Source organism: Anopheles gambiae, unplaced genomic scaffold (assembly GCF_943734735.2).
Source record: "Anopheles gambiae unplaced genomic scaffold, idAnoGambNW_F1_1 scaffold_32, whole genome shotgun sequence".
In the NCBI taxonomy this organism is placed as follows: domain Eukaryota; kingdom Metazoa; phylum Arthropoda; class Insecta; order Diptera; family Culicidae; genus Anopheles; species Anopheles gambiae.
Window position 1 is genome coordinate 23,388 of NW_026902724.1, and position 72,089 is coordinate 95,476.

A 72,089-nucleotide genomic window follows, 5' to 3' on the forward strand; every position below is an offset into this window, starting at 1 on the left:
TGACGTTGAGTTTTTTTTGCCATCTATTTTCGTTGTTACGGCCATGTTTTATCCAAATAAAGGCATCGTGCACTATTTCAATGGCCTTGAAATTTGATGTTGAATTTTGTTGCCATCTATTATCGTTGTTACGGCCATGTTACATCCAAATGAAGCCATTTTGCACTAATTCAATGGCCTTGAAATTTGATGTTGAATTTTGTTGCCATCTATTATCGTTGTTACGGCCATGTTTCATCCAAATGAAGCCATCTTGCACTATTTCAATGGCCTTGAAATTTGATGTTGAATTTTGTTACCATCTATTATCGTTACCTTCACGCCTTCACCTTAAACACTTCTGCACTAGGAATGGGCATTTGTCTTTTACTAGGTTTTCCTTTGTACCTTCGATGACCATAAAAACTTCCTCCTCTGTTATTATGTCACACAAGTCTACTTTTTCTCCTCTAAACTTTCTTTTCTTTTGGTTTTTTTTTGGTGATATTACTGAGCCTAGTGGCTCGTAATATGAACCAAACGTCTCCCCCCCTCCGGGGGATCGGTCCCCCATCTTTTGTTCCTACACTCCTAGTTTCCTTTTTTATACCTTACCTGCTAATTTATTTTTATTTTTTTTTATTTAATTAACTTTATACTTAGCCTTTATGTATGAAATTTGTGTCCGTTTTTGTTCTCTTGTCCGCTAGCACAACCGTTCACTTTGAACTCACACTTTCGACTGAACAATAAGTCACTGAAAGCCAAGCTCACTTCACTAGTGGGTACTTGGCAGGCTCTTGACCGACAGTGGTTGTTGGGCCAAAGAAAAAAAAAATTATCGTTGTTACGGCCATGTTACATCCAAATAAAGGCATCTTGCACTAATTCATTAGCCTTGAAATTTGATGTTGAATTTTGTTGCCATCTATTATCGTTGTTACGGCCATGTTTCATCCAAATGAAGCCATCTTGCACTATTTGAATGGCCTTGAAAATTGATGTTGAATTTTGTTGCCATCTATTATCGTTGTTACGGCCATGTTTCATCCAAATGAAGCCATCTTGCACTATTTGAATGGCCTTGAAATTTGATGTTGAATTTTGTTGCCATCTATTATCGTTGTTAACGTACTTAACAACATGCCCGTCATGTGTTCAAGCCCCAAATATACCGTGCTCCCATACGTAGGACTGACTATTCTGCTATGGTAACAATAAGTCACTGAAAGCCAAGCTCACTTCACTAGTGGGTACTTGGCAGGCCCTTGACCGACAGTGGTTGTTGTGCCAAAGAAAAAAAAAAATTATCGTTGTTACGGCCATGTTACATCCAAATAAAGGCATCTTGCACTAATTCATTAGCTTTGAAATTTGATGTTGAATTTTATTGCCATCTATTATCGTTGTTACGGCCATGTTTCAACCAAATGAAGTCATCTTGCACTAATTCATTGGCCTTGAAATTTGATGTTGAATTTTGTTGCCATCTATTATCGTTGTTACGGCCATGTTTCATCCAAATGAAGCCATCTTGCACTATTTGAATGGCCTTGAAATTTGATGTTGAATTTTGTTGCCATCTATTATCGTTGTTAACGTACTTAACAACATGCCCGTCATGTGTTCAAGCCCCAAATATACCGTGCTCCCATACGTAGGACTGACTATTCTGCTATGGTAACAATAAGTCACTGAAAGCCAAGCTCACTTCACTAGTGGGTACTTGGCAGGCCCTTGACCGACAGTGGTTGTTGTGCCAAAGAAAAAAAAATCGTTGTTACGGCCATGTTACATCCAAATAAAGGCATCTTGCACTAATTCATTGGCCTTGAAATTTGATGTTGAATTTTGTTGCCATCTATTATCGTTGTTACGGCCATGTTTCATCCAAATGAAGCCATCTTGCACTATTTGAATGGCCTTGAAATTTGATGTTGAATTTTGTTGCCATCTATTATCGTTGTTACGGCCATGTTTTATCCAAATGAAGCCATCTTGCACTATTTGAATGGCCTTGAAATTTGATGTTGAATTTTGTTGCCATCTATTATCGTTGTTAACGTACTTAACAACATGCCCGTCATGTGTTCAAGCCCCAAAGAGACCGTGCTCCCATACGTAGGACTGACTATCCTGCTATGGTAACAATAAGTCACTGAAAGCCAAGCTCACTTCACTAGTGGGTACTTGGCAGGCCCTTGACCGACAGTGGTTGTTGTGCCAAAGAAAAAAAAATTATCGTTGTTACGGCCATGTTTCATCCAAATAAAGGCATCTTGCACTATTTGAATGACCTTGAAATTTGATGTTGAATTTTGTTGCCATCTATTATCGTTGTTACGGCCATGTTACATCCAAATGAAGCCATTTTGCACTAATTCAATGGCCTTGAAATTTGATGTTGAATTTTGTTGCCATCTATTATCGTTGTTAACGTACTTAACAACATGCCCGTCATGGGTTCAAGCCCCGAATAGACCGTGTTCCCATACGAAGGACTGACTATCCTGCTATGGTAACAATAAGTCACTGAAAGCCAAGCTCACTTCACTAGTGGGTACTTGGCAGGCCCTTGACCGACAGTGGTTGTTGTACCAAAGAAAAAAAAAAAATTATCGCCATGTTTCATCCAAATAAAGGCATCTTGCACTATTTCAATGGCCTTGAAATTTGATGTTGAGTTTGTTGCCATCTATTATCGTTGTTACGGCCATGTTTCATCCAAATGAAGCCATCTTGCTTTATTTGAATGGCCTTGAAATTTGATGTTGAATTTTGTTGCCATCTATTATCGTTGTTAACGTACTTAACAACATGCCCGTCATGGGTTCAAGCCCCGAATAGACCGTGCTCCCATACGAAGGACTGACTATCCTGCTATGGTAACAATAAGTCACTGAAAGCCAAGCTCACTTCACTAGTGGGTACTTGGCAGGCCCTTGACCGACAGTGGTTGTTGTGCCAAAGAAAACAAAAATTATCGTTGTTACGGCCATGTTTCATCCAAATAAAGGCATCTTGCACTATTTGAATGGCCTTGAAATTTGATGTTGAATTTTGTTGCCATCTATTATCGTTGTTACGGCCATGATTCATCCAAATGAAGCCATCTTGCACTATTTGAATGGCCTTGAAATTTGATGTTGAATTTTGTTGCCATCTATTATCGTTGTTACGGCCATGTTTCATCCAAATGAAGCCATCTTGCACTATTTGAATGGCCTTGAAATTTGATGTTGAATTTTGTTGCCATCTATTATAGTTGTTAACGTACTTAACAACATGCCCGTCATGTGTTCAAGCCCCAAATAGACCGTGCTCCCATACGTAGGACTGACTATCCTGCTATGGTAACAATAAGTCACTGAAAGCCAAGCTCACTTCACTAGTGGGTACTTGGCAGGCCCTTGACCGACAGTGGTTGTTGTGCCAAAGAAAACAAAAATTATCGTTGTTACGGCCATGTTACATCCAAATGAAGCTTTTGCACAAATTCAATGGCCTTGAAATTTGATGTTGAGTTTTTTTGCCATCTATTATCGTTGTTACGGCCATGTTTCATCCAAATGAAGCCATCTTGCACTATTTCAATGGCCTTGAAATTTGATGTTGAATTTTGTTGCCATCTATTATCGTTGTTACGGCCATGTTTCATCCAAATGAAGCCATCTTGCACTAATTCATTGGCCTTGAAATTTGATGTTGAGTTTTGTTGCCATCTATTATCGTTGTTACGGCCATGTTTCATCCAAATGAAGCCATACTGCACTATTTGAATGGCCTTGAAATTTGATGTTGAATTTTGTTGCCATCTATTATCGTTGTTACGGCCATGTTTCATCCAAATAAAGGCATCTTGCACTATTTGAATGGCCTTGAAATTTGATGTTGAATTTTGTTGCCATCTATTATCGTTGTTACGGCCATGTTTCATCCAAATGAAGCCATTTTGCACTATTTGAATGACCTTGAAATTTGATGTTGAATTTTGTTGCCATCTATTATCGTTGTTAACGTACTTAACAACATGCCCATCATGGGTTCAAGCCCTAAATAGACCGTGCTCCCATACGTAGGACTGACTATCCTGCTATGGTAACAATAAGTCACTGAAAGCCAAGCTCACTTCACTAGTGGGTACTTGGCAGGCCCTTGACCGACAGTGGTTGTTGAGCCAAAGAAAAAAAAAATATCGTTGTTACGGCCATGTTACATCCAAATAAAGGCATCTTGCACTAATTCATTGGCCTTGAAATTTGATGTTGAATTTTGTTGCCATCTATTATCGTTGTTACGGCCATGTTTCATCCAAATGAAGCCATTTTGCATTATTTGAATGACCTTGAAATTTGATGTTGAATTTTGTTGCCATCTATTATCGTTGTTACGGCCATGTTACATCCAAAAGAAGCCATATTGCACTATTTGAATGGCCTTGAAATTTGATGTTGAGTTTTGTTGCCATCTATTATAGTTGTTAACGTACTTAACAACATGCCCGTCATGTGTTCAAGCCCCAAATAGACCGTGCTCCCATACGTAGGACTGACTATCCTGCTATGGTAACAATAAGTCACTGAAAGCTAAGCTCACTTCACTAGTGGGTACTTGGCAGGCCCTTGACCGACAGTGGTTGTTGTGCCAAAGAAAACAAAAATTATCGTTGTTACGGCCATGTTACATCCAAATGAAGCTTTTGCACAAATTCAATGGCCTTGAAATTTGATGTTGAGTTTTTTTGCCATCTATTATCGTTGTTACGGCCATGATTCATCCAAATGAAGTCATCTTGTACTATTTGAATGGCCTTGAAATTTGATGTTGAGTTTTTTTGCCATCTATTATCGTTGTTACGGCCATGTTTCATCCAAATGAAGCCATATTGCACTATTTCAATGGCCTTGAAATTTGATGTTGAGTTTTGTTGCCATCTATTATCGTTGTTACGGCCATGATTCATCCAAATGAAGCCATACTGCACTATTTGAATGGCCTTGAAATTTGATGTTGAATTTTGTTGCCATCTATTATCGTTGTTACGGCCATGTTTCATCCAAATAAAGGCATCTTGTACTATTTGAATGGCCTTGAAATTTGATGTTGAATTTTGTTGCCATCTATTATCGTTGTTACGGCCATGTTTCATCCAAATGAAGCCATTTTGCACTATTTGAATGACCTTGAAATTTGATGTTGAATTTTGTTGCCATCTATTATCGTTGATAACGTACTTAACAACATGCCCATCATGGGTTCAAGCCCTAAATAGACCGTGCTCCCATACGTAGGACTGACTATCCTGCTATGGTAACAATAAGTCACTGAAAGCCAAGCTCACTTCACTAGTGGGTACTTGGCAGGCCCTTGACCGACAGTGGTTGTTGAGCCAAAGAAAAAAAAAATATCGTTGTTACGGCCATGTTACATCCAAATAAAGGCATCTTGCACTAATTCATTGGCCTTGAAATTTGATGTTGAATTTTGTTGCCATCTATTATCGTTGTTACGGCCATGTTTCATCCAAATGAAGCCATTTTGCATTATTTGAATGACCTTGAAATTTGATGTTGAATTTTGTTGCCATCTATTATCGTTGTTACGGCCATGTTACATCCAAAAGAAGCCATATTGCACTATTTGAATGGCCTTGAAATTTGATGTTGAGTTTTGTTGCCATCTATTATCGTTGTTACGGCCATGATTCATCCAAATGAAGCCATACTGCACTATTTGAATGGCCTTGAAATTTGATGTTGAATTTTGTTGCCATCTATCATCGTTGTTACGGCCATGTTTCATCCAAATAAAGGCATCTTGCACTATTTGAATGGCCTTGAAATTTGATGTTGAATTTTGTTGCCATCTATTATCGTTGTTAACGTACTTAACAACATGCCCGTCATGGGTTCAAGCCCCGAATAGACCGTGCTCCCATACGTAGGACTGACTATCCTGCTATGGTAACAATAAGTCACTGAAAGCCAAGCTCACTTCACTAGTGGGTACTTGGCAGGCCCTTGACCGACAGTGGTTGTTGTGCCAAAGAAAAAAAAAATTATCGTTGTTACGGCCATATTTCATCCAAATAAAGGCATCTTGCACTATTTGAATGGCCTTGAAATTTGATGTTGAATTACGTTGCCATCTATTATCGTTGTTACGGCCATGTTTCATCCAAATGAAGCCATTTTGCATTATTTGAATGACCTTGAAATTTGATGTTGAATTTTTTTGCCATCTATTATCGTTGTTACGGCCATGTTACATCCAAAAGAAGCCATATTGCACTATTTCAATGGCCTTGAAATTTGATGTTGAGTTTTGTTGCCATCTATTATCGTTGTTACGGCCATGATTCATCCAAAAGAAGCCATATTGCACTATTTGAATGGCCTTGAAATTTGATGTTGAATTTTGTTGCCATCTATTATCGTTGTTACGGCCATGTTTCATCCAAATGAAGCCATTTTGCACTATTTGAATGACCTTGAAATTTGATGTTGAATTTTGTTGCCATCTATTATCGTTGTTACGACCATGTTTCATCCAAATGAAGCCATCTTACACTATTTGAATGGCCTTGAAATTTGATGTTGAATTTTGTTGCCATCTATTATCGTTGTTAACGTACTTAACAACATGCCCGTCATGGGTTCAAGCCCCGAATAGACCGTGCAACCATACGTAGGACTGACTATCCTGCTATGGTAACAATAAGTCACTGAAAGCCAAGCTCACTTCACTAGTGGGTACTTGGCAGGCCCTTGACCGACAGTGGTTGTTGTGCCAAAGAAAAAAAAAATATCGTTGTTACGGCCATGTTACATCCAAATAAAGGCATCTTGCACTAATTCATTGGCCTTGAAATTTGATGTTGAATTTTGTTGCCATCTATTATCGTTGTTACGGCCATGTTTCATCCAAATGAAACCATCTTGCACTTTTTCAATGGCCTTGAAATTTGATGTTGAATTTTGTTGCCATCTATTATCGTTGTTACGGCCATGTTTTATCCATATGAAGCCATTTCGCACTATTTGAATGACCTTGAAATTTGATGTTGAATTTTGTTGCCATCTATTATCGTTGTTACGGCCATGTTTCATCCAAATGAAACCATCTTGCACTTTTTCAATGGCCTTGAAATTTGATGTTGAATTTTGTTGCCATCTATTATCGTTGTTACGGCCATGTTTTATCCAAATGAAGCCATTTTGCTCTATTTCAATGGCCTTGAAATTTGATGTTGAATTTTGTTGCCATCTATTATCGTTGTTAACGTACTTAACAACATGCCCGTCATGGGTTCAAGCCCCGAATAGACCGTGCTCCCATACGTAGGACTGACTATCCTGCTATGGTAACAATAAGTCACTGAAAGCCAAGCTCACTTCACTAGTGGGTACTTGGCAGGCCCTTGACCGACAGTGGTTGTTGTGCCAAAGAAAAAAAAAATTATCGTTGTTACGGCCATGTTACATCCAAATGAAGCTTTTGCACAAATTCAATGGCCTTGAAATTTGATGTTGAGTTTTTTTGCCATCTATTATCGTTGTTACGGCCATGATTCATCCAAATGAAGTCATCTTGCACTATTTGAATGGCCTTGAAATTTGATGTTGAGTTTTTTTGCCATCTATTATCGTTGTTACGGCCATGTTTCATCCAAATGAAGCCATATTGCACTATTTCAATGGCCTTGAAATTTGATGTTGAGTTTTGTTGCCATCTATTATCGTTGTTACGGCCATGATTCATCCAAATGAAGCCATACTGCACTATTTGAATGGCCTTGAAATTTGATGTTGAATTTTGTTGCCTTCTATTATCGTTGTTACGGCCATGTTTCATCCAAATAAAGGCATCTTGTACTATTTGAATGGCCTTGAAATTTGATGTTGAATTTTGTTGCCATCTATTATCGTTGTTACGGCCATGTTTCATCCAAATGAAGCCATTTTGCACTATTTGAATGACCTTGAAATTTGATGTTGAATTTTGTTGCCATCTATTATCGTTGTTAACGTACTTAACAACATGCCCATCATGGGTTCAAGCCCTAAATAGACCGTGCTCCCATACGTAGGACTGACTATCCTGCTATGGTAACAATAAGTCACTGAAAGCCAAGCTCACTTCACTAGTGGGTACTTGGCAGGCCCTTGACCGACAGTGGTTGTTGAGCCAAAGAAAAAAAAAATATCGTTGTTACGGCCATGTTACATCCAAATAAAGGCATCTTGCACTAATTCATTGGCCTTGAAATTTGATGTTGAATTTTGTTGCCATCTATTATCGTTGTTACGGCCATGTTTCATCCAAATGAAGCCATTTTGCATTATTTGAATGACCTTGAAATTTGATGTTGAATTTTGTTGCCATCTATTATCGTTGTTACGGCCATGTTACATCCAAAAGAAGCCATATTGCACTATTTGAATGGCCTTGAAATTTGATGTTGAGTTTTGTTGCCATCTATTATCGTTGTTACGGCCATGATTCATCCAAATGAAGCCATACTGCACTATTTGAATGGCCTTGAAATTTGATGTTGAATTTTGTTGCCATCTATTATCGTTGTTACGGCCATGTTTCATCCAAATAAAGGCATCTTGCACTATTTGAATGGCCTTGAAATTTGATGTTGAATTTTGTTGCCATCTATTATCGTTGTTAACGTACTTAACAACATGCCCGTCATGGGTTCAAGCCCCGAATAGACCGTGCTCCCATACGTAGGACTGACTATCCTGCTATGGTAACAATAAGTCACTGAAAGCCAAGCTCACTTCACTAGTGGGTACTTGGCAGGCCCTTGACCGACAGTGGTTGTTGTGCCAAAGAAAAAAAAATTATCGTTGTTACGGCCATATTTCATCCAAATAAAGGCATCTTGCACTATTTGAATGGCCTTGAAATTTGATGTTGAATTACGTTGCCATCTATTATCGTTGTTACGGCCATGTTTCATCCAAATGAAGCCATTTTGCATTATTTGAATGACCTTGAAATTTGATGTTGAATTTTTTTGCCATCTATTATCGTTGTTACGGCCATGTTACATCCAAAAGAAGCCATATTGCACTATTTCAATGGCCTTGAAATTTGATGTTGAGTTTTGTTGCCATCTATTATCGTTGTTACGGCCATGATTCATCCAAAAGAAGCCATATTGCACTATTTGAATGGCCTTGAAATTTGATGTTGAATTTTGTTGCCATCTATTATCGTTGTTACGGCCATGTTTCATCCAAATGAAGCCATTTTGCACTATTTGAATGACCTTGAAATTTGATGTTGAATTTTGTTGCCATCTATTATCGTTGTTACGACCATGTTTCATCCAAATGAAGCCATCTTACACTATTTGAATGGCCTTGAAATTTGATGTTGAATTTTGTTGCCATCTATTATCGTTGTTAACGTACTTAACAACATGCCCGTCATGGGTTCAAGCCCCGAATAGACCGTGCAACCATACGTAGGACTGACTATCCTGCTATGGTAACAATAAGTCACTGAAAGCCAAGCTCACTTCACTAGTGGGTACTTGGCAGGCCCTTGACCGACAGTGGTTGTTGTGCCAAAGAAAAAAAAAATATCGTTGTTACGGCCATGTTACATCCAAATAAAGGCATCTTGCACTAATTCATTGGCCTTGAAATTTGATGTTGAATTTTGTTGCCATCTATTATCGTTGTTACGGCCATGTTTCATCCAAATGAAACCATCTTGCACTTTTTCAATGGCCTTGAAATTTGATGTTGAATTTTGTTGCCATCTATTATCGTTGTTACGGCCATGTTTTATCCATATGAAGCCATTTCGCACTATTTGAATGACCTTGAAATTTGATGTTGAATTTTGTTGCCATCTATTATCGTTGTTACGGCCATGTTTCATCCAAATGAAACCATCTTGCACTTTTTCAATGGCCTTGAAATTTGATGTTGAATTTTGTTGCCATCTATTATCGTTGTTACGGCCATGTTTTATCCAAATGAAGCCATTTTGCTCTATTTCAATGGCCTTGAAATTTGATGTTGAATTTTGTTGCCATCTATTATCGTTGTTAACGTACTTAACAACATGCCCGTCATGGGTTCAAGCCCCGAATAGACCGTGCTCCCATACGTAGGACTGACTATCCTGCTATGGTAACAATAAGTCACTGAAAGCCAAGCTCACTTCACTAGTGGGTACTTGGCAGGCCCTTGACCGACAGTGGTTGTTGTGCCAAAGAAAAAAAAAAATTATCGTTGTTACGGCCATGTTACATCCAAATAAAGGCATCTTGCACTAATTCATTGGCCTTGAAATTTGATGTTGAATTTTGTTGCCATCTATTATTGTTGTTACGGCCATGTTTCATCCAAATGAAGCCATTTTGCACTATTTGAATGACCTTGAAATTTGATGTTGAATTTTGTTGCCATCTATTATCGTTGTTACGGCCATGTTACATCCAAATGAAGCCATTTTGCACTAATTCAATGGCCTTGAACTTTGATGTTGAATTTTGTTGCCATCTATTATCGTAGTTAACGTACTTAACAACATGCCCGTCATGGGTTCAAGCCCCGAATAGACCGTGCTCCCATACGTAGGACTGACTATCTTGCTATGGTAACAATAAGTCACTGAAAGCCAAGCTCACTTCACTAGTGGGTACTTGGCAGGCCCTTGACCGACAGTGGTTGTTGTGCCAAAGAAAAAAAATTATCGTTGTTACGGCCATGTTACATCCAAATAAAGGCATCTTGCACTAATTCATTGGCCTTGAAATTTGATGTTGAATTTTGTTGCCATCTATTATCGTTGTTACGGCCATGTTTCATCCAAATGAAGCCATCTTGCACTATTTGAATGGCCTTGAAATTTGATGTTGAATTTTGTTGCCATCTATTATCGTTGTTACGGCCATGTTTCATCCAAATGAAGCCATCTTGCACTATTTGAATGGCCTTGAAATTTGATGTTGAATTTTGTTGCCATCTATTATCGTTGTTACGGCCATGTTTCATCCAAATGAAGCCATCTTGCACTATTTGAATGGCCTTGAAATTTGATGTTGAATTTTGTTGCCATCTTTTATCGTTGTTACGGCCATGTTTCATCCAAATGAAGCCATCTTGCACTATTTGAATGGCCTTGAAATTTGATGTTGAATTTTTTGCCATCTATTATTGTTGTTAACGTACTTAACAACATGCCCGTCATGTGTTCAAGCCCCAAATATACCGTGCTCCCATACGTAGGACTGACTATTCTGCTATGGTAACAATAAGTCACTGAAAGCCAAGCTCACTTCACTAGTGGGTACTTGGCAGGCCCTAGACCGACAGTGGTTGTTGTGCCAAAGAAAAAAAAAATTATCGTTGTTACGGCCATGTTACATCCAAATAAAGGCATCTTGCACTAATTCATTGGCCTTGAAATTTGATGTTGAATTTTGTTGCCATCTATTATCGTTGTTACGGCCATGTTTCATCCAAATGAAGCCATCTTGCACTATTTGAATGGCCTTGAAATTTGATGTTGAATTTTGTTGCCATCTATTATCGTTGTTTCGGCCATGTTTCATCCAAATGAAGCCATCTTGCACTATTTGAATGGCCTTGAAATTTGATGTTGAATTTTGTTGCCATCTATTATCGTTGTCAACGTACTTAACAACATGCCCGTCATGGGTTCAAGCCCTAAATAGACCGTGCTCCCATACGTCGGACTGACTATCCTGCTATGGTAACAATAAGTCACTGAAAGCCAAGCTCACTTCACTAGTGGGTACTTGGCAGGCCCTTGACCGACAGTGGTTGTTGTGCCAAAGAAAAAAAAAATTATCGTTGTTACGGCCATGTTACATCCAAATAAAGGCATCTTGCACTAATTCATTGGCCTTGAAATTTGATGTTGAATTTTGTTGCCATCTATTACAGGGTTTTCGAGGATACAGGGTTTTCAATGATATTATTGTCGTGTTCAGCGAGTTGTTGATTCGTTCGGGCATATAATTGACACTTTCAGCGAGATATTGAATTGTTCGGAAGTAGGCGTTGACAAGTTCGGCGATATTATAGAGCTGTCACTTTCGTACCCCTTGGACTGCAGCTTGGATCATTCTCATCAGAAGGTAAACAAACGGTTTTCGTAAAAATATGTTTGTTTTAACTAATTCATGAATTAAACAGCTTGGGGAATGATTATTAGCTACTTTTAGGACTTTTCAGAATGAAAAATTGAACCCTGCGGCACAGTGTGTAAACAAAACAAATGACAACACTACAGAATTGCTGAACTTGTCAACGCCTGCTTACGAACAATTCAATATCTCGCTGAAAGTGTCAATTATATGCCCGAACGAATTAACAACTCGCTGAACATGTCAATAATATCATTGAAAACCCTGTAATATAGAAATGTTCAGCGAGTTGTAGATTCGTTCAGGCATATAATAGACTCTTTCAGCGAGATATAGAATTGTTCGGAAGTAGGCGTAGACATGTTCGGTTATACTGTAGAGCTGTCACTTTCGTTCCCCTTGGACTGCAAGTTGGATCATTCTCATCAGAAGGTAAACAAACGGTTTTCGAAAAAAATATGCTTTTTTCAACTAATTTATGTATTCAACAGCTTGGAGAATGATTATTAGCAACTTTTAGGACTTTTAAGAATGAAAAATTGAACCCTGCGGCACATTGTGCAAACAAAACAAATGACAGCTCTACAGAATCGCTGAACATGTCAACGCCTACTTCCGAACAATTCTATATCTCGCTGAAAGAGTCTATTATATGCCTGAACGAATCTACAACTCGCTGAACATGTCTATATAATCCTCGAAAACCCTGTATCGTTGTTACGGCCATGTTTCATCCAAATGAAACCATCTTGCACTATTTGAATGGCCTTGAAATTTGATGTTGAATTTTGTTGCCATCTATTATCGTTTTTACGGCCATGTTTCATCCAAATGAAGCCATCTTGCACTATTTGAATGGCCTTGAAATTTGATGTTGAGTTTTTTTACCATCTATTATCGTTGTTACGGGTATGTTTCATCCAAATGAAGCCATCTTGCACTATTTGAATGGCCTTGAAATTTGATGTTGAATTTTGTTGCCATCTATTATCGTTGTTACGGCCATGTTTCATCCAAATAAAGGCATCTTGCACGGTTTCAATGACCTTGAAATTTGATGTTGAGTTTGTTGCCATCTATTATCGTTGTTACGGCCATGTTTCATCCAAATGAAGCCATCTTGCACTATTTGAATGGCCTTGAAAGTTGATGTTGAATTTTGTTGCCATCTACTATCGTTGTTAACGTATTTAACAACATGCCCGTCATGGGTTCTAGCCCTAAATAGACCGTGCTCCCATACGTAGGACTGACTATCCTGCTATGGTAACAATAAGTCACTGAAAGCCAAGCTCACTTCACTAGTGGGTACTTGGCAGGCCCTTGACCGACAGTGGTTGTTGTGCCAAAGAAAAAAAATTATCGTTGTTACGGCCATGTTACATCCAAATAAAGGCATCTTGCACTAATTCATTGGCCTTGAAATTTGATGTTGAATTTTGTTGCCATCTATTATCGTTGTTACGGCCATGTTTCATCCAAATGAAGCCATTTTGCATTATTTGAATGACCTTGAAATTTGATGTTGAATTTTGTTGCCATCTATTATCGTTGTTACGGCCATGTTACATCCAAATGAAGCCATATTGCACTATTTCAATGGCCTTGAAATTTGATGTTGAGTTTTGTTGCCATCTATTATCGTTGTTACGGCCATGATTCATCCAAATGAAGCCATACTGCACTATTTGAATGGCCTTGAAATTTGATGTTGAATTTTGTTGCCATCTATTATCGTTGTTACGGCCATGTTTCATCCAAATGAAGGCATCTTGCACTATTTGAATGGCCTTGAAATTTGATGTTGAATTTTGTTGCCATCTATTATCGTTGTTACGGCCATGTTTCATCCAAATGAAGCCATTTTGCACTAATTCAATGGCCTTGAACTTTGATGTTGAATTTTGTTGCCATCTATTATCGTAGTTAACGTACTTAACAACATGCCCGTCATGGGTTCAAGCCCCGAATAGACCGTGCTCCCATACGTAGGACTGACTATCTTGCTATGGTAACAATAAGTCACTGAAAGCCAAGCTCACTTCACTAGTGGGTACTTGGCAGGCCCTTGACCGACAGTGGTTGTTGTGCCAAAGAAAAAAAATTATCGTTGTTACGGCCATGTTACATCCAAATAAAGGCATCTTGCACTAATTCATTGGCCTTGAAATTTGATGTTGAATTTTGTTGCCATCTATTATCGTTGTTACGGCCATGTTTCATCCAAATGAAGCCATCTTGCACTATTTGAATGGCCTTGAAATTTGATGTTGAATTTTGTTGCCATCTATTATCGTTTTTACGGCCATGTTTCATCCAAATGAAGCCATCTTGCACTATTTGAATGGCCTTGAAATTTGATGTTGAATTTTGTTGCCATCTATTATCGTTGTTACGGCCATGTTTCATCCAAATGAAGCCATCTTGCACTATTTGAATGGCCTTGAAATTTGATGTTGAATTTTGTTGCCATCTATTATCGTTGTTACGGCCATGTTTCATCCAAATGAAGCCATCTTGCACTATTTGAATGGCCTTGAAATTTGATGTTGAATTTTTTGCCATCTATTATTGTTGTTAACGTACTTAACAACATGCCCGTCATGTGTTCAAGCCCCAAATATACCGTGCTCCCATACGTAGGACTGACTATTCTGCTATGGTAACAATAAGTCACTGAAAGCCAAGCTCACTTCACTAGTGGGTACTTGGCAGGCCCTAGACCGACAGTGGTTGTTGTGCCAAAGAAAAAAAAAATTATCGTTGTTACGGCCATGTTACATCCAAATAAAGGCATCTTGCACTAATTCATTGGCCTTGAAATTTGATGTTGAATTTTGTTGCCATCTATTATCGTTGTTACGGCCATGTTTCATCCAAATGAAGCCATCTTGCACTATTTGAATGGCCTTGAAATTTGATGTTGAATTTTGTTGCCATCTATTATCGTTGTTTCGGCCATGTTTCATCCAAATGAAGCCATCTTGCACTATTTGAATGGCCTTGAAATTTGATGTTGAATTTTGTTGCCATCTATTATCGTTGTCAACGTACTTAACAACATGCCCGTCATGGGTTCAAGCCCTAAATAGACCGTGCTCCCATACGTCGGACTGACTATCCTGCTATGGTAACAATAAGTCACTGAAAGCCAAGCTCACTTCACTAGTGGGTACTTGGCAGGCCCTTGACCGACAGTGGTTGTTGTGCCAAAGAAAAAAAAAATTATCGTTGTTACGGCCATGTTACATCCAAATAAAGGCATCTTGCACTAATTCATTGGCCTTGAAATTTGATGTTGAATTTTGTTGCCATCTATTACAGGGTTTTCGAGGATACAGGGTTTTCAATGATATTATTGTCGTGTTCAGCGAGTTGTTGATTCGTTCGGGCATATAATTGACACTTTCAGCGAGATATTGAATTGTTCGGAAGTAGGCGTTGACAAGTTCGGCGATATTATAGAGCTGTCACTTTCGTACCCCTTGGACTGCAGCTTGGATCATTCTCATCAGAAGGTAAACAAACGGTTTTCGTAAAAATATGTTTGTTTTAACTAATTCATGAATTAAACAGCTTGGGGAATGATTATTAGCTACTTTTAGGACTTTTCAGAATGAAAAATTGAACCCTGCGGCACAGTGTGTAAACAAAACAAATGACAACACTACAGAATTGCTGAACTTGTCAACGCCTGCTTACGAACAATTCAATATCTCGCTGAAAGTGTCAATTATATGCCCGAACGAATTAACAACTCGCTGAACATGTCAATAATATCATTGAAAACCCTGTAATATAGAAATGTTCAGCGAGTTGTAGATTCGTTCAGGCATATAATAGACTCTTTCAGCGAGATATAGAATTGTTCGGAAGTAGGCGTAGACATGTTCGGTTATACTGTAGAGCTGTCACTTTCGTTCCCCTTGGACTGCAAGTTGGATCATTCTCATCAGAAGGTAAACAAACGGTTTTCGAAAAAAATATGCTTTTTTCAACTAATTTATGTATTCAACGGCTTGGAGAATGATTATTAGCAACTTTTAGGACTTTTAAGAATGAAAAATTGAACCCTGCGGCACATTGTGCAAACAAAACAAATGACAGCTCTACAGAATCGCTGAACATGTCAACGCCTACTTCCGAACAATTCTATATCTCGCTGAAAGAGTCTATTATATGCCTGAACGAATCTACAACTCGCTGAACATGTCTATATAATCCTCGAAAACCCTGTATCGTTGTTACGGCCATGTTTCATCCAAATGAAACCATCTTGCACTATTTGAATGGCCTTGAAATTTGATGTTGAATTTTGTTGCCATCTATTATCGTTTTTACGGCCATGTTTCATCCAAATGAAGCCATCTTGCACTATTTGAATGGCCTTGAAATTTGATGTTGAGTTTTTTTACCATCTATTATCGTTGTTACGGGCATGTTTCATCCAAATGAAGCCATCTTGCACTATTTGAATGGCCTTGAAATTTGATGTTGAATTTTGTTGCCATCTATTATCGTTGTTACGGCCATGTTTCATCCAAATAAAGGCATCTTGCACGGTTTCAATGACCTTGAAATTTGATGTTGAGTTTGTTGCCATCTATTATCGTTGTTACGGCCATGTTTCATCCAAATGAAGCCATCTTGCACTATTTGAATGGCCTTGAAAGTTGATGTTGAATTTTGTTGCCATCTACTATCGTTGTTAACGTATTTAACAACATGCCCGTCATGGGTTCTAGCCCTAAATAGACCGTGCTCCCATACGTAGGACTGACTATCCTGCTATGGTAACAATAAGTCACTGAAAGCCAAGCTCACTTCACTAGTGGGTACTTGGCAGGCCCTTGACCGACAGTGGTTGTTGTGCCAAAGAAAAAAAAATTATCGTTGTTACGGCCATGTTACATCCAAATAAAGGCATCTTGCACTAATTCATTGGCCTTGAAATTTGATGTTGAATTTTGTTGCCATCTATTATCGTTGTTACGGCCATGTTTCATCCAAATGAAACCATCTTGCACTAATTCAATGGCCTTGAAATTTGATGTTGAATTTTGTTGCCATCTATTATCGTTGTTACGGCCATGTTTTATCCAAATGAAGCCATTTTGCACTATTTCAATGGCCTTGAAATTTGATGTTGAGTTTGTTGCCATCTATTATCGTTGTTACGGCCATGTTTCATCCAAATGAAGCCATCTTGCACTATTTGAATGGCCTTGAAATTTGATGTTGAATTTTGTTGCCATCTATTATCGTTGTTAACGTACTTAATAACATGCCCGTCATGGGTTCAAGCCCCGAATAGACCGTGCTCCCATACGTAGGACTGACTATCCTGCTATGGTAACAATAAGTCACTGAAAGCCAAGCTCACTTCACTAGTGGGTACTTGGCAGGCCCTTGACCGACAGTGGTTGTTGTGCCAAAGAAAAAAAAATTATCGTTGTTACGGCCATGTTACATCCAAATAAAGGCATCTTGCACTAATTCATTGGCCTTGAAATTTGATGTTGAATTTTGTTGCCATCTATTATCGTTGTTACGGCCATGTTTCATCCAAATGAAACCATCTTGCACTAATTCAATGGCCTTGAAATTTGATGTTGAATTTTGTTGCCATCTATTATCGTTTTTACGGTCATGTTTTATCCAAGTGAAGCCATTTTGCACTATTTCAATGGCCTTGAAATTTGATGTTGAATTTTGTTGCCATCTATTATCGTTGTTAACGTACTTAACAACATGCCCGTCATGGGTTCAAGCCCTAAATAGACCGTGCTCCCATACGTCGGACTGACTATCCTGCTATGGTAACAATAAGTCACTGAAAGCCAAGCTCACTTCACTAGTGGGTACTTGGCAGGCCCTTGACCGACAGTGGTTGTTGTGCCAAAGAAAAAAAAATTATCGTTGTTACGGCCATGTTACATCCAAATAAAGGCATCTTGCACTAATTCATTGGCCTTGAAATTTGATGTTGAATTTTGTTGCCATCTATTATCGTTGTTACGGCCATGTTTCATCCAAATGACGCCATTTTGCATTATTTGAATGACCTTGAAATTTGATGTTGAATTTTGTTGCCATCTATTATCGTTGTTACGGCCATGTTACATCCAAATGAAGCCATATTGCACTATTTCAATGGCCTTGAAATTTGATGTTGAGTTTTGTTGCCATCTATTATCGTTGTTACGGCCATGATTCATCCAAATGAAGCCAAACTGCACTATTTGAATGGCCTTGAAATTTGATGTTGAATTTTGTTGCCATCTATTATCGTTGTTACGGCCATGTTTCATCCAAATGAAGGCATCTTGCACTATTTGAATGGCCTTGAAATTTGATGTTGAATTTTGTTGCCATCTATTATCGTTGTTACGGCCATGTTTCATCCAAATGAAGCCATTTTGCACTAATTCAATGGCCTTGAAATTTGATGTTGAATTTTGTTGCCATCTATTATCGTTGTTAACGTACTTAACAACATGCCCGTCATGGGTTCAAGCCCCGAATAGACCGTGCTCCCATACGTAGGACTGACTATTCTGCTATGGTAACAATAAGTCTTCTTCTTCTTCTTCATCTATGAGCGAGGTTGTATACTCCTATGCCTTCAGTCTCTCTTTCGGGAGGTTGGGACATAATCAGAGTCATACCCACTCTGGCTAAAAACTAGCCTTAAGCTGTGCTTAGAGATCTGAAGTACAGTATCCCACACTTCCTATGATCTCCAACCGCAGCTTAACTTTTAACCTGACAGACTCTGTCATATGGTTTGTATTTTCAGGTTTGTTCATGTCTCATCTTCAAATTCTGTCGTCATCCCCCAGGAGCGTCTCCCACGCCACAATACTGCCGCCAACCCCCCCGACCCACCACACGACTCCCGGGCCGAGCACAGGCAGCCTCGTAGGAGGACGCACCCCCCGAGCACCACCCCGCAAAAGAACCGTATCCTGCATGACCGACGTGGCGCGCCCACCATACGCTGGTAGTCCCAGAACCCTCCACCCCCGCCGCACGGTGGCACCGCGCACCCAGCGCCAATCAGTCTGAACCTCTACAAGAGCCCACGCGCAACGGCACCGCACCCACCGTGGCAGCGACACCAGCCCCGCAGGGCCCCGGTATCCCCGCCCACCGGGCACCGTTACCATCGCAGCGACCGCACCGCCGCCCGAGAAAAACCGCTTCCCGTGGGGAGCTATGTTGTAATCGTCCTTGTAGTTTGACATATTTATACCAACTGTTTTGATTTCCTTTTTTTAGATTTCTATTTCATTATCTTTCATGAATTTCAATATTTTTTTTATTTCCGTACCTGCTTTGTCTTTCCATTTTTCTTTTAATTTTTCGAAGGAGATCTCTTTTCTATTATTTTCATATTTTTTGCATTTGAATATTATGTGTCGTCCTGTATCTGGTTCTTGGCATATTTGAAAGTCTCCTATTTCTTTTATTCTCATTTTGTCGAGCCAAAATGGTGAAAGATCGTGACCTGTCAGAATTCTGTTTGTCACTCTGACCTCTTTTGGTGACAGTTCTGTGTCTCTCTCCCATGCCGTTAATGGGAATTCCGGTTCGAATTCCAGGATTTTTTTTCCTTTATGGTTGCTCTCATATTTCCGCCCCTATTTTTTTTCCTTTTTTGTGGATGTTGTATATAATCTTTTCTATTTCCTCTTCGTTTTTTGCTTTCTTCAAGATTTCATAGCCTGCTAAGCTATCCGTAAATATTATTGGATTTTTCATTCCTATCATTTCTGCTTGTTCTATTGCTTTTTCTATCGCTAGTAGCTTTATTGTTGTGATTGCCGCTATATTTTTTGTTTTGTAACTGTGATACCATCTGTTTTTTTGTCTTGTAATAGGATTCCTATTCCTGTTTTCCCTTCTATGGCACTTCCATCCGTGTATATAGTTGGTCTATCCTTCGTAATTTGTTCTATTTTTCTGAGTGTAATTTGTTTTGTCATTATTTTGTTTGTATCTTTCTTTTTCTCTATTTCTTGTTTTAAGCTTGTATTTATTTTTATGTATCCCGATATGTCATTTTCTTTGGTAGTTGATATTGTTTTTAACAGCTCTATATGTTCCCCGTATAATTTTTCTTGGCTAGTTATTTTTTTCCTCGTTTGTTTCATTTCTCCTAATTTTTTCATTTGTTTTCTAGCTATAGGGCAAAACGTGAAAGCACTTATAATCTCTTTGCTGGCTACATATTTCCTTCTAATTTCTAGAGGCACTTCTGCGTTAATGGCGTGTAGGGAATTTGTTGGGGTTGTTTTAGTACATCCTGATATCCTTCTCAGTGCTATGTGTGTTGCGGAGTTTAGCTTGTTACTGTTTATTTTATTATTGTTGCTGGTATATGAGGATCCCCTTTCCAAGATGCTTCTTATTGTTGCTCTATAGACGGTTCTTGCTTTATGTGGGGCTATGCTATTTCTATTGGCGCAGATGATTTTGAAAATATTCAGTCTTTCGGTTGCTTTATTTTTTAGGTACTCTAGGTGTTTATTGAAGTTTAGGTTCTTGTCTAGTATAGTTCCCAGGTATTTGTATGTGTTCACTTGTTCTATTTGAGTATTGTTTATACTTATGTCTATATTATTGTTGTTTTTCCCCATCACCATTATTTTTGTCTTTGAGAGGTTTATTTTTAAGCTTAGTTGTTCTATTCCTATCATAAATTGTCGCATGCTTTGTTATAAGTTACTTTTTAATGTTGCGTCATTGCATCCAGCTGCCAGTATTATGAAATCGTCAGCGTATTGTATTAGTTTGGTGTTTTTTTTTGTTATTTACTCTTTGGTGTAGCTCTCTTGTATATATGTTGAATAGTGTAGGAGACATCACGTCTCCTTGTGGGAGACCATCCGTCACTAATTTAACGATTTTTTTCCGTTGCTTGTTATTTCGATAGTCCTATTTCTTAAGAAATCTCCTATCCAGTGTATGATTTGACTAGGCATATTCGCTTCTATTAAGTTTTTTTATTAATACACTGCTTTTCACCGTGTTATATGCATTTGCTAGATCAACAAATATTATGCCTGTCCTTAAATTATTTTTTTTGTTCATTGTAATTTGATTACAGACATAGTTGGTACACATTTGTATCGACCTTTTTTTCTAAATCCAAAAGAGGTGTCAGGTAGTATCTTGTTTGTTGTGAGGTGCCTGTTTATTTTTTTTAATACTGCTGTGTTGCTTACTTTTATTATTGTTTGTAGAAGAGAGATGATTCTGTAGTTTTCTATTTGTTGTATATCTTTTCCTGGTTTTGGGATTGCTATTGCCTTTATTTTCTTGTATTGTTTTTTTATTTTGCCCCTTTGCCACATTTCATTTATTTCCCGTATGAAGTTATTTTTTTCTTTTGTGTTTAGATGTTTTAGCATTTCATATGTGATTTTGTCATCCCCTGGTGCTGATTTCTTTTTTTTGCTGATTATATTGTCCCAATCTTCTACCTCTATCACAGTTTCCTCGTTTATAAATTCTGGTATACTGAATGCTTCCAGTTTTAGTCCTTTGTTTTTTTCGAAATTTATGTCCAGTAGCTTTTTTGCGTTTTCCTCATTACTATGAATAATGTTTTCTTCATTTGTATTTTCCTCTTTGTAGTTAATTTTTTTAACAATTTCCCACAGTTCTTTATTAGATGTATCTTCGTTTATTGTTTTTATTGTATTTTCTATGTATTTTCTTTTACTTTTACAAATCTCTAGCTTCAATTTTGCTGATGTTTTCTTTAGTTCGATTAAGGATTCAATGGTTCTATAATTGTTGAAGGATTTTCTTGCGTTCGTTTTCTGTTTCCATGCATTTTTTATTTCTTTATTCCACCATGATTTTGGTTTGTGTTTCACCCTGTGTCGATTTTTTTTAATAATGGTTTGGATTTGTTTTGTTAGTTGTTTTATTGTTTGTGGTGTTTTGCTGTTTATTCGACTAATTTGCTCTAGAATTTTTGCTTTGTTGTATATTATTGTTTTTCCATCTGTTGTGCTTTTGTTCAGGCTTATTTCTATTATTCGGTGCTGGCTATTTCCTATGTGTTGGTCTAAAATTTTTTTGTGTGTGTCGACATATATATCTTGTGTTACTATTGTTAAGTCTATTGCTGTTCTTCGTTTAGTTGTGTCGCTAGGTATATTTGTGTATGTTTCGTTTTTTAGTACTATTAAACTTGAGGCTTCGATTCCTTCCAATAAGGTGTTTCCCCAGCTGTCTATTTTTTCATCACCCCAATATGAATGGTGGCTGTTAAAGTCTCCTGCAATTATCGTCTTTTCACCGAAATTCGTTATTTGGTTTATCATTTCTTCAAATTCATATATCGTTGCTTTCGTTGAGACATAAATGGAAATTATATTAATGTTCAGCTCGGTTAGTTTTATTCCTACTAACTGTATAAATTTGGAGCTATGTAATTCTTGTATTCTTCTAAATTTTATTTTATTTTTAATAATAATGCATGATCCGCCATATCCACCCTCTCTATCTTGTCTTACTATATTGAATCCATTTATTTTTCCTTTTTCGTTATTTTTCAGCCATGTCTCTTGGAGACATGCTATTAAATAATTTCCTTTTATTAGGAATTCTCTCAGTTCATCCTTGGAATTTCGTAAACTTTGTACATTATTTTGGAAAATTTTTATATTTTCCATTTTTTTTTTAATGAATGTTATTTATTTATTTTTTCATGTTTATTTGTCTGTTTGTTGGATATGATGCTTTGTTTCTGATTTATTTTTATTTGTCGATCTGGGATGAGGACTGATTTCGTCGCTCATAAAACCTGCCATTTCCTCCTCGCTAGTATCGATTATTTCTATTTCAGTAATTTTTTTCTGATTATTAATATTTTCTGTGTCTTTTGTTTCGTTTTCTGATTCGTTTTTTTCTAAATTATTTTGTTCTGTGTCGTTTTGGTTATTTTGCTTGTCAGTGAATGTGGGAGTTATTTTCTGCATATTGATATTGTGTTCGTTTTCCATAGTTTTTGGTGCGGGTATATCTTTTTTGTTTGGTCGGTTATTGATTATTTGGGCGAACGTTTTATTTATATAGTTTCTGGGTACCGCTGGTACTTGCGCTCTTCTCATTTCTCTCGCTTCCCTCATTGTTATTCTATTTTTTGTTTGTATTTTTTTAATTTCGACCTCGTCTAAATATACTGGGCAATTTTTGTCCAACGTGCTATGATTTTCTCCACATTCCATGCACCGTTCGACTCCATTGCAGTTTTCGTGATATTCCTCGGCGCATTTTGCGCATTTCTTTGTTCCCCGGCAGTTCTCTTTTTTGTGTCCTAACCGGAGGCATGTCATACACCTCATCGGTTTCGGGTAGTATTGTTCTACCAACACATCGTAGTAATATCCAACGTTCACACGTCTCGGTATTACTGTTGTGTTGAACGTTAGTATCGCTGTTCTTGTGTTCACGTATTTGCCGTCCTTATCTTTTCGCTTGACGATGTATGCCTCCTTTACTTTGTCTTCTTTTAGTCCCTCTACTATCTGCTGTTCTGTTGTCGCCATTACTGCATCACACCTTATTACACCGTTCGATGTATTGAGGGTTTCATGCTCGTAAACCTTTGTGTTGCCTAGGTTTAGATTGTATTTCGCTAGTTTACTAGCCTGGCGTTTGCTTTTTACTAACACTAATAGACGACCGTCCCTTAGTGCCGTGACTTTTTTTGGTCGATCTCCTAATGCGGCTTCCAAACACTTCTGCACTAGGAATGGGCATTTGTCTTTTACTAGGTTTTCCTTTGTACCTTCGATGACCATAAAAACTTCCTCCTCTGTTATTATGTCACACAAGTCTACTTTTTCTCCTCTAAACTTTCTTTTCTTTTGGTTTTTTTTTGGTGATATTACTGAGCCTAGTGGCTCGTAATATGAACCAAACGTCTCCCCCCCTCCGGGGGATCGGTCCCCCATCTTTTGTTCCTACACTCCTAGTTTCCTTTTTTATACCTTACCTGCTAATTTATTTTTATTTTTTTTTATTTAATTAACTTTATACTTAGCCTTTATGTATGAAATTTGTGTCCGTTTTTGTTCTCTTGTCCGCTAGCACAACCGTTCACTTTGAACTCACACTTTCGACTGAACAATAAGTCACTGAAAGCCAAGCTCACTTCACTAGTGCGTACTTGGCAGGCCCTTGACCGACAGTGGTTGTTGTGCCAAAGAAAAAAAAAATTATCGTTGTTACGGCCATGTTACATCCAAATAAAGGCATCTTGCACTAATTCATTAGCCTTGAAATTTGATGTTGAATTTTATTGCCATCTATTATCGTTGTTACGGCCATGTTTCAACCAAATGAAGTCATCTTGCACTAATTCATTGGCCTTGAAATTTGATGTTGAATTTTGTTGCCATCTATTATCGTTGTTACGGCCATGTTTCATCCAAATGAAGCCATCTTGCACTATTTGAATGGCCTTGAAATTTGATGTTGAATTTTGTTGCCATCTATTATCGTTGTTAACGTACTTAACAACATGCCCGTCATGTGTTCAAGCCCCAAATATACCGTGCTCCCATACGTAGGACTGACTATTCTGCTATGGTAACAATAAGTCACTGAAAGCCAAGCTCACTTCACTAGTGGGTACTTGGCAGGCCCTTGACCGACAGTGGTTGTTGTGCCAAAGAAAAAAAAAATCGTTGTTACGGCCATGTTACATCCAAATAAAGGCATCTTGCACTAATTCATTGGCCTTGAAATTTGATGTTGAATTTTGTTGCCATCTATTATCGTTGTTACGGCCATGTTTCATCCAAATGAAGCCATTTTGCACTATTTGAATGGCCTTGAAATTTGATGTTGAATTTTGTTGCCATCTATTATCGTTGTTACGGCCATGTTTCATCCAAATGAAGCCATCTTGCACTATTTGAATGGCCTTGAAATTTGATGTTGAATTTTGTTGCCATCTATTATCGTTGTTAACGTACTTAACAACATGCCCGTCATGTGTTCAAGCCCCAAATAGACCGTGCTCCCATACGTAGGACTGACTATCCTGCTATGGTAACAATAAGTCACTGAAAGCCAAGCTCACTTCACTAGTGGGTACTTGGCAGGCCCTTGACCGACAGTGGTTGTTGTGCCAAAGAAAAAAAAAATTATCGTTGTTACGGCCATGTTACATCCAAATAAAGGCATCTTGCACTAATTCATTGGCCTTGAAATTTGATGTTGAATTTTGTTGCCATCTATTATCGTTGTTACGGCCATGTTTCATCCAAATGAAGCCATCTTGCACTATTTGAATGACCTTGAAATTTGATGTTGAATTTTGTTGCCATCTATTATCGTTGTTACGACCATGTTACATCCAAATGAAGCCATTTTGCACTAATTCAATGGCCTTGAAATTTGATGTTGAATTTTGTTGCCATCTATTATCGTTGTTAACGTACTTAACAACATGCCCGTCATGGGTTCAAGCCCCGAATAGACCGTGCTCCCATACGAAGGACTGACTATCCTGCTATGGTAACAATAAGTCACTGAAAGCCAAGCTCACTTCACTAGTGGGTACTTGGCAGGCCCTTGACCGACAGTGGTTGTTGTACCAAAGAAAAAAAAAATTATCGCCATGTTTCATCCAAATGAAGCCATCTTGCACTATTTCAATGGCCTTGAAATTTGATGTTGAGTTTGTTGCCATCTATTATCGTTGTTACGGCCATGTTTCATCCAAATGAAGCCATCTTGCACTATTTGAATGGCCTTGAAATTTGATGTTGAATTTTGTTGCCATCTATTATCGTTGTTAACGTACTTAACAACATGCCCGTCATGGGTTCAAGCCCCGAATAGACCGTGCTCCCATACGAAGGACTGACTATCCTGCTATGGTAACAATAAGTCACTGAAAGCCAAGCTCACTTCACTAGTGGGTACTTGGCAGGCCTTTGACCGACAGTGGTTGTTGTGCCAAAGAAAAAAAAATCGTTGTTACGGCCATGTTACATCCAAATAAAGGCATCTTGCACTAATTCATTGGCCTTGAAATTTGATGTTGAATTTTGTTGCCATCTATTATCGTTGTTACGGCCATGTTTCATCCAAATGAAGCCATCTTGCACTATTTGAATGGCCTTGAAATTTGATGTTGAATTTTGTTGCCATCTATTATCGTTGTTACGGCCATGTTTCATCCAAATGAAGCAATCTTGCACTATTTGAATGGCCTTGAAATTTGATGTTGAATTTTGTTGCCATCTATTATCGTTGTTAACGTACTTAACAACATGCCCGTGAACTAAACTACACTTTATATTAATAAAAGAAACTAGTTTTATTTTTGTTACACCGTGTTAATAACCAATTTATTGCACCTTCTAGCTTCCCGTCCACCGAGTTAATCCTCCTTCGTATCCAAGTTTGCCACCACTTGACCTCTCTCCCGAGGAGGAATGACCGGACGACCCCCCCTTCTTCTGCTTCTTCTCAATTTCTCTATCTTTGACAATCTTTCGTCGATCCTTACGTTGTCCTCCGCGCGATCACTAACGCGCCGCTTTGTTTTATCCTAGCGTTGCGCTTTATAGCGTGAGCGGAACGCTTCATCTCATTACCCTTTTTTTTTTTTTTTTTTCTTCACCTCGTGACAAACGTCATAGCTCATTCCGGAAACATCCTTTCGTGCAGCAATACCGAAACTACCTTTAACTTCGCCGAAGTGTCTTAACTAAGTAGTTTTTCATGGTGCTTTCCTAATCCTTCTAATAACATTCTCTATCACCGACTTTTAGCTGTACGGTGTTCTGCTGTGCTGATCCACATACCATTCGGCTCCCTACACATCGTCATCGATTCATGATTATCGCTCAGCGATCGCTATCCCTTCTTCATTGTCATATCATCATCGTTCGTTACTATCGTCGTTCCGTTGGGCTATACTCAGTGTGTGTGCGCGGAAATAGTACGTAATATGGATATCTATTTTTCTTTGTGACCCATTCTAACCTTTTTTCCGTTGAGTTTTTAGCCATACTACTACCGTTGTATCCTGGTGTACAATACATGTAACTTCACCTCTCATCTCTCTCAATCATCGCTCTCTTCGATCAACGTTTACAAATGATCGATCATCTTCTTCTTCACACAATCATTCCGCCTACGCATACGATACGTTGAGCGCGAGGCTTCCGGATCGCCTATCAAACCCCTCCGAGATCAAAACCAAGCAGTTGCTAAAATGGAATGTAACTGTTAGTGGCTTACAGTGGCATAATGTGGTGTATGTGTGTGCTTGTGTTTTTTTTTTTTCAAATAACGTTATAAAAGTAATCTTAACCTACGCGTACTTAAAGCTACCTACAATCTAAACCTAGTGAAAGAGCCTACCTAAAATTAGCGATGAAACCTTTCTAAACCTAGTAAAAAAGCGTACCTAAACCTAATGAATTAACCTACCTAAACCTAGTGAACTTATTAATATTTTAAAGATAATAGGGGTATGAAGTATTTCAAGAGAATTCACAGAGTTTCTTTTTTTTTTTTTTTTTTTTTTTTTTTTTTACCTAGCTAAATCCTAAACTTATCACTCATAGAATCTTTTTAGCCTATTATTGTGAACTTTTTCGAATCTTTTTCCATTTCTTACGACACATGTTTGGTCGCTGGGAATCTCTACTACTTCATACGGACCTTTCCACAGGCTTTGTAGCTTCTGTCCTGCACCTGTTGGGATATTTCTTACCAACACTTTTTCTCCCCACATAGGCTTCCATTCTTTCGCATCTTGATCATATTGTTGTTTCCTCATCTCTTTTGATTTGATTAGATTTGTTTTTGCTATTATATGCATTTCGTTTAATCTTAATTTCAGTTCCTCGCAATAATCATTATACACTCGCTTATTACTATTTTGGTTAAAAATTGATGTCGGTAATCTTGCCTTCCTGCCATAGATTAGCTCATATGGGGTAAATCCGGTTGATGTATTTACTGTAGTATTATATTCAAATGCGAAGTATGGTAGATATCTGTCCCATGTTTTATAGTTTTGCCCTACAAACTGTCTTAAGTAAATTTTTAGCTCTCTATTAGCTCGTTCTACGAGGTTTGCTTGAGGATGATATGCCGAAGTGTTTATTTTTTTAATTTTCAACAGTTTGCAAGTGTCCTTCATAACCTGGCTCATAAAGTTTGTCCCTTGGTCGGTTACTAATTCCAAAGGAGCTCCAACATAGCATATAACTCCTTCGACAAATGCTTTTGCTACGGTTGTTGACTCTTGATTTTCCATTGGTAAAACTATTAAATATCTTGTTAAGTCATCCTGAATCACTAGTCCGTATTTGTTACCCTTTTCTGATTCCGGGAGAATGACAATATCCATGTATAGCTTATCAAAGGGGTTATTTGAAGTGGTTGTTATTTGCATGGGTATTTTGTTGTACCGGCTAATTTTGTTACATTGACAAGATCTACACGTTTTAACGTATCTTTCTATATCGACGTTCATATCCTTCCAGTAAAACAGTTCTTTTATTCTTTTTTTCATCCTACGTACCCCTACGTGTCCTCCTAAAGGTGCGTCGTGAAATTCTTTCAAAACTGTTTCTATCTCACTTCTATCTACTTCTATTCTCTCATTGCCCGGTTTGTAATTTTTAAATTTAGTTTTATCAACTTGTTGCATATCCTTCAATCGTTCTTTCCTTCGCATTTCGTTCTCATTTGGATCGTTATCGATAGTTATTTTTAATAAATCCTCCCAGTGTTGTTGCTCTAAATTCTCACATGTCTCTTCCGTAGCTTTACGTTGCTTATTGTTTTCACAAATTATATTGTTTTTCATTTGCTGGCGCGTTACAACAGCTAATGTGTGATTTTCAGCTTCTATCTCTTTCATTTCCACACCCGGAAGCCGAGACAGAAGGTCTGCGACTACATTTTCTCTTCCTTTCATGTATCGTACTTCGCATTCTAAACCTTGCAATCTAAGTCTTAGTCTTGTTAATATCGTAGAATTTTCTTTGAGGCGCCAAATAGAAACAAGCGGTCTATGATCAGAACAGATAACAAATTTCTGACCATATACATAGTGCTTAAAATGTTCTACTGCCCATACAATCGCTAATAATTCTTTTTCGATAGGGTGGTATCTTTTCTCTGCCCCTACAAGAGATCTACTAGCATATGCAATAGGTTTTTCTTTAGTTTTTTCATTAGAAAGCACTGCTCCAAGTGCATAATCACTGGCATCTGTAGTGATTATAAACATATCATTGTAATTTGGTCGTACTAATATAGGTTCAGAAATTAAAAAAAATTTTAGTGTTTGGAAAGCCTCATCGCAATTTTCATCCCAAGCAAATTTCGAATCTTTCTTTAAAAGTTCGTGCAAGGGCTTTCGTACCTCGGAAACATTGGGAATGAATTTTCCGTAAAAGTTAATAGCACCTAAAAACGATCTGAGTTGTTTTAATGTTTTTGGTGCTGGCATATTTACTATTGCATCAATATTAGATTTTGTAGGTTTAATTCCCTCTGAATTGATTGTATGCCCCAGATAATTTATTTGTTTATGTAATAGTTTGCATTTAGATGGTTCTATTTTTAGGTTGTAATGCTTTAGACCGTTTAAAATTTTAATTAAATTGATATTGTGTTCTTCTATGGTTTCACCAAAAACTACAATGTCATCTAAATAAACAAATGCTTTTACCGGCTGTATAGCATATATGACGGTATTCATCAGCTTTTGGAACGTAGATGGGCTGTTTTTTAGTCCCATAGGCATTCGTGTAAATTCATAATGCCCTCTAGTTGTAGAGAAAGCTGTCTTTGCAGCATCTTTAGGATCTATTAATATTTGAAAAAAACCGGACTTCAGATCGATAGTGGAAAAAAAATTACTTTTGCCTATATTATCCATTATATCGTCTATTCTAGGTATAGGATAGATAAATGGTTTAGTTATTTGATTTAGTGCCCTGAAATCTACAACAATACGATATTTCTTTTTTTCATTTTCGTCCGTCTTTTTCGGGATACACATGACAGGTGAATTCCACGGACTTTTGCTTGGTCGTATTATATTTTGTGCTAACATTTCCTCAATTTCTTCTTCCATTATCGCATTTATTGTAGCCGGGAATCTGTATTGTCTCTTGTAAATTGGTATATTTGAACTAGTTTCTATTTCATGTTTAGTTGCTTCAGTGAATGTGAGCTTATCTCCCGGCAAGTAAAATGTATCAGAAAAATCCATTATTATTTTTGTGATGCATGTTTTTTCATGCAAATCTAAATGGTTGGTATTAATTTTGTTTAATAATTCTTTATATCTTGCTTCACCTATTGCCTCTTTCCCCTTACCTAGTAAATCGCAATCTGCATCTTTTTCCTCCAAGTAAGAGAGGCATTCATGTGCATTCTCTTCTGAGTTAATCTTCTCCAAGAATACCTCCTTATCGTTTTCATCATTCCCTTCTAAATTATTACCCTCTTTACACTCTTCTTCGTTGTGCGGCTTTGTTAAAAGAATGTTTTGAAAATGTCTTTCAACCTTGCTTGCATATTTTCTTAAAAAGTTCGATCCAATAATTCCCGGTACCAAAAGAACTTCCACTATGTGAAATTTCTCACAATATATAAATTTTCCAATGTACAAGCGTACTAACATTGAACCCATAGTTTCAACACAACTTCCATCGAAACTTGACAACATTATTTTATCGGTATAATTAATAGCCGATTCCCCTAACATTTTAGCTGCATCCCAGCTCAGCACATTGAAACAAGCTCCAGAGTCTATTAAATATTTTAGCTCGATTTTTTCACGATGCTCGGATAAAATATTAGCCATTGGTTTTCCTTCATTTGAGAAACTAACCTGAATGTTTTCATAATAATCCCCATCTGTTGGCTCTGTCTGACTATGATTTGACTCTGGATGGCTTATATGAAAAATATTTTTCTTTTCTATGGGAACACTAGAGGTTTTAGTAGCAATATCTAATGTTCCAATATTTAGTTTTTTTGTTGTTGGTTCTGGCATAACTGTTGCTGTATTTTATCGTTGTGATATGGGTTATGTTTTGGTATTTGTTGGGTGTTATGGTTTTGATATTGACTACGTTGTGGTTGTTGCAAATAACTACTTTGATGTTGGTTACGTTGGAAGGAGGATGGATTATTTGGGTAGTTTATGTGTTGTGATGAGTGTTGATTATATGAGGAGCCATATGAAGTGAATTGTTTAGGTTGAGAAAAGTTTCTTGAAGTGTCAGGATAATAAGTGGTACTGTTGTGTTGAGGTTGGAAATTACCCTTATCTACCCGTAAATTATTACATCTACTTTCACCGCAGCGTGTTAATCTATCTCTATTGTAAAAACTACCGTGTTGACAATTTCTACTTTGCATCGGTTGTTGCACGTTATCATCTATGAAACTTTCCTCCAGGTTGGGTTGATAATTGGTGTGTGTATCATGTGTGAGGAAACTGTGTGAGGAAACTTGGCTTCGATTTAACCTTTCCTCAATCTTTCGAATGTGCTCAATTTGCACCACCTCCTCTTCGAGGTAATCTAACAAATCATCAAATTCGAGATGCTTGTTGGTTCGAGCCAGTGTTTTCAGTTCTTGATTTTTGAGTCCAGCTAAGAAATGAATTTTTAAACTTTTAATGGCATATGAATCTTCTGCGTTTTTTGCATAGTTATTCATGATCTGCTCTTTTAATTTTAGAACTCTTTCCTTATACGTTGTGAAAGGTTCATTGAACTCCTGCTGTAGCGTTTCCACTTGTTGGAAAATGGCCTCCACGTTAACCTTTTCACCAAATTGCTTGATTAAATTTGTTTTCACATTATCCCAACTTTCATCAACAATGCGATTAAACAAACTTGCAGCCTTTCCTTTAAGTTTGAACATTACTACTTGAATAAGCTCTTCCTCTGACTCCCCTTCAGGGATTCGTTTAGCAAAGAAGTCGATTTGATATAAAAATCTTTCCAAATCTTTCGATTCACCGTGAAAGTCCGGAATGCACATCATTGCTCTCTCTGTTGGGAACGCGTACTCCATATTTGTTAATGTGTTATTCAAAGCTTTTTCAATCTCAATACTTTGGTTAAAAAATTCCGCCTTAAGTATTTGAAGTCGTTGCTTGTAACAATAAGCTTTATTTGCGTTTGATTCACTTATTGCAGTTGAATTGAAATTGTGCAAATTGTGAATTTTGTTAATATTATCCGAACTATTGTTGATTCGAACAGCTCTATTCCTTAGCGCCAGCACTCTGTCGTTCATTCCCGTACCAATGTTCTTATACAAATGCTGTATACGCAATAATTATTTGACTTATTTAAACTACTTTTAAACTTATTGTATTCATAAACATAAATTTAATATTTAAAATAACCAAAAAAAAATATTTAAAAAATATGTTTAATAAAAAAAACTGAAAAATCCAAAACCAAAAACTTCACTATGTGTTAATCACTATTATAATCACTAACTAATTAATCACTAAATTTTACTATAACTACGCTGCGATTTACCTTTCACCAATTTACTTTATCACCTAGCCACTTGAATTTTAGCACCAGCCAGAAATCACCATGCAAATATTTGCTTTACCGCTGTCACCAGATGAACTAAACTACACTTTATATTAATAAAAGAAACTAGTTTTATTTTTGTTACACCGTGTTAATAACCAATTTATTGCACCTTCTAGCTTCCCGTCCACCGAGTTAATCCTCCTTCGTATCCAAGTTTGCCACCACTTGACCTCTCTCCCGAGGAGGAATGACCGGACGACCCCCCCTTCTTCTGCTTCTTCTCAATTTCTCTATCTTTGACAATCTTTCGTCGATCCTTACGTTGTCCTCCGCGCGATCACTAACGCGCCGCTTTGTTTTATCCTAGCGTTGCGCTTTATAGCGTGAGCGGAACGCTTCACCCGTCATGTGTTCAAGCCCCAAATAGACCGTGCTCCCATACGTAGGACTGACTATCCTGCTATGGTAACAATAAGTCACTGAAAGCCAAGCTCACTTCACTAGTGGGTACTTGGCAGGCCCTTGACCGACAGTGGTTGTTGTGCCAAAGAAAACAAAAATTATCGTTGTTACGGCCATGTTTCATCCAAATAAAGGCATCTTGCACTAATTCAATGGCCTTGAAATTTGATGTTGAATTTTGTTGCCATCTATTATCGTTGTTACGGCCATGTTTCATCCAAATGAAGCCATCTTGCACTATTTGAATGGCCTTGAAATTTGATGTTGAATTTTGTTGCCATCTATTATCGTTGTTAACGTACTTAACAACATGCCCGTCATGGGTTCAAGCCCCGAATAGACCGTGCTTCCATACGAAGGACTGACTATCCTGCTATGGTAACAATAAGTCACTGAAAGCCAAGCTCACTTCACTAGTGGGTACTTGGCAGGCCCTTGACCGACAGTGGTTGTTGTGCCAAAGAAAAAAAAAAAATTATCGTTGTTACGGCCATGTTACATCCAAATAAAGGCATCTTGCACAAATTCAATGGCCTTGAAATTTGATGTTGAGTTTTTTTGCCATCTATTATCGTTGTTACGGCCATGATTCATCCAAATGAAGTCATCTTGCACTATTTGAATGGCCTTGAAATTTGATGTTGAGTTTTTTTGCCATCTATTATCGTTGTTACGGCCATGTTTCATCCAAATGAAGCCATATTGCACTATTTCAATGGCCTTGAAATTTGATGTTGAGTTTTGTTGCCATCTATTATCGTTGTTACGGCCATGATTCATCCAAATAAAGGCATCTTGCACTATTTGAATGGCCTTGAAATTTGATGTTGAATTTTGTTGCCATCTATTATCGTTGTTACGGCCATGTTTCATCCAAATAAAGGCATCTTGCACTATTTGAATGGCCTTGAAATTTGATGTTGAATTTTGTTGCCATCTATTATCGTTGTTACGGCCATGTTTCATCCAAATGAAGCCATTTTGCACTATTTGAATGACCTTGAAATTTGATGTTGAGTTTGTTGCCATCTATTATCGTTGTTACGGCCATGTTTCATCCAAATGAAGCCATCTTGCACTATTTGAATGGCCTTAAAATTTGTTGTTGAATTTTGTTGCCATCTATTATCGTTGTTAACGTACTTAACAACATGCCCATCATGGGTTCAAGCCCTAAATAGACCGTGCTCCCATACGTAGGACTGACTATCCTGCTATGGTAACAATAAGTCACTGAAAGCCAAGCTCACTTCACTAGTGGGTACTTGGCAGGCCCTTGACCGACAGTGGTTGTTGAGCCAAAGAAAAAAAAATTATCGTGGTTACGGCCATGTTTCATCCAAATGAAGCCATTTTGCACTATTTGAATGACCTTGAAATTTGATGTTGAATTTTGTTGCCATCTATTATCGTTGTTACGACCATGTTTCATCCAAATGAAGCCATCTTGCACTATTTGAATGGCCTTCAAATTTGATGTTGAATTTTGTTGCCATCTATTATCGTTGTTAACGTACTTAACAACATGCCCGTCATGGGTTCAAGCCCTAAATAGACCGTGCAACCATACGTAGGACTGACTATCCTGCTATGGTAACAATAAGTCACTGAAAGCCAAGCTCACTTCACTAGTGGGTACTTGGCAGGCCCTTGACCGACAGTGGTTGTTGTGCCAAAGAAAAAAAAAATTATCGTTGTTACGGCCATGTTACATCCAAATAAAGGCATCTTGCACTAATTCATTGGCCTTGAAATTTGATGTTGAATTTTGTTGCCATCTATTATCGTTGTTACGGCCATGTTTCATCCAAATGAAACCATCTTGCACTTTTTCAATGGCCTTGAAATTTGATGTTGAATTTTGTTGCCATCTATTATCGTTGTTACGGCCATGTTTTATCCATATGAAGCCATTTTGCACTATTTGAATGACCTTGAAATTTGATGTTGAATTTTGTTGCCATCTATTATCGTTGTTACGGCCATGTTTCATCCAAATGAAACCATCTTGCACTTTTTCAATGGCCTTGAAATTTGATGTTGAATTTTGTTGCCATCTATTATCGTTGTTACGGCCATGTTTTATCCAAATGAAGCCATTTTGCACTATTTCAATGGCCTTGAAATTTGATGTTGAATTTTGTTGCCATCTATTATCGTTGTTAACGTACTTAACAACATGCCCGTCATGGGTTCAAGCCCCGAATAGACCGTGCTCCCATACGTAGGACTGACTATCCTGCTATGGTAACAATAAGTCACTGAAAGCCAAGCTCACTTCACTAGTGGGTACTTGGCAGGCCCTTGACCGACAGTGGTTGTTGTGCCAAAGAAAAAAAAATTATCGTTGTTACGGCCATGTTTCATCCAAATAAAGGCATCTTGCACTAATTCAATGGCCTTGAAATTTAATGTTGAATTTTGTTGCCATATATTATCGTTGTTACGGCAATGTTTCATCCAAATGAAGCCATCTTGCACTATTTGAATGGCCTTGAAATTTGATGTTGAGTTTTTTTGCCATCTTTTATCGTTGTTACGGCCATGTTTCATCCAAATGAAGCCATCTTGCACTATTTGAATGGCCTTGAAATTTGATGTTGAGTTTTTTTACCATCTATTATCGTTGTTACGGGCATGTTTCATCCAAATGAAGCCATCTTGCACTATTTGAATGGCCTTGAAATTTGATGTTGAATTTTGTTGCCATCTATTATCGTTGTTACGGCCATGTTTCATCCAAATGAAGCCATCTTGCACTATTTGAATGGCCTTGAAATTTGATGTTGAATTTTGTTGCCATCTATTATCGTTTTTACGGCCATGTTTCATCCAAATGAAGCCATCTTGCACTATTTGAATGGCCTTGAAATTTGATGTTGAGTTTTTTTACCATCTATTATCGTTGTTACGGGCATGTTTCATCCAAATGAAGCCATCTTGCACTATTTGAATGGCCTTGAAATTTGATGTTGAATTTTGTTGCCATCTATTATCGTTGTTACGGCCATGTTTCATCCAAATAAAGGCATCTTGCACGGTTTCAATGACCTTGAAATTTGATGTTGAGTTTGTTGCCATCTATTATCGTTGTTACGGCCATGTTTCATCCAAATGAAGCCATCTTGCACTATTTGAATGGCCTTGAAATTTGATGTTGAATTTTGTTGCCATCTACTATCGTTGTTAACGTATTTAACAACATGCCCGTCATGGGTTCTAGCCCTAAATAGACCGTGCTCCCATACGTAGGACTGACTATCCTGCTATGGTAACAATAAGTCACTGAAAGCCAAGCTCACTTCACTAGTGGGTACTTGGCAGGCCCTTGACCGACAGTGGTTGTTGTGCCAAAGAAAAAAAAATTTATCGTTGTTACGGCCATGTTTCATCCAAATAAAGGCATCTTGCACTAATTCAATGGCCTTGAAATTTAATGTTGAATTTTGTTGCCATATATTATCGTTGTTACGGCAATGTTTCATCCAAATGAAGCCATCTTGCACTATTTGAATGGCCTTGAAATTTGATGTTGAGTTTTTTTTGCCATCTTTTATCGTTGTTACGGCCATGTTACATCCAAATGAAGCCATCTTGTACTAATTCAATGGCCTTGAAATTTGATGTTGAATTTTGTTGCCATCTATTATCGTTGTTAACGTACTTAACAACATGCCCGTCATGGGTTCTAGCCCTAAATAGACCGTGCTCCCATACGTAGGACTGACTATCCTGCTATGGTAACAATAAGTCACTGAAAGCCAAGCTCACTTCACTAGTGGGTACTTGGCAGGCCCTTGACCGACAGTGGTTGTTGTGCCAAAGAAAAAAAAATATCGTTGTTACGGCCATGTTTCATCCAAATAAAGGCATCTTGCACTATCAATGGCCTTGAAATTTAATGTTGAATTTTGTTGCCATCTATTATCGTTGTTACGGCCATGTTTCATCCAAATGAAGCCATCTTGCACTATTTGAATGGCCTTGAAATTTGATATTGAATTTTGTTGCCATCTATTATCGTTGTTACGGCCATGTTTCATCTAAATGAAGCCATCTTGCACTATTTGAATGGCCTTGAAATTTGATGTTGAATTTTGTTGCCATCTATTATCGTTGTTACGGCCATGTTTCATCCAAATGAAGCCATCTTGCACTATTTGAATGGCCTTGAAATTTGATGTTGAATTTTGTTGCCATCTATTATCGTTGTTACGGCCATGTTTCATCCAAATGAAGCCATCTTGCACTATTTGAATGGCCTTGAAATTTGATGTTGAATTTTGTTGCCATCTATTATTGTTGGTAACGTACTTAACAACATGCCCGTCATGTGTTCAAGCCTCAAATATACCGTGCTCCCATACGTAGGACTGACTATTCTGCTATGGTTACAATAAGTCACTGAAAGCCAAGCTCACTTCACTAGTGGGTACTTGGCAGGCCCTTGACCGACAGTGGTTGTTGTGCCAAAGAAAAAAAAATTATCGTTGTTACGGCCATGTTACATCCAAATAAAGGCATCTTGCACTAATTCATTGGCCTTGAAATTTGATGTTGAATTTTGTTGCCATCTATTATCGTTGTTACGGCCATGTTTCATCCAAATGAAGCCATCTTGCACTATTTGAATGGCCTTGAAATTTGATGTTGAATTTTGTTGCCATCTATTATCGTTGTTTCGGCCATGTTTCATCCAAATGAAGCCATCTTGCACTATTTGAATGGCCTTGAAATTTGATATTGAATTTTGTTGCCATCTATTATCGTTGTTACGGCCATGTTTCATCTAAATGAAGCCATCTTGCACTATTTGAATGGCCTTGAAATTTGATGTTGAATTTTGTTGCCATCTATTATCGTTGTTACGGCCATGTTTCATCCAAATGAAGCCATCTTGCACTATTTGAATGGCCTTGAAATTTGATGTTGAATTTTGTTGCCATCTATTATCGTTGTTACGGCCATGTTTCATCCAAATGAAGCCATCTTGCACTATTTGAATGGCCTTGAAATTTGATGTTGAATTTTGTTGCCATCTATTATTGTTGGTAACGTACTTAACAACATGCCCGTCATGTGTTCAAGCCTCAAATATACCGTGCTCCCATACGTAGGACTGACTATTCTGCTATGGTTACAATAAGTCACTGAAAGCCAAGCTCACTTCACTAGTGGGTACTTGGCAGGCCCTTGACCGACAGTGGTTGTTGTGCCAAAGAAAAAAAAATTATCGTTGTTACGGCCATGTTACATCCAAATAAAGGCATCTTGCACTAATTCATTGGCCTTGAAATTTGATGTTGAATTTTGTTGCCATCTATTATCGTTGTTACGGCCATGTTTCATCCAAATGAAGCCATCTTGCACTATTTGAATGGCCTTGAAATTTGATGTTGAATTTTGTTGCCATCTATTATCGTTGTTTCGGCCATGTTTCATCCAAATGAAGCCATCTTGCACTATTTGAATGGCCTTGAAATTTGATGTTGAACTTTGTTGCCATCTATTATCGTTGTCAACGTACTTAACAACATGCCCGTCATGGGTTCAAGCCCTAAATAGACCGTGCTCCCATACGTCGGACTGACTATCCTGCTATGGTAACAATAAGTCACTGAAAGCCAAGCTCACTTCACTAGTGGGTACTTGGCAGGCCCTTGACCGACAGTGGTTGTTGTGCCAAAGAAAAAAAAATTATCGTTGTTACGGCCATGTTACATCCAAATAAAAGCATCTTGCACTAATTCATTGGCCTTGAAATTTGATGTTGAATTTTGTTGCCATCTATTATCGTTGTTACGGCCATGTTTCATCCAAATGAAACCATCTTGCACTAATTCAATGGCCTTGAAATTTGATGTTGAATTTTGTTGCCATCTATTATCGTTGTTACGGCCATGTTTTATCCAAATGAAGCCATTTTGCACTATTTCAATGGCCTTGAAATTTGATGTTGAGTTTGTTGCCATCTATTATCGTTGTTACGGCCATGTTTCATCCAAATGAAGCCATCTTGCACTATTTGAATGGCCTTGAAATTTGATGTTGAATTTTGTTGCCATCTATTATCGTTGTTAACGTACTTAATAACATGCCCGTCATGGGTTCAAGCCCCGAATAGACCGTGCTCCCATACGTAGGACTGACTATCCTGCTATGGTAACAATAAGTCACTGAAAGCCAAGCTCACTTCACTAGTGGGTACTTGGCAGGCCCTTGACCGACAGTGGTTGTTGTGCCAAAGAAAAAAAAATTATCGTTGTTACGGCCATGTTACATCCAAATAAAGGCATCTTGCACTAATTCATTGGCCTTGAAATTTGATGTTGAATTTTGTTGCCATCTATTACAGGGTTTTCGAGGATAATATAGACATGTTCAGCGAGTTGTAGATTCGTTCAGGCATATAATAGACTCTTTCAGCGAGATATAGAATTGTTCGGAAGTAGGCGTAGACATGTTCGGTTATACTGTAGAGCTGTCACTTTCGTTCCCCTTGGACTGCAAGTTGGATCATTCTCATCAGAAGGTAAACAAACGGTTTTCGAAAAAAATATGCTTTTTTCAACTAATTTATGTATTCAACAGCTTGGAGAATGATTATTAGCAACTTTTAGGACTTTTAAGAATGAAAAATTGAACCCTGCGGCACATTGTGTAAACAAAACAAATGACAGCTCTACAGAATCGCTGAACATGTCAACGCCTACTTCCGAACAATTCTATATCTCGCTGAAAGAGTCTATTATATGCCTGAACGAATCTACAACTCGCTGAACATGTCTATATAATCCTCGAAAACCCTGTATCGTTGTTACGGCTATGTTTCATCCAAATGAAACCATCTTGCACTATTTGAATGGCCTTGAAATTTGATGTTGAATTTTGTTGCCATCTATTATCGTTTTTACGGCCATGTTTCATCCAAATGAAGCCATCTTGCACTATTTGAATGGCCTTGAAATTTGATGTTGAGTTTTTTTACCATCTATTATCGTTGTTACGGGCATGTTTCATCCAAATGAAGCCATCTTGCACTATTTGAATGGCATTGAAATTTGATGTTGAATTTTGTTGCCATCTATTATCGTTGTTACGGCCATGTTTCATCCAAATAAAGGCATCTTGCACGGTTTCAATGACCTTGAAATTTGATGTTGAGTTTGTTGCCATCTATTATCGTTGTTACGGCCATGTTTCATCCAAATGAAGCCATCTTGCACTATTTGAATGGCCTTGAAATTTGATGTTGAATTTTGTTGCCATCTACTATCGTTGTTAACGTATTTAACAACATGCCCGTCATGGGTTCTAGCCCTAAATAGACCGTGCTCCCATACGTAGGACTGACTATCCTGCTATGGTAACAATAAGTCACTGAAAGCCAAGCTCACTTCACTAGTGGGTACTTGGCAGGCCCTTGACCGACAGTGGTTGTTGTGCCAAAGAAAAAAAAATTATCGTTGTTACGGCCATGTTTCATCCAAATAAAGGCATCTTGCACTAATTCAATGGCCTTGAAATTTAATGTTGAATTTTGTTGCCATATATTATCGTTGTTACGGCAATGTTTCATCCAAATGAAGCCATCTTGCACTATTTGAATGGCCTTGAAATTTGATGTTGAGTTTTTTTTGCCATCTTTTATCGTTGTTACGGCCATGTTACATCCAAATGAAGCCATCTTGCACTATTTGAATGGCCTTGAAATTTGATGTTGAATTTTGTTGCCATCTATTATCGTTGTTAACGTACTTAACAACATGCCCGTCATGGGTTCTAGCCCTAAATAGACCGTGCTCCCATACGTAGGACTGACTATCCTGCTATGGTAACAATAAGTCACTGAAAGCCAAGCTCACTTCACTAGTGGGTACTTGGCAGGCCCTTGACCGACAGTGGTTGTTGTGCCAAAGAAAAAAAAAATATCGTTGTTACGGCCATGTTTCATCCAAATAAAGGCATCTTGCACTATCAATGGCCTTGAAATTTGATGTTGAATTTTGTTGCCATCTATTATCGTTGTTACGGCCATGTTTCATCCAAATGAAGCCATCTTGCACTATTTGAATGGCCTTGAAATTTGATGTTGAATTTTGTTGCCATCTATTATCGTTGTTACGGCCATGTTTCATCTAAATGAAGCCATCTTGCACTATTTGAATGGCCTTGAAATTTGATGTTGAATTTTGTTGCCATCTATTATCGTTGTTACGGCCATGTTTCATCCAAATGAAGCCATCTTGCACTATTTGAATGGCCTTGAAATTTGATGTTGAATTTTGTTGCCATCTATTATCGTTGTTTCGGCCATGTTTCATCCAAATGAAGCCATCTTGCACTATTTGAATGGCCTTGAAATTTGATGTTGAACTTTGTTGCCATCTATTATCGTTGTCAACGTACTTAACAACATGCCCGTCATGGGTTCAAGCCCTAAATAGACCGTGCTCCCATACGTCGGACTGACTATCCTGCTATGGTAACAATAAGTCACTGAAAGCCAAGCTCACTTCACTAGTGGGTACTTGGCAGGCCCTTGACCGACAGTGGTTGTTGTGCCAAAGAAAAAAAAATTATCGTTGTTACGGCCATGTTACATCCAAATAAAGGCATCTTGCACTAATTCATTGGCCTTGAAATTTGATGTTGAATTTTGTTGCCATCTATTATCGTTGTTACGGCCATGTTTCATCCAAATGAAACCATCTTGCACTAATTCAATGGCCTTGAAATTTGATGTTGAATTTTGTTGCCATCTATTATCGTTGTTACGGCCATGTTTTATCCAAATGAAGCCATTTTGCACTATTTCAATGGCCTTGAAATTTGATGTTGAGTTTGTTGCCATCTATTATCGTTGTTACGGCCATGTTTCATCCAAATGAAGCCATCTTGCACTATTTGAATGGCCTTGAAATTTGATGTTGAATTTTGTTGCCATCTATTATCGTTGTTAACGTACTTAATAACATGCCCGTCATGGGTTCAAGCCCCGAATAGACCGTGCTCCCATACGTAGGACTGACTATCCTGCTATGGTAACAATAAGTCACTGAAAGCCAAGCTCACTTCACTAGTGGGTACTTGGCAGGCCCTTGACCGACAGTGGTTGTTGTGCCAAAGAAAACAACAATTATCGTTGTTACGGCCATGTTACATCCAAATAAAGGCATCTTGCACTAATTCATTGGCCTTGAAATTTGATGTTGAATTTTGTTGCCATCTATTATCGTTGTTACGGCCATGTTTCATCCAAATGAAACCATCTTGCACTAATTCAATGGCCTTGAAATTTGATGTTGAATTTTGTTGCCATCTATTATCGTTGTTACGGCCATGTTTTATCCAAATGAAGCCATTTTGCACTATTTCAATGGCCTTGAAATTTGATGTTGAATTTTGTTGCCATCTATTATCGTTGTTAACGTACTTAACAACATGCCCGTCATGGGTTCAAGCCCCGAATAGACCGTGCTCCCATACGTCGGACTGACTATCCTGCTATGGTAAGTCACTGAAAGCCAAGCTCACTTCACTAGTGGGTACTTGGCAGGCCCTTGACCGACAGTGGTTGTTGTGCCAAAGAAAAAAAAATTATCGTTGTTACGGCCATGTTTCATCCAAATAAAGGCATCTTGCACTAATTCAATGGCCTTGAAATTTGATGTTGAATTTTATTGCCATCTATTATCGTTGTTACGGCCATGTTTCAACCAAATGAAGTCATCTTGCACTAATTCATTGGCCTTGAAATTTGATGTTGAATTTTGTTGCCATCTATTATCGTTGTTACGGCCATGTTTCATCCAAATGAAGCCATCTTGCACTATTTGAATGGCCTTGAAATTTGATGTTGAATTTTGTTGCCATCTATTATCGTTGTTAACGTACTTAACAACATGCCCGTCATGTGTTCAAGCCCCAAATAGACCGTGCTCCCATACGTAGGACTGACTATCCTGCTATGGTAACAATAAGTCACTGAAAGCCAAGCTCACTTCACTAGTGGGTACTTGGCAGGCCCTTGACCGACAGTGGTTGTTGTGCCAAAGAAAAAAAAAATTATCGTTGTTACGGCCATGTTACATCCAAATAAAGGCATCTTGCACTAATTCATTGGCCTTGAAATTTGATGTTGAATTTTGTTGCCATCTATTATCGTTGTTACGGCCATGTTTCATCCAAATGAAGCCATCTTGCACTATTTGAATGACCTTGAAATTTGATGTTGAATTTTGTTGCCATCTATTATCGTTGTTACGGCCATGTTACATCCAAATGAAGCCATTTTGCACTAATTCAATGGCCTTGAAATTTGATGTTGAATTTTGTTGCCATCTATTATCGTTGTTACGGCCATGTTTCATTTAAATGAAGTCATCTTGCACTATTTGAATGGCCTTGAAATTTGATGTTGAATTTTGTTGCCATCTATTATCGTTGTTAACGTACTTAACAACATGCCCGTCATGGGTTCAAGCCCCGAATAGACCGTGCTCCCATACGTAGGACTGACTATCCTGCTATGGTAACAATAAGTCACTGAAAGCCAAGCTCACTTCACTAGTGGGTACTTGGCAGGCCCTTGACCGACAGTGGTTGTTGTGCCAAAGAAAACAAAAATTATCGTTGTTACGGCCATGTTACATCCAAATGAAGCCATACTGCACTATTTGAATGGCCTTGAAATTTGATGTTGAATTTTGTTGCCATCTATTATCGTTGTTACGGCCATGTTTCATTTAAATGAAGTCATCTTGCACTATTTGAATGGCCTTGAAATTTGATGTTGAATTTTGTTGCCATCTATTATCGTTGTTAACGTACTTAACAACATGCCCGTCATGGGTTCAAGCCCCGAATAGACCGTGCTCCCATACGTAGGACTGACTATCCTGCTATGGTAACAATAAGTCACTGAAAGCCAAGCTCACTTCACTAGTGGGTACTTGGCAGGCCCTTGACCGACAGTGGTTGTTGTACCAAAGAAAAAAAAAATTATCGCCATGTTTCATCCAAATGAAGCCATCTTGCACTATTTGAATGGCCTTGAAATTTGATGTTGAATTTTGTTGCCATCTATTATCGTTGTTAACGTACTTAACAACATGCCCGTCATGGGTTCAAGCCCCGAATAGACCGTGCTTCCATACGAAGGACTGACTATCCTGCTATGGTAACAATAAGTCACTGAAAGCCAAGCTCACTTCACTAGTGGGTACTTGGCAGGCCCTTGACCGACAGTGGTTGTTGTGCCAAAGAAAACAAAAATTATCGTTGTTACGGCCATGTTACATCCAAATAAAGGCATCTTGCACTAATTTATTGGCCTTGAAATTTGATGTTGAATTTTGTTGCCATCTATTATCGTTGTTACGGCCATGTTTCATCCAAATGAAACCATCTTGCACTATTTGAATGGCCTTGAAATTTGATGTTGAATTTTGTTGCCATCTATTATCGTTGTTACGGCCATGTTTTATCCAAATGAAGCCATTTTGCACTATTTCAATGGCCTTGAAATTTGATGTTGAGTTTGTTGCCATCTATTATCGTTGTTACGGCCATGTTTCATTTAAATGAAGTCATCTTGCACTATTTGAATGGCCTTGAAATTTGATGTTGAATTTTGTTGCCATCTATTATCGTTGTTAACGTACTTAACAACATGCCCGTCATGGGTTCAAGCCCCGAATAGACCGTGCTCCCATACGTAGGACTGACTATCCTGCTATGGTAACAATAAGTCACTGAAAGCCAAGCTCACTTCACTAGTGGGTACTTGGCAGGCCCTTGACCGACAGTGGTTGTTGTGCCAAAGAAAACAAAAATTATCGTTGTTACGGCCATGTTACATCCAAATGAAGCCATATTGCACTATTTCAATGGCCTTGAAATTTGATGTTGAGTTTTGTTGCCATCTATTATCGTTGTTACGGCCATGATTCATCCAAATGAAGCCATACTGCACTATTTGAATGGCCTTGAAATTTGATGTTGAATTTTGTTGCCATCTATTATCGTTGTTACGGCCATGTTTCATCCAAATAAAGGCATCTTGCACTATTTGAATGGCCTTGAAATTTGATGTTGAATTTTGTTGCCATCTATTATCGTTGTTACGGCCATGTTTCATCCAAATGAAGCCATTTTGCACTATTTGAATGACCTTGAAATTTGATGTTGAGTTTGTTGCCATCTATTATCGTTGTTACGGCCATGTTTCATCCAAATGAAGCCATCTTGCACTATTTGAATGGCCTTGAAATTTGTTGTTGAATTTTGTTGCCATCTATTATCGTTGTTAACGTACTTAACAACATGCCCATCATGGGTTCAAGCCCTAAATAGACCGTGCTCCCATACGTAGGACTGACTATCCTGCTATGGTAGCAATAAGTCACTGAAAGCCAAGCTCACTTCACTAGTGGGTACTTGGCAGGCCCTTGACCGACAGAGGTTGTTCAGCCAAAGAAAAAAAAATTATCGTGGTTACGGCCATGTTACATCCAAATAAAGGAATCTTGCACTAATTCAATGGCCTTGAAATTTGATGTTGAATTACGTTGCCATCTATTATCGTTGTTACGGCCATGTTTCATCCAAATGAAGCCATTTTGCACTATTTGAATGACCTTGAAATTTGATGTTGAGTTTGTTGCCATCTATTATCGTTGTTACGGCCATGTTTCATCCAAATGAAGCCATCTTGCACTATTTGAATGACCTTGAAATTTGATGTTGAATTTTGTTGCCATCTATTATCGTTGTTAACGTACTTAACAACATGCCCATCATGGGTTCAAGCCCTAAATAGACCGTGCTCCCATACGTAGGACTGACTATCCTGCTATGGTAACAATAAGTCACTGAAAGCCAAGCTCACTTCACTAGTGGGTACTTGGCAGGCCCTTGACCGACAGTGGTTGTTGAGCCAAAGAAAAAAAAATTATCGTTGTTACGGCCATGTTATATCCAAATAAAGGCATCTTGCACTAATTCATTGGCCTTGAAATTTGATGTTGAATTTTGTTGCCATCTATTATCGTTGTTACGGCCATGTTTCATCCAAATGAAGCCATTTTGCATTATTTGAATGACCTTGAAATTTGATGTTGAATTTTGTTGCCATCTATTATCGTTGTTACGGCCATGTTACATCCAAATGAAGCCATATTGCACTATTTCAATGGCCTTGAAATTTGATGTTGAGTTTTGTTGCCATCTATTATCGTTGTTACGGCCATGATTCATCCAAATGAAGCCATACTGCACTATTTGAATGGCCTTGAAATTTGATGTTGAATTTTGTTGCCATCTATTATCGTTGTTACGGCCATGTTTCATCCAAATGAAGGCATCTTGCACTATTTGAATGGCCTTGAAATTTGATGTTGAATTTTGTTGCCATCTATTATCGTTGTTAACGTACTTAACAACATGCCCGTCATGGGTTCAAGCCCCGAATAGACCGTGCTCCCATACGTAGGACTGACTATCCTGCTATGGTAACAATAAGTCACTGAAAGCCAAGCTCACTTCACTAGTGGGTACTTGGCAGGCCCTTGACCGACAGTGGTTGTTGTGCCAAAGAAAAAAAAATTATCGTTGTTACGGCCATGTTTCATCCAAATAAAGGCATCTTGCACTATTTGAATGGCCTTGAAATTTGATGTTGAATTTTGTTGCCATCTATTATCGTTGTTAACGTACTTAACAACATGCCCGTCATGGGTTCAAGCCCCGAATAGACCGTGCTCCCATACGTAGGACTGACTATCCTGCTATGGTAAAAATAAGTCACTGAAAGCCAAGCTCACTTCACTAGTGGGTACTTGGCAGGCCCTTGACCGACAGTGGTTGTTGTGCCAAAGAAAAAAAAATTATCGTTGTTACGGCCATGTTTCATCCAAATAAAGGCATCTTGCACTATTTGAATGGCCTTGAAATTTGATGTTGAATTTTGTTGCCATCTATTATCGTTGTTAACGTACTTAACAACATGCCCGTCATGGGTTCAAGCCCCGAATAGACCGTGCTCCCATACGTAGGACTGACTATCCTGCTATGGTAACAATAAGTCACTGAAAGCCAAGCTCACTTCACTAGTGGGTACTTGGCAGGCCCTTGACCGACAGTGGTTGTTGTGCCAAAGAAAAAAAAATTATCGTTGTTACGGCCATGTTACATCCAAATAAAGGCATTTTGCACTAATTCATTGGCCTTGAAATTTGATGTTGAATTTTGTTGCCATCTATTATCGTTTTTACGGCCATGTTTCATCCAAATGAAGCCATTTTGCACTATTTGAATGACCTTGAAATTTGATGTTGAATTTTGTTGCCATCTATTATCGTTGTTACGACCATGTTTCATCCAAATGAAGCCATCTTACACTATTTGAATGGCCTTGAAATTTGATGTTGAATTTTGTTGCCATCTATTATCGTTGTTAACGTACTTAACAACATGCCCGTCATGGGTTCAAGCCCCGAATAGACCGTGCTCCCATACGTAGGACTGACTATCCTGCTATGGTAACAATAAGTCACTGAAAGCCAAGCTCACTTCACTAGTGGGTACTTGGCAGGCCCTTGACCGACAGTGGTTGTTGTGCCAAAGAAAAAAAAATTATCGTTGTTACGGCCATGTTTCATCCAAATAAAGGCATCTTGCACTATTTGAATGGCATTGAAATTTGATGTTGAATTTTGTTGCCATCTATTATCGTTGTTACGGCCATGTTTCATCCAAATGAAACCATCTTGCACTTTTTCAATGGCCTTGAAATTTGATGTTGAATTTTGTTGCCATCTATTATCGTTGTTACGGCCATGTTTTATCCATATGAAGCCATTTTGCACTATTTGAATGACCTTGAAATTTGATGTTGAATTTTGTTGCCATCTATTATCGTTGTTACGGCCATGTTTCATCCAAATGAAACCATCTTGCACTTTTTCAATGGCCTTGAAATTTGATGTTGAATTTTGTTGCCATCTATTATCGTTGTTACGGCCATGTTTTATCCAAATGAAGCCATTTTGCACTATTTCAATGGCCTTGAAATTTGATGTTGAATTTTGTTGCCATCTATTATCGTTGTTAACGTACTTAACAACATGCCCGTCATGGGTTCAAGCCCCGAATAGACCGTGCTCCCATACGTAGAACTGACTATCCTGCTATGGTAACAATAAGTCACTGAAAGCCAAGCTCACTTCACTAGTGGGTACTTGGCAGGCCCTTGACCGACAGTGGTTGTTGTGCCAAAGAAAAAAAAATTATCGTTGTTACGGCCATGTTTCATCCAAATAAAGGCATCTTGCACTATTTGAATGGCATTGAAATTTGATGTTGAATTTTGTTGCCATCTATTATTGTTGTTACGGCCATGTTTCATCCAAATGAAGCCATTTTGCACTATTTGAATGACCTTGAAATTTGATGTTGAATTTTGTTGCCATCTATTATCGTTGTTACGGCCATGTTTCATCCAAATGAAGCCATTTTGCACTAATTCAATGGCCTTGAAATTTGATGTTGAATTTTGTTGCCATCTATTATCGTAGTTAACGTACTTAACAACATGCCCGTCATGGGTTCAAGCCCCGAATAGACCGTGCTCCCATACGTAGGACTGACTATCCTGCTATGGTAACAATAAGTCACTGAAAGCCAAGCTCACTTCACTAGTGGGTACTTGGCAGGCCCTTGACCGACAGTGGTTGTTGTGCCAAAGAAAAAAAATTATCGTTGTTACGGCCATGTTACATCCAAATAAAGGCATCTTGCACTAATTCATTGGCCTTGAAATTTGATGTTGAATTTTGTTGCCATCTATTATCGTTGTTACGGCCATGTTTCATCCAAATGAAGCCATCTTGCACTATTTGAATGGCCTTGAAATTTGATGTTGAATTTTGTTGCCATCTATTATCGTTGTTACGGCCATGTTTCATCCAAATGAAGCCATCTTGCACTATTTGAATGGCCTTGAAATTTGATGTTGAATTTTGTTGCCATCTATTACCGTTGTTACGGCCATGTTTCATCCAAATGAAGCCATCTTGCACTATTTGAATGGCCTTGAAATTTGATGTTGAATTTTGTTGCCATCTTTTATCGTTGTTACGGCCATGTTTCATCCAAATGAAGGCATCTTGCACTATTTGAATGGCCTTGAAATTTGATGTTGAATTTTGTTGCCATCTATTATTGTTGTTAACGTACTTAACAACATGCCCGTCATGTGTTCAAGCCTCAAATATACCGTGCTCCCATACGTAGGACTGACTATTCTGCTATGGTTACAATAAGTCACTGAAAGCCAAGCTCACTTCACTAGTGGGTACTTGGCAGGCCCTTGACCGACAGTGGTTGTTGTGCCAAAGAAAAAAAAATTATCGTTGTTACGGCCATGTTACATCCAAATAAAGGCATCTTGCACTAATTCATTGGCCTTGAAATTTGATGTTGAATTTTGTTGCCATCTATTATCGTTGTTACGGCCATGTTTCATCCAAATGAAGCCATCTTGCACTATTTGAATGGCCTTTAAATTTGATGTTGAATTTTGTTGCCATCTATTATCGTTGTTTCGGCCATGTTTCATCCAAATGAAGCCATCTTGCACTATTTGAATGGCCTTGAAATTTGATGTTGAATTTTGTTGCCATCTATTATCGTTGTCAACGTACTTAACAACATGCCCGTCATGGGTTTAAGCCCTAAATAGACCGTGCTCCCATACGTCGGACTGACTATCCTGCTATGGTAACAATAAGTCACTGAAAGCCAAGCTCACTTCACTAGTGGGTACTTGGCAGGCCCTTGACCGACAGTGGTTGTTGTGCCAAAGAAAAAAAAATTATCGTTGTTACGGCCATGTTACATCCAAATAAAGGCATCTTGCACTAATTCATTGGCCTTGAAATTTGATGTTGAATTTTGTTGCCATCTATTACAGGGTTTTCGAGGATAATATAGACATGTTCAGCGAGTTGTAGATTCGTTCAGGCATATAATAGACTCTTTCAGCGAGATATAGAATTGTTCGGAAGTAGGCGTAGACATGTTCGGTTATACTGTAGAGCTGTCACTTTCGTTCCCCTTGGACTGCAAGTTGGATCATTCTCATCAGAAGGTAAACAAACGGTTTTCGAAAAAAATATGCTTTTTTCAACTAATTTATGTGTTCAACAGCTTGGAGAATGATTATTAGCAACTTTTAGGACTTTTAAGAATGAAAAATTGAACCCTGCGGCACATTGTGTAAACAAAACAAATGACAGCTCTACAGAATCGCTGAACATGTCAACGCCTACTTCCGAACAATTCTATATCTCGCTGAAAGAGTCTATTATATGCCTGAACGAATCTACAACTCGCTGAACATGTCTATATAATCCTCGAAAACCCTGTATCGTTGTTACGGCCATGTTTCATCCAAATGAAACCATCTTGCACTATTTGAATGGCCTTGAAATTTGACGTTGAATTTTGGTGCCATATATTATCGTTTTTACGGCCATGTTTCATCCAAATGAAGCCATCTTGCACTATTTGAATGGCCTTGAAATTTGATGTTGAGTTTTTTTACCATCTATTATCGTTGTTACGGGCATGTTTCATCCAAATGAAGCCATCTTGCACTATTTGAATGGCCTTGAAATTTGATGTTGAATTTTGTTGCCATCTATTATCGTTGTTACGGCCATGTTTCATCCAAATAAAGGCATCTTGCACGGTTTCAATGACCTTGAAATTTGATGTTGAGTTTGTTGCCATCTATTATCGTTGTTACGGCCATGTTTCATCCAAATGAAGCCATCTTGCACTATTTGAATGGCCTTGAAAGTTGATGTTGAATTTTGTTGCCATCTACTATCGTTGTTAACGTATTTAACAACATGCCCGTCATGGGTTCTAGCCCTAAATAGACCGTGCTCCCATACGTAGGACTGACTATCCTGCTATGGTAACAATAAGTCACTGAAAGCCAAGCTCACTTCACTAGTGGGTACTTGGCAGGCCCTTGACCGACAGTGGTTGTTGTGCCAAAGAAAAAAAAATTATCGTTGTTACGGCCATGTTTCATCCAAATAAAGGCATCTTGCACTAATTCAATGGCCTTGAAATTTAATGTTGAATTTTGTTGCCATCTATTATCGTTGTTACGGCCATGTTTCATCCAAATGAAGCCATCTTGCACTATTTGAATGGCCTTGAAATTTGATGTTGAATTTTGTTGCCATCTATTATCGTTGTTACGGCCATGTTTCATCCAAATGAAGCCATCTTGCACTATTTGAATGGCCTTGAAATTTGATGTTGAATTTTGTTGCCATCTATTATTGTTGTTAACGTACTTAACAACATGCCCGTCATGTGTTCAAGCCTCAAATATACCGTGCTCCCATACGTAGGACTGACTATTCTGCTATGGTTACAATAAGTCACTGAAAGCCAAGCTCACTTCACTAGTGGGTACTTGGCAGGCCCTTGACCGACAGTGGTTGTTGTGCCAAAGAAAAAAAAATTATCGTTGTTACGGCCATGTTACATCCAAATAAAGGCATCTTGCACTAATTCATTGGCCTTGAAATTTGATGTTGAATTTTGTTGCCATCTATTATCGTTGTTACGGCCATGTTTCATCCAAATGAAGCCATCTTGCACTATTTGAATGGCCTTGAAATTTGATGTTGAATTTTGTTGCCATCTATTATCGTTGTTACGGCCATGTTTCATCCAAATGAAGCCATCTTGCACTATTTGAATGGCCTTGAAATTTGATGTTGAACTTTGTTGCCATCTATTATCGTTGTCAACGTACTTAACAACATGCCCGTCATGGGTTCAAGCCCTAAATAGACCGTGCTCCCATACGTCGGACTGACTATCCTGCTATGGTAACAATAAGTCACTGAAAGCCAAGCTCACTTCACTAGTGGGTACTTGGCAGGCCCTTGACCGACAGTGGTTGTTGTGCCAAAGAAAAAAAAATTATCGTTGTTACGGCCATGTTACATCCAAATAAAGGCATCTTGCACTAATTCATTGGCCTTGAAATTTGATGTTGAATTTTGTTGCCATCTATTATCGTTGTTACGGCCATGTTTCATCCAAATGAAACCATCTTGCACTATTTGAATGGCCTTGAAATTTGATGTTGAATATTGTTGCCATCTATTACCGTTGTTACGGCCATGTTTTATCCAAATGAAGCCATTTTGCACTATTTCAATGGCCTTGAAATTTGATGTTGAGTTTGTTGCCATCTATTATCGTTGTTACGGCCATGTTTCATCCAAATGAAGCCATCTTGCACTATTTGAATGGCCTTGAAATTTGATGTTGAATTTTGTTGCCATCTATTATCGTTGTTAACGTACTTAACAACATGCCCGTCATGGGTTCAAGCCCCGAATAGACCGTGCTCCCGTACGTAGGACTGACTATCCTGCTATGGTAACAATAAGTCACTGAAAGCCAAGCTCACTTCACTAGTGGGTACTTGGCAGGCCCTTGACCGACAGTGGTTGTTGTGCCAAAGAAAACAACAATTATCGTTGTTACGGCCATGTTACATCCAAATAAAGGCATCTTGCACTAATTCAATGGCCTTGAAATTTGATGTTGAATTTTGTTGCCATCTATTATCGTTGTTACGGCCATGTTTCATCCAAATGAAACCATCTTGCACTAATTCAATGGCCTTGAAATTTGATGTTGAATTTTGTTGCCATCTATTATCGTTGTTACGGCCATGTTTCATCCAAATGAAGCCATTTTGCACTATTTGAATGACCTTGAAATTTGATGTTGAATTTTGTTGCCATCTATTATCGTTGTTACGGCCATGTTACATCCAAATGAAGCCATTTTGCACTAATGCAATGGCCTTGAAATTTGATGTTGAATTTTGTTGCCATCTATTATCGTTGTTAACGTACTTAACAACATGCCCGTCATGGGTTCAAGCCCCGAATAGACCGTGCTCCCATACGTAGGACTGACTATCCTGCTATGGTAACAATAAGTCACTGAAAGCCAAGCTCACTTCACTAGTGGGTACTTGGCAGGCCCTTGACCGACAGTGGTTGTTGTGCCAAAGAAAAAAAAAATTATCGCCATGTTTCATCCAAATAAAGGCATCTTGCACTAATTCAATGGCCTTGAAATTTGATGTTGAATTTTGTTGCCATCTATTATCGTTGTTACGGCCATGTTTCATCCAAATGAAGCCATTTTGCACTATTTGAATGACCTTGAAATTTGATGTTGAATTTTGTTGCCATCTATTATCGTTGTTACGGCCATGTTTCATCCAAATGAAACCATCTTGCACTAATTCAATGGCCTTGAAATTTGATGTTGAATTTTGTTGCCATCTATTATCGTTGTTACGGCCATGTTTCATCCAAATGAAGCCATCTTGCACTATTTGAATGGCCTTGAAATTTGATGTTGAATTTTGTTGCCATCTATTATCGTTGTTAACGTACTTAACAACATGCCCGTCATGGGTTCAAGCCCCGAATAGACCGTGCTTCCATACGAAGGACTGACTATCCTGCTATGGTAACAATAAGTCACTGAAAGCCAAGCTCACTTCACTAGTGGGTACTTGGCAGGCCCTTGACCGACAGTGGTTGTTGTGCCAAAGAAAACAAAAATTATCGTTGTTACGGCCATGTTACATCCAAATAAAGGCATCTTGCACTAATTCATTGGCCTTGAAATTTGATGTTGAATTTTGTTGCCATCTATTATCGTTGTTACGGCCATGTTTCATCCAAATGAAACCATCTTGCACTATTTGAATGGCCTTGAAATTTGATGTTGAATTTTGTTGCCATCTATTATCGTTGTTACGGCCATGTTTTATCCAAATGAAGCCATTTTGCACTATTTCAATGGCCTTGAAATTTGATGTTGAGTTTGTTGCCATCTATTATCGTTGTTACGGCCATGTTTCATTTAAATGAAGTCATCTTGCACTATTTGAATGGCCTTGAAATTTGATGTTGAATTTTGTTGCCATCTATTATCGTTGTTAACGTATTTAACAACATGCCCGTCATGGGTTCAAGCCCCGAATAGACCGTGCTCCCATACGTAGGACTGACTATCCTGCTATGGTAACAATAAGTCACTGAAAGCCAAGCTCACTTCACTAGTGGGTACTTGGCAGGCCCTTGACCGACAGTGGTTGTTGTGCCAAAGAAAACAAAAATTATCGTTGTTACGGCCATGTTACATCCAAATGAAGCCATTTTGCACAAATTCAATGGCCTTGAAATTTGATGTTGAGTTTTTTTGCCATCTATTATCGTTGTTACGGCCATGATTCATCCAAATGAAGTCATCTTGCACTATTTGAATGGCCTTGAAATTTGATGTTGAGTTTTTTTGCCATCTATTATCGTTGTTACGGCCATGTTTCATCCAAATGAAGCCATATTGCACTATTTGAATGGCCTTGAAATTTGATGTTGAGTTTTGTTGCCATCTATTATCGTTGTTACGGCCATGATTCATCCAAATGAAGCCATACTGCACTATTTGAATGGCCTTGAAATTTGATGTTGAATTTTGTTGCCATCTATTATCGTTGTTACGGCCATGTTTCATCCAAATAAAGGCATCTTGCACTATTTGAATGGCCTTGAAATTTGATGTTGAATTTTGTTGCCATCTACTATCGTTGTTACGGCCATGTTTCATCCAAATGAAGCCATTTTGCACTATTTGAATGACCTTGAAATTTGATGTTGAGTTTGTTGCCATCTATTATCGTTGTTAACGTATTTAACAACATGCCCGTCATGGGTTCTAGCCCTAAATAGACCGTGCTCCCATACGTAGGACTGACTATCCTGCTATGGTAACAATAAGTCACTGAAAGCCAAGCTCACTTCACTAGTGGGTACTTGGCAGGCCCTTGACCGACAGTGGTTGTTGTGCCAAAGAAAAAAAAATTATCGTTGTTACGGCCATGTTTCATCCAAATAAAGGCATCTTGCACTAATTCAATGGCCTTGAAATTTAATGTTGAATTTTGTTGCCATCTATTATCGTTGTTACGGCCATGTTTCATCCAAATGAAGCCATCTTGCACTATTTGAATGGCCTTGAAATTTGATGTTGAATTTTGTTGCCATCTATTATCGTTGTTACGGCCATGTTTCATCCAAATGAAGCCATCTTGCACTATTTGAATGGCCTTGAAATTTGATGTTGAGTTTTTTTACCATCTATTATCGTTGTTACGGGCATGTTTCATCCAAATGAAGCCATCTTGCACTATTTGAATGGCCTTGAAATTTGATGTTGAATTCTGTTGCCATCTATTATCGTTGTTACGGCCATGTTTCATCCAAATAAAGGCATCTTGCACGGTTTCAATGACCTTGAAATTTGATGTTGAGTTTGTTGCCATCTATTATCGTTGTTACGGCCATGTTTCATCCAAATGAAGCCATCTTGCACTATTTGAATGGCCTTGAAAGTTGATGTTGAATTTTGTTGCCATCTATTATCGTTGTTAACGTATTTAACAACATGCCCGTCATGGGTTCTAGCCCTAAATAGACCGTGCTCCCATACGTAGGACTGACTATCCTGCTATGGTAACAATAAGTCACTGAAAGCCAAGCTCACTTCACTAGTGGGTACTTGGCAGGCCCTTGACCGACAGTGGTTGTTGTGCCAAAGAAAAAAAAATTATCGTTGTTACGGCCATGTTTCATCCAAATAAAGGCATCTTGCACTAATTCAATGGCCTTGAAATTTAATGTTGAATTTTGTTGCCATCTATTATCGTTGTTACGGCCATGTTTCATCCAAATGAAGCCATCTTGCACTATTTGAATGGCCTTGAAATTTGATGTTGAATTTTGTTGCCATCTATTATCGTTGTTACGGCCATGTTTCATCCAAATGAAGCCATCTTGCACTATTTGAATGGCCTTGAAATTTGATGTTGAATTTTGTTGCCATCTATTATTGTTGTTAACGTACTTAACAACATGCCCGTCATGTGTTCAAGCCTCAAATATACCGTGCTCCCATACGTAGGACTGACTATTCTGCTATGGTTACAATAAGTCTCTGAAAGCCAAGCTCACTTCACTAGTGGGTACTTGGCAGGCCCTTGACCGACAGTGGTTGTTGTGCCAAAGAAAAAAAAATTATCGTTGTTACGGCCATGTTACATCCAAATAAAGGCATCTTGCACTAATTCATTGGCCTTGAAATTTGATGTTGAATTTTGTTGCCATCTATTATCGTTGTTACGGCCATGTTTCATCCAAATGAAGCCATCTTGCACTATTTGAATGGCCTTGAAATTTGATGTTGAATTTTGTTGCCATCTATTATCGTTGTTAACGTACTTAACAACATGCCCGTCATGGGTTCAAGCCCCGAATAGACCGTGCTCCCATACGTAGGACTGACTATCCTGCTATGGTAACAATAAGTCACTGAAAGCCAAGCTCACTTCACTAGTGGGTACTTGGCAGGCCCTTGACCGACAGTGGTTGTTGTGCCAAAGAAAAAAAAAATTATCGCCATGTTTCATCCAAATAAAGGCATCTTGCACTAATTCAATGGCCTTGAAATTTGATGTTGAATTTTGTTGCCATCTATTATCGTTGTTACGGCCATGTTTCATCCAAATGAAGCCATTTTGCACTATTTGAATGACCTTGAAATTTGATGTTGAATTTTGTTGCCATCTATTATCGTTGTTACGGCCATGTTTCATCCAAATGAAACCATCTTGCACTAATTCAATGGCCTTGAAATTTGATGTTGAATTTTGTTGCCATCTATTATCGTTGTTACGGCCATGTTTCATCCAAATGAAGCCATCTTGCACTATTTGAATGGCCTTGAAATTTGATGTTGAATTTTGTTGCCATCTATTATCGTTGTTAACGTACTTAACAACATGCCCGTCATGGGTTCAAGCCCCGAATAGACCGTGCTTCCATACGAAGGACTGACTATCCTGCTATGGTAACAATAAGTCACTGAAAGCCAAGCTCACTTCACTAGTGGGTACTTGGCAGGCCCTTGACCGACAGTGGTTGTTGTGCCAAAGAAAACAAAAATTATCGTTGTTACGGCCATGTTACATCCAAATGAAGCCATTTTGCACAAATTCAATGGCCTTGAAATTTGATGTTGAGTTTTTTTGCCATCTATTATCGTTGTTACGGCCATGATTCATCCAAATGAAGTCATCTTGCACTATTTGAATGGCCTTGAAATTTGATGTTGAGTTTTTTTGCCATCTATTATCGTTGTTACGGCCATGTTTCATCCAAATGAAGCCATATTGCACTATTTCAATGGCCTTGAAATTTGATGTTGAGTTTTGTTGCCATCTATTATCGTTGTTAACGTACTTAACAACATGCCCGTCATGGGTTCAAGCCACGAATAGACCGTGCTCCCATACGTAGGACTGACTATCCTGCTATGGTAACAATAAGTCACTGAAAGCCAAGCTCACTTCACTAGTGGGTACTTGGCAGGCCCTTGACCGACAGTGGTTGTTGAGCCAAAGAAAAAAAAATTATCGTGGTTACGGCCATGTTACATCCAAATAAAGGCATCTTGCACTAATTCAATGGCCTTGAAATTTGATGTTGAAATACGTTGCCATCTATTATCGTTGTTACGGCCATGTTTCATCCAAATGAAGCCATTTTGCATTATTTGAATGACCTTGAAATTTGATGTTGAATTTTTTTGCCATCTATTATCGTTGTTACGGCCATGTTACATCCAAATGAAGCCATATTGCACTATTTCAATGGCCTTGAAATTTGATGTTGAGTTTTGTTGCCATCTATTATCGTTGTTACGGCCATGATTCATCCAAATGAAGCCATACTGCACTATTTGAATGGCCTTGAAATTTGATGTTGAATTTTGTTGCCATCTATTATCGTTGTTACGGCCATGTTTCATCCAAATGAAGGCATCTTGCACTATTTGAATGGCCTTGAAATTTGATGTTGAATTTTGTTGCCATCTATTATCGTTGTTAACGTACTTAACAACATGCCCGTCATGGGTTCAAGCCACGAATAGACCGTGCTCCCATACGTAGGACTGACTATCCTGCTATGGTAACAATAAGTCACTGAAAGCCAAGCTCACTTCACTAGTGGGTACTTGGCAGGCCCTTGACCGACAGTGGTTGTTGTGCCAAAGAAAACAAAAATTATCGTTGTTACGGCCATGTTTCATCCAAATAAAGGCATCTTGCACTATTTGAATGGCCTTGAAATTTGATGTTGAATTTTGTTGCAATCTATTATCGTTGTTAACGTACTTAACAACATGCCCGTCATGGGTTCAAGCCCCGAATAGACCGTGCTCCCATACGTAGGACTGACTATCCTGCTATGGTAACAATAAGTCACTGAAAGCCAAGCTCACTTCACTAGTGGGTACTTGGCAGGCCCTTGACCGACAGTGGTTGTTGTGCCAAAGAAAAAAAATTATCGTTGTTACGGCCATATTTCATCCAAATAAAGGCATCTTGCACTATTTGAATGGCCTTGAAATTTGATGTTGAATTTTGTTGCCATCTATTATCGTTGTTAACGTACTTAACAACATGCCCGTCATGGGTTCAAGCCCCGAATAGACCGTGCTCCCATACGTAGGACTGACTATCCTGCTATGGTAACAATAAGTCACTGAAAGCCAAGCTCACTTCACTAGTGGGTACTTGGCAGGCCCTTGACCGACAGTGGTTGTTGTGCCAAAGAAAACAAAAATTATCGTTGTTACGGCCATGTTTCATCCAAATAAAGGCATCTTGCACTATTTGAATGGCCTTGAAATTTGATGTTGAATTTTGTTGCCATCTATTATCGTTTTTACGGCCATGTTTCATCCAAATGAAGCCATTTTGCACTATTTGAATGACCTTGAAATTTGATGTTGAATTTTGTTGCCATCTATTATCGTTGTTACGACCATGTTTCATCCAAATGAAGCCATTTTGCACTATTTGAATGGCCTTGAAATTTGATGTTGAATTTTGTTGCCATCTATTATCGTTGTTAACGTACTTAACAACATGCCCGTCATGGGTTCAAGCCCCGAATAGACCGTGCAACCATACGTAGGACTGACTATCCTGCTATGGTAACAATAAGTCACTGAAAGCCAAGCTCACTTCACTAGTGGGTACTTGGCAGGCCCTTGACCGACAGTGGTTGTTGTGCCAAAGAAAAAAAAATTATCGTTGTTACGGCCATGTTTCATCCAAATAAAGGCATCTTGCACTATTTGAATGGCATTGAAATTTGATGTTGAATTTTGTTGCCATCTATTACAGGGTTTTCTAGGATAATATAGACATGTTCAGCGAGTTGTAGATTCGTTCAGGCATATAATAGACTCTTTCAGCGAGATATAGAATTGTTCGGAAGTAGGCGTAGACATGTTCGGTTATACTGTAGAGCTGTCACTTTCGTTCCCCTTGGACTGCAAGTTGGATCATTCTCATCAGAAGGTAAACAAACGGTTTTCGAAAAAAATATGCTTTTTTCAACTAATTTATGTATTCAACAGCTTGGAGAATGATTATTAGCAACTTTTAGGACTTTTAAGAATGAAAAATTGAACCCTACGGCACATTGTGTAAACAAAACAAATGACAGCTCTACAGAATCGCTGAACATGTCAACGCCTACTTCCGAACAATTCTATATCTCGCTGAAAGAGTCTATTATATGCCTGAACGAATCTACAACTCGCTGAACATGTCTATATAATCCTCGAAAACCCTGTATCGTTGTTACGGCCATGTTTCATCCAAATGAAACCATCTTGCACTATTTGAATGGCCTTGAAATTTGATGTTGAATTTTGTTGCCATATATTATCGTTTTTACGGCCATGTTTCATCCAAATGAAGCCATCTTGCACTATTTGAATGGCCTTGAAATTTGATGTTGAGTTTTTTTACCATCTATTATCGTTGTTACGGGCATGTTTCATCCAAATGAAGCCATCTTGCACTATTTGAATGGCCTTGAAATTTGATGTTGAATTTTGTTGCCATCTATTATCGTTGTTACGGCCATGTTTCATCCAAATAAAGGCATCTTGCACGGTTTCAATGACCTTGAAATTTGATGTTGAGTTTGTTGCCATCTATTATCGTTGTTACGGCCATGTTTCATCCAAATGAAGCCATCTTGCACTATTTGAATGGCCTTGAAAGTTGATGTTGAATTTTGTTGCCATCTACTATCGTTGTTAACGTATTTAACAACATGCCCGTCATGGGTTCTAGCCCTAAATAGACCGTGCTCCCATACGTAGGACTGACTATCCTGCTATGGTAACAATAAGTCACTGAAAGCCAAGCTCACTTCACTAGTGGGTACTTGGCAGGCCCTTGACCGACAGTGGTTGTTGTGCCAAAGAAAAAAAAATTATCGTTGTTACGGCCATGTTTCATCCAAATAAAGGCATCTTGCACTAATTCAATGGCCTTGAAATTTAATGTTGAATTTTGTTGCCATCTATTATCGTTGTTACGGCCATGTTTCATCCAAATGAAGCCATCTTGCACTATTTGAATGGCCTTGAAATTTGATGTTGAATTTTGTTGCCATCTATTATCGTTGTTACGGCCATGTTTCATCCAAATGAAGCCATCTTGCACTATTTGAATGGCCTTGAAATTTGATGTTGAATTTTGTTGCCATCTATTATTGTTGTTAACGTACTTAACAACATGCCCGTCATGTGTTCAAGCCTCAAATATACCGTGCTCCCATACGTAGGACTGACTATTCTGCTATGGTTACAATAAGTCACTGAAAGCCAAGCTCACTTCACTAGTGGGTACTTGGCAGGCCCTTGACCGACAGTGGTTGTTGTGCCAAAGAAAAAAAAATTATCGTTGTTACGGCCATGTTACATCCAAATAAAGGCATCTTGCACTAATTCATTGGCCTTGAAATTTGATGTTGAATTTTGTTGCCATCTATTATCGTTGTTACGGCCATGTTTCATCCAAATGAAGCCATCTTGCACTATTTGAATGGCCTTGAAATTTGATGTTGAATTTTGTTGCCATCTATTATCGTTGTTTCGGCCATGTTTCATCCAAATGAAGCCATCTTGCACTATTTGAATGGCCTTGAAATTTGATGTTGAACTTTGTTGCCATCTATTATCGTTGTTAACGTACTTAACAACATGCCCGTCATGGGTTCAAGCCCTAAATAGACCGTGCTCCCATACGTCGGACTGACTATCCTGCTATGGTAACAATAAGTCACTGAAAGCCAAGCTCACTTCACTAGTGGGTACTTGGCAGGCCCTTGACCGACAGTGGTTGTTGTGCCAAAGAAAAAAAAATTATCGTTGTTACGGCCATGTTACATCTAAATAAAGGCATCTTGCACTAATTCATTGGCCTTGAAATTTGATGTTGAATTTTGTTGCCATCTATTATTGTTGTTACGGCCATGTTTCATCCAAATGAAACCATCTTGCACTAATTCAATGGCCTTGAAATTTGATGTTGAATTTTGTTGCCATCTATTATCGTTGTTACGGCCATGTTTCATCCAAATGAAGCCATTTTGCACTATTTCAATGGCCTTGAAATTTGATGTTGAGTTTGTTGCCATCTATTATCGTTGTTACGGCCATGTTTCATCCAAATGAAGCCATCTTGCACTATTTGAATGGCCTTGAAATTTGATGTTGAATTTTGTTGCCATCTATTATCGTTGTTAACGTACTTAACAACATGCCCGTCATGGGTTCAAGCCCCGAATAGACCGTGCTCCCATACGTAGGACTGACTATCCTGCTATGGTAACAATAAGTCACTGAAAGCCAAGCTCACTTCACTAGTGGGTACTTGGCAGGCCCTTGACCGACAGTGGTTGTTGTGCCAAAGAAAACAAAAATTATCGTTGTTACGGCCATGTTACATCCAAATAAAGGCATCTTGCACTAATTCAATGGCCTTGAAATTTGATGTTGAATTTTGTTGCCATCTATTATCGTTGTTACGGCCATGTTTCATCCAAATGAAACCATCTTGCACTATTTGAATGGCCTTGAAATTTGATGTTGAATTTTGTTGCCATCTATTATCGTTGTTACGGCCATGTTTCATCCAAATGAAGCCATTTTGCACTATTTGAATGACCTTGAAATTTGATGTTGAATTTTGTTGCCATCTATTATCGTTGTTACGACCATGTTACATCCAAATGAAGCCATTTTGCACTAATGCAATGGCCTTGAAATTTGATGTTGAATTTTGTTGCCATCTATTATCGTTGTTAACGTACTTAACAACATGCCCGTCATGGGTTCAAGCCCCGAATAGACCGTGCTCCCATACGTAGGACTGACTATCCTGCTATGGTAACAATAAGTCACTGAAAGCCAAGCTCACTTCACTAGTGGGTACTTGGCAGGCCCTTGACCGACAGTGGTTGTTGTGCCAAAGAAAAAAAAATTATCGTTGTTACGGCCATGTTACATCCAAATAAACGCATCTTGCACTAATTCATTGGCCTTGAAATTTGATGTTGAATTTTATTGCCATCTATTATCGTTGTTACGGCCATGTTTCAACCAAATGAAGCCATCTTGCACTAATTCATTGGCCTTGAAATTTGATGTTGAATTTTGTTGCCATCTATTATCGTTGTTACGGCCATGTTTCATCCAAATGAAGCCATCTTGCACTATTTGAATGGCCTTGAAATTTGATATTGAATTTTGTTGCCATCTATTATCGTTGTTACGGCCATGTTTCATCTAAATGAAGTCATCTTGCACTATTTGAATGGCCTTGAAATTTGATGTTGAATTTTGTTGCCATCTATTATCGTTGTTACGGCCATGTTTCATCCAAATGAAGCCATCTTGCACTATTTGAATGGCCTTGAAATTTGATGTTGAATTTTGTTGCCATCTATTATCGTTGTTACGGCCATGTTTCATCCAAATGAAGCCATCTTGCACTATTTGAATGGCCTTGAAATTTGATGTTGAATTTTGTTGCCATCTATTATTGTTGTTAACGTACTTAACAACATGCCACATGACGGGCAAGTCTCAAATATACCGTGCTCCCATACGTAGGACTGACTATTCTGCTATGGTTACAATAAGTCACTGAAAGCCAAGCTCACTTCACTAGTGGGTACTTGGCAGGCCCTTGACCGACAGTGGTTGTTGAGCCAAAGAAAACAACAATTATCGTTGTTACGGCCATGTTACATCCAAATAAAGGCATCTTGCACTAATTCATTGGCCTTGAAATTTGATGTTGAATTTTGTTGCCATCTATTATCGTTGTTACGGCCATGTTTCATCCAAATGAAGCCATCTTGCACTATTTGAATGGCCTTGAAATTTGATGTTGAATTTTGTTGCCATCTATTATCGTTGTTTCGGCCATGTTTCATCCAAATGAAGCCATCTTGCACTATTTGAATGGCCTTGAAATTTGATGTTGAACTTTGTTGCCATCTATTATCGTTGTCAACGTACTTAACAACATGCCCGTCATGGGTTCAAGCCCTAAATAGACCGTGCTCCCATACGTCGGACTGACTATCCTGCTATGGTAACAATAAGTCACTGAAAGCCAAGCTCACTTCACTAGTGGGTACTTGGCAGGCCCTTGACCGACAGTGGTTGTTGTGCCAAAGAAAAAAAAATTATCGTTGTTACGGCCATGTTACATCCAAATAAAGGCATCTTGCACTAATTCATTGGCCTTGAAATTTGATGTTGAATTTTGTTGCCATCTATTACAGGGTTTTCGAGGATAATATAGACATGTTCAGCGAGTTGTAGATTCGTTCAGGCATATAATAGACTCTTTCAGCGAGATATAGAATTGTTCGGAAGTAGGCGTAGACATGTTCGGTTATACTGTAGAGCTGTCACTTTCGTTCCCCTTGGACTGCAAGTTGGATCATTCTCATCAGAAGGTAAACAAACGGTTTTCGAAAAAAATATGCTTTTTTCAACTAATTTATGTATTCAACAGCTTGGAGAATGATTATTAGCAACTTTTAGGACTTTTAAGAATGAAAAATTGAACCCTGCGGCACATTGTGTAAACAAAACAAATGACAGCTCTACAGAATCGCTGAACATGTCAACGCCTACTTCCGAACAATTCTATATCTCGCTGAAAGAGTCTATTATATGCCTGAACGAATCTACAACTCGCTGAACATGTCTATATAATCCTCGAAAACCCTGTATCGTTGTTACGGCCATGTTTCATCCAAATGAAACCATCTTGCACTATTTGAATGGCCTTGAAATTTGATGTTGAATTTTGTTGCCATATATTATCGTTTTTACGGCCATGTTTCATCCAAATGAAGCCATCTTGCACTATTTGAATGGCCTTGAAATTTGATGTTGAGTTTTTTTACCATCTATTATCGTTGTTACGGGCATGTTTCATCCAAATGAAGCCATCTTGCACTATTTGAATGGCCTTGAAATTTGATGTTGAATTTTGTTGCCATCTATTATCGTTGTTACGGCCATGTTTCATCCAAATAAAGGCATCTTGCACGGTTTCAATGACCTTGAAATTTGATGTTGAGTTTGTTGCCATCTATTATCGTTGTTACGGCCATGTTTCATCCAAATGAAGCCATCTTGCACTATTTGAATGGCCTTGAAAGTTGATGTTGAATTTTGTTGCCATCTACTATCGTTGTTAACGTATTTAACAACATGCCCGTCATGGGTTCTAGCCCTAAATAGACCGTGCTCCCATACGTAGGACTGACTATCCTGCTATGGTAACAATAAGTCACTGAAAGCCAAGCTCACTTCACTAGTGGGTACTTGGCAGGCCCTTGACCGACAGTGGTTGTTGTGCCAAAGAAAAAAAAATTATCGTTGTTACGGCCATGTTTCATCCAAATAAAGGCATCTTGCACTAATTCAATGGCCTTGAAATTTAATGTTGAATTTTGTTGCCATATATTATCGTTGTTACGGCAATGTTTCATCCAAATGAAGCCATCTTGCACTATTTGAATGGCCTTGAAATTTGATGTTGAGTTTTTTTTGCCATCTTTTATCGTTGTTACGGCCATGTTACATCCAAATGAAGCCATCTTGCACTAATTCAATGGCCTTGAAATTTGATGTTGAATTTTGTTGCCATCTATTATCGTTGTTAACGTACTTAACAACATGCCCGTCATGGGTTCTAGCCCTAAATAGACCGTGCTCCCATACGTAGGACTGACTATCCTGCTATGGTAACAATAAGTCACTGAAAGCCAAGCTCACTTCACTAGTGGATACTTGGCAGGCCCTTGACCGACAGTGGTTGTTGTGCCAAAGAAAAAAAAATTATCGTTGTTACGGCCATGTTTCATCCAAATAAAGGCATCTTGCACTATCAATGGCCTTGAAATTTAATGTTGAATTTTGTTGCCATCTATTATCGTTGTTACGGCCATGTTTCATCCAAATGAAGCCATCTTGCACTATTTGAATGGCCTTGAAATTTGATATTGAATTTTGTTGCCATCTATTATCGTTGTTACGGCCATGTTTCATCTAAATGAAGCCATCTTGCACTATTTGAATGGCCTTGAAATTTGATGTTGAATTTTGTTGCCATCTATTATCGTTGTTACGGCCATGTTTCATCCAAATGAAGCCATCTTGCACTATTTGAATGGCCTTGAAATTTGATGTTGAATTTTGTTGCCATCTATTATCGTTGTTACGGCCATGTTTCATCCAAATGAAGCCATCTTGCACTATTTGAATGGCCTTGAAATTTGATGTTGAATTTTGTTGCCATCTATTATTGTTGTTAACGTACTTAACAACATGCCCGTCATGTGTTCAAGCCTCAAATATACCGTGCTCCCATACGTAGGACTGACTATTCTGCTATGGTTACAATAAGTCACTGAAAGCCAAGCTCACTTCACTAGTGGGTACTTGGCAGGCCCTTGACCGACAGTGGTTGTTGTGCCAAAGAAAAAAAAAATATCGTTGTTACGGCCATGTTACATCCAAATAAAGGCATCTTGCACTAATTCATTGGCCTTGAAATTTGATGTTGAATTTTGTTGCCATCTATTATCGTTGTTACGGCCATGTTTCATCCAAATGAAGCCATCTTGCACTATTTGAATGGCCTTGAAATTTGATGTTGAATTTTGTTGCCATCTATTATCGTTGTTTCGGCCATGTTTCATCCAAATGAAGCCTTCTTGCACTATTTGAATGGCCTTGAAATTTGATGTTGAACTTTGTTGCCATCTATTATCGTTGTCAACGTACTTAACAACATGCCCGTCATGGGTTCAAGCCCTAAATAGACCGTGCTCCCATACGTCGGACTGACTATCCTGCTATGGTAACAATAAGTCACTGAAAGCCAAGCTCACTTCACTAGTGGGTACTTGGCAGGCCCTTGACCGACAGTGGTTGTTGTGCCAAAGAAAAAAAAATTATCGTTGTTACGGCCATGTTACATCCAAATAAAGGCATCTTGCACTAATTCATTGGCCTTGAAATTTGATGTTGAATTTTGTTGCCATCTATTACAGGGTTTTCGAGGATAATATAGACATGTTCAGCGAGTTGTAGATTCGTTCAGGCATATAATAGACTCTTTCAGCGAGATATAGAATTGTTCGGAAGTAGGCGTAGACATGTTCGGTTATACTGTAGAGCTGTCACTTTCGTTCCCCTTGGACTGCAAGTTGGATCATTCTCATCAGAAGGTAAACAAACGGTTTTCGAAAAAAATATGCTTTTTTCAACTAATTTATGTATTCAACAGCTTGGAGAATGATTATTAGCAACTTTTAGGACTTTTAAGAATGAAAAATTGAACCCTGCGGCACATTGTGTAAACAAAACAAATGACAGCTCTACAGAATCGCTGAACATGTCAACGCCTACTTCCGAACAATTCTATATCTCGCTGAAAGAGTCTATTATATGCCTGAACGAATCTACAACTCGCTGAACATGTCTATATAATCCTCGAAAACCCTGTATCGTTGTTACGGCCATGTTTCATCCAAATGAAACCATCTTGCACTATTTGAATGGCCTTGAAATTTGATGTTGAATTTTGTTGCCATATATTATCGTTTTTACGGCCATGTTTCATCCAAATGAAGCCATCTTGCACTATTTGAATGGCCTTGAAATTTGATGTTGAGTTTTTTTACCATCTATTATCGTTGTTACGGGCATGTTTCATCCAAATGAAGCCATCTTGCACTATTTGAATGGCCTTGAAATTTGATGTTGAATTTTGTTGCCATCTATTATCGTTGTTACGGCCATGTTTCATCCAAATAAAGGCATCTTGCACGGTTTCAATGACCTTGAAATTTGATGTTGAGTTTGTTGCCATCTATTATCGTTGTTACGGCCATGTTTCATCCAAATGAAGCCATCTTGCACTATTTGAATGGCCTTGAAAGTTGATGTTGAATTTTGTTGCCATCTACTATCGTTGTTAACGTATTTAACAACATGCCCGTCATGGGTTCTAGCCCTAAATAGACCGTGCTCCCATACGTAGGACTGACTATCCTGCTATGGTAACAATAAGTCACTGAAAGCCAAGCTCACTTCACTAGTGGGTACTTGGCAGGCCCTTGACCGACAGTGGTTGTTGTGCCAAAGAAAAAAAAATTATCGTTGTTACGGCCATGTTTCATCCAAATAAAGGCATCTTGCACTAATTCAATGGCCTTGAAATTTAATGTTGAATTTTGTTGCCATATATTATCGTTGTTACGGCAATGTTTCATCCAAATGAAGCCATCTTGCACTATTTGAATGGCCTTGAAATTTGATGTTGAGTTTTTTTTGCCATCTTTTATCGTTGTTACGGCCATGTTACATCCAAATGAAGCCATCTTGCACTAATTCAATGGCCTTGAAATTTGATGTTGAATTTTGTTGCCATCTATTATCGTTGTTAACGTACTTAACAACATGCCCGTCATGGGTTCTAGCCCTAAATAGACCGTGCTCCCATACGTAGGACTGACTATCCTGCTATGGTAACAATAAGTCACTGAAAGCCAAGCTCACTTCACTAGTGGGTACTTGGCAGGCCCTTGACCGACAGTGGTTGTTGTGCCAAAGAAAAAAAAATTATCGTTGTTACGGCCATGTTTCATCCAAATAAAGGCATCTTGCACTATTTGAATGGCCTTGAAATTTGATGTTGAATTTTGTTGCCATCTATTATCGTTGTTACGGCCATGTTTCATCCAAATGAAGCCATCTTGCACTATTTGAATGGCCTTGAAATTTGATATTGAATTTTGTTGCCATCTATTATCGTTGTTACGGCCATGTTTCATCTAAATGAAGCCATCTTGCACTATTTGAATGGCCTTGAAATTTGATGTTGAATTTTGTTGCCATCTATTATCGTTGTTACGGCCATGTTTCATCCAAATGAAGCCATCTTGCACTATTTGAATGGCCTTGAAATTTGATGTTGAATTTTGTTGCCATCTATTATCGTTGTTACGGCCATGTTTCATCCAAATGAAGCCATCTTGCACTATTTGAATGGCCTTGAAATTTGATGTTGAATTTTGTTGCCATCTATTATTGTTGTTAACGTACTTAACAACATGCCCGTCATGTGTTCAAGCCTCAAATATACCGTGCTCCCATACGTAGGACTGACTATTCTGCTATGGTTACAATAAGTCACTGAAAGCCAAGCTCACTTCACTAGTGGGTACTTGGCAGGCCCTTGACCGACAGTGGTTGTTGTGCCAAAGAAAAAAAAAATATCGTTGTTACGGCCATGTTACATCCAAATAAAGGCATCTTGCACTAATTCATTGGCCTTGAAATTTGATGTTGAATTTTGTTGCCATCTATTATCGTTGTTACGGCCATGTTTCATCCAAATGAAGCCATCTTGCACTATTTGAATGGCCTTGAAATTTGATGTTGAATTTTGTTGCCATCTATTATCGTTGTTTCGGCCATGTTTCATCCAAATGAAGCCATCTTGCACTATTTGAATGGCCTTGAAATTTGATGTTGAACTTTGTTGCCATCTATTATCGTTGTCAACGTACTTAACAACATGCCCGTCATGGGTTCAAGCCCTAAATAGACCGTGCTCCCATACGTCGGACTGACTATCCTGCTATGGTAACAATAAGTCACTGAAAGCCAAGCTCACTTCACTAGTGGGTACTTGGCAGGCCCTTGACCGACAGTGGTTGTTGTGCCAAAGAAAAAAAAAATTATCGTTGTTACGGCCATGTTACATCCAAATAAAGGCATCTTGCACTAATTCATTGGCCTTGAAATTTGATGTTGAATTTTGTTGCCATCTATTACAGGGTTTTCGAGGATAATATAGACATGTTCAGCGAGTTGTAGATTCGTTCAGGCATATACAGGGTTTTCAATGATATTATTGACGTGTTCAGCGAGTTGTTGATTCGTTCGGGCATATAATTGACACTTTCAGCGAGATATTGAATTGTTCGGAAGCAGGCGTTGACAAGTTCGGCGATACTATAGAGCTGTCACTTTCGTACCCCTTGGACTGCAGCTTGGATCATTCTCATCAGAAGGTAAACAAACGGTTTTCGTAAAAATATGTTTGTTTTAACTAATTCATGTATTAAACAGCTTGGGGAATGATTATTAGCTACTTTTAGGACTTCTAAGAATAGAAAATTGAACCCTGCGGCACAGTGTGTAAACAAAACAAATGACAGCACTACAGAATCGCTGAACATGTCAACGCCTGCTTACGAACAATTCAATATCTCGCTGAAAGTGTCAATTATATGCCCGAACGAATCAACAACTCGCTGAACATGTCAATAATATCATTGAAAACCCTGTAATAGACTCTTTCAGCGAGATATAGAATTGTTCGGAAGTAGGCGTAGACATGTTCGGTTATACTGTAGAGCTGTCACTTTCGTTCCCCTTGGACTGCAAGTTGGATCATTCTCATCAGAAGGTAAACAAACGGTTTTCGAAAAAAATATGCTTTTTTCAACTAATTTATGTATTCAACAGCTTGGAGAATGATTATTAGCAACTTTTAGGACTTTTAAGAATGAAAAATTGAACCCTGCGGCACATTGTGTAAACAAAACAAATGACAGCTCTACAGAATCGCTGAACATGTCAACGCCTACTTCCGAACAATTCTATATCTCGCTGAAAGAGTCTATTATATGCCTGAACGAATCTACAACTCGCTGAACATGTCTATATAATCCTCGAAAACCCTGTATCGTTGTTACGGCCATGTTTCATCCAAATGAAACCATCTTGCACTATTTGAATGGCCTTGAAAGTTGATGTTGAATTTTGTTGCCATATATTATCGTTTTTACGGCCATGTTTCATCCAAATGAAGCCATCTTGCACTATTTGAATGGCCTTGAAATTTGATGTTGAGTTTTTTTACCATCTATTATCGTTGTTACGGGCATGTTTCATCCAAATGAAGCCATCTTGCACTATTTGAATGGCCTTGAAATTTGATGTTGAATTTTGTTGCCAACTATTATCGTTGTTACGGCCATGTTTCATCCAAATAAAGGCATCTTGCACGGTTTCAATGACCTTGAAATTTGATGTTGAGTTTGTTGCCATCTATTATCGTTGTTACGGCCATGTTTCATCCAAATGAAGCCATCTTGCACTATTTGAATGGCCTTGAAAGTTGATGTTGAATTTTGTTGCCATCTACTATCGTTGTTAACGTATTTAACAACATGCCCGTCATGGGTTCTAGCCCTAAATAGACCGTGCTCCCATACGTAGGACTGACTATCCTGCTATGGTAACAATAAGTCACTGAAAGCCAAGCTCACTTCACTAGTGGGTACTTGGCAGGCCCTTGACCGACAGTGGTTGTTGTGCCAAAGAAAAAAAAATTATCGTTGTTACGGCCATGTTTCATCCAAATAAAGGCATCTTGCACTAATTCAATGGCCTTGAAATTTAATGTTGAATTTTGTTGCCATATATTATCGTTGTTACGGCAATGTTTCATCCAAATGAAGCCATCTTGCACTATTTGAATGGCCTTGAAATTTGATGTTGAGTTTTTTTTGCCATCTTTTATCGTTGTTACGGCCATGTTACATCCAAATGAAGCCATCTTGCACTAATTCAATGGCCTTGAAATTTGATGTTGAATTTTGTTGCCATCTATTATCGTTGTTAACGTACTTAACAACATGCCCGTCATGGGTTCTAGCCCTAAATAGACCGTGCTCCCATACGTAGGACTGACTATCCTGCTATGGTAACAATAAGTCACTGAAAGCCAAGCTCACTTCACTAGTGGGTACTTGGCAGGCCCTTGACCGACAGTGGTTGTTGTGCCAAAGAAAAAAAAATTATCGTTGTTACGGCCATGTTTCATCCAAATAAAGGCATCTTGCACTATCAATGGCCTTGAAATTTAATGTTGAATTTTGTTGCCATCTATTATCGTTGTTACGGCCATGTTTCATCCAAATGAAGCCATCTTGCACTATTTGAATGGCCTTGAAATTTGATATTGAATTTTGTTGCCATCTATTATCGTTGTTACGGCCATGTTTCATCTAAATGAAGCCATCTTGCACTATTTGAATGGCCTTGAAATTTGATGTTGAATTTTGTTGCCATCTATTATCGTTGTTACGGCCATGTTTCATCCAAATGAAGCCATCTTGCACTATTTGAATGGCCTTGAAATTTGATGTTGAATTTTGTTGCCATCTATTATCGTTGTTACGGCCATGTTTCATCCAAATGAAGCCATCTTGCACTATTTGAATGGCCTTGAAATTTGATGTTGAATTTTGTTGCCA